Raw genomic sequence first — 72,089 nt, 5'->3', positions numbered from 1 at the left:
CACAAGTCAACACACGTGTGGACCTATGAGATAATGTTATTACGCTAAAACATTATTAACTCGTGTTTAAGTCCTAGGTTTAACGACTAATTATTAAATAAAATGCCAATTATCTAGTTTGTGTCCTTTTTAAAATGTTTCGTAAGTTTCAGGGACTGTTTTGGTCATTTATATCAGCTTTTACAGAAGCTACGACTTCAGCCCCTGTGACAATTATTAATTTAGTTCTGGAAATAATATCTTCAAAACGTTGACAGTTTCAGTCCCTCAGTGTAGATATTTTAGCAGTTTTAGTCCCACACAGATTAAAAGCACATAAAAGATAATCCTTTCGAATTTGGATTCCAACTTTATGCAAATTACCTCAATATACATTAATTTCGTTAGAAGAATCACAATCCACTAGTTAGATTGAAACAATATTTAATAAAAGTCATTTTTATATAGGATTGTCATAACAATAATAATGATGTTAAAAAGTTTTATAAAACAAATTATAGACAAGTTATGACTACTCAAACTCACAAAAGTTAAGATGGGATTTCCGATTTAAAGGTACTAAAATCATATAATTTGACCAAAATCTTTACAATATTGCTAGCACTTGGTATAGATTCATTAAGGATAGAAAATAAAGTTATAATGATGGTTTAAACGTAAATAAAACTTACAAAGTGGCTAAAAAGGGCTGACTTCAATTCGTGTTTTCTTGATGACTTCCAGCCATGAATTTGATGAGGTATTTGAAACCGATAATTATGCTAGAACAATATATGTCTTCAATCCTCTTACAAAATGATATTTATATATTTTTAGCTTTTTAGTGATCAACGTAGTATGCTAACTATATGAATTCAGAATTCCTTAAGGAGAGGGTAAGAGAAATATGTGGTTTTTAATGAGATTATTGTTAGAGAAAATAATGTTTTTACCTGTATTTTGTTTAATAACTTGTTAAAGTGCATTGACTCATTTAGATGATTAATTAAGACCATGATTGTAAAACTCGACCAATACAGCCGAGTCTTAAGAATCGGCTCGTGTATCGGCCCTCTGGTAATACGAGTTTGTGAGACTCGGTTTGAAAATCGGCCAAGTTGTAAGACTCGGGTCAATTTGGTCAAGATTCGGCCGGATTGGTCAAGACTCGGCTGGATCGAATCGGTCAACCAAAGTCAAACCTTCTTTTTTTAAAGCTTTTATTAACTATCTTATTGTTTCTAGACAATTATGTTTAAGTTGAAAAATCATGTTATGCTTAAATTTGAAGTTATATATATATTTTTAATTTTTTGTTATATATAATTTCAAAAACTATTATTTTATACATAAAAAACCCACTATTCATCGATCCGATTCCGATCCGATTTTTAAAAAATCTTGTTTCTCCCTTGCCGATCCAATCCCGATTCTCGAGTTCTATCCCATCTCCTTTCATAGCGCCTGCTTCCCGAAAAGATAGACTTCCTTGATTAAGACTATTACGCGTTTGAGATCTTAACAACGTGACATGTGTTTAATGACTAACCTGTTAATATTATATGATACAATTTAGTTTCGGTTTTAAACACTTGTAATTGACTAATTGTTTGTCGGTTTTTAAATGGTTAGTTTGACGCGTACATGTTTCTAATATATTTGAATTTACATGGATACCTTAAATAGTTAAATTTCCTAATCGGCATTTTATTAACAAAATAAGAGTAGTCAAACATTGATAGGACTTAGGTTGTTTCTAACTCAAATTCGATTTTCATGAGAAATTTTATTACGAATTCGAGTTGGTACAATAAAAACGAGCGTCTATTACTACTTTTAGCATAAAACGAATACAAAACGGGAGACTAAAAAGTACGGGTGTCACGATTTACTAATGGGAAACCCTGTGTATCGTGTCACCACCGATGTCAATTAACAATAAAACACTCATTTTATGTGATCCACTTGTTAATAACCCGTGAGCAAAATAGGGGAGATTGGGGTTAATATATAAAGACAATATCAAACACATCAAACAAAGTCACCTCGAGATCTCCAACTTCTCGTATTTGTAGAAATGAAAGATGAGTCGTGAAAGCAAACAAACTAATTAGTATTATAACGAAAATACCATTGACTATCTTCACATATGGTTTCATCTTCTTAAGACTTTTTTGTCTGTCCATATGAAGTAAAGGACTCGGCAGAAAACATAGAATAGGTACATCATTAGTAAAACGAAGTTGTATCATAAACCATTTATATCAATATAGTTAAAAAAAAAAAAAAAGGTTTTTTCAATTCATGAAAAAAAACATTTATGGGATGGATTGATAGAGATTTTTTTAGAGTTCTGAGTTTCATCATAGGCATGTGTAACATCCCAATATTTTAAGGTAATAGAAAATTAACCCTTTTTGTAGTTTTGACATTAAATTAATTTCCTTGTATTTTATTTTCAGCAATAGGTCTGAAAAAGTATCTAAAAATAAAAACTTTAGATATCTGTAGGGGCTAATTTAGTTGGAACTCTAATAGCTAGCGGGGTATTTTACCCACAAAAATTGGTTATGGGACGTGGCTATCTAGAAATAAGCCAGCCACATTTCCACTTCTTTCTCAATAGCAGACTTCTTCCACTACTACTACTCTACTCCTTGAATCTTCAATCCATCTTCAAATCCATGCAATAGAAAATCAAATTAAAGATTTGTAATCTTAGAACAATAACAATAATCATCTCCAATTGTATTAGAAATTGAAATTTGGGGCCATCATTGAGGTGGTGGTGGCCGAAATTTTAGGGAAGAAAAGGGGGAAGAATTTCAATTTGAAAACCCTAATTCTTTGTCTCTCATTCTGGAGGTATTGATTCTATAACCCTAGTTTTATTTGTTATTGAAATTTAGGATTCTTAACCTTAGAATTGGGGGTTTTTGTTAATTGAGATTTTCAAGTAGAACCCTAATATATTTGATTGAGAATTGGTTAGTTGATTTAAAGAGTTTGTTGATAATGGGAAAAAAAATCCCCCATAGTAAGAAATTCATATTTGATGGTGTTTGGCTAATAATCATGAAATAAAGTTCTATCATGAAAATTTGGATTTGTTGAAAAAGTGTTGAGTAGCCAAACACCATAATGTTAGAATTGATGAATGCAAGTAGATACATGTAAGGGAATTGAGTCATGGAACTCATAGATGTTACGTGTTTATTCATGTTTAGGTATTGAAGATTAACTGTTGAGCTTGAAGCCTTATATTGCCAAGTAGCCTAATTGAGGTGAGTGTATATGCATATAATCATATTCTTGTTATTAGAGGTCATAGGTGGGTAAATTCCTATGACCCATAGTTTGATTGCTTGTAAGAACTAGTAGGTGAGTAAATTCCTACTAGTCATATTGTACGTAAGAGCTAGTAGGTGGGTAAATTCCTACTAGTCAAATTATCCATGGCCATGTTGAAAATGTATGTGTGATGTTTGTTATGAATGAAATGGCTAGCTTGCTAGGCTTTATGTGGTGCTTGAGGCACAATGTTAAGGTAGCATGATTATGATTGTATGCGTATGCATTCACTAAGTGTAGCTTACCTTTTAGTTGTTTAACTCTTTTATAGGCGTTGGTAGTAGCAAGAGCAAAGAAGTGATTGAGTGAAGTTCAAGTTGGAAGTTTTTGCCATCTCAAGGTTGACATTTTGGGTAACTTGGGTAGATGATCCCATTGGTACATGTTGGCTCTTGATACAATTCCTTTTGGTTAACTTAATTTTGGTAAAATTCAAGAAATTTGGTAGTTGCGATGGATATGTAAGCTTTTGATAAAATTTGTGAATAACTTGACAAATTATCCAAGTTGGGTAATTGACCCACTTGTTGAACAATGTGAATTGTAAATCTTATATAAGTGGCAAATCTTAATGTAATGATGTTTTTATATGCATGTCTTGAATATGTTTGACATATGTCTTGAATACGTTTGGATTAGTCTTTGAAAGGTTTTGAAATGAAATGGTATTTTGGTTGAACCTATTTTTGAGTCAAAGTGCAGGAAAAAAATGTGGTTTTGATCAAAGCTTTTCTACAGGTAGTCCCACTGCGCCGCAGTGGGAGTCTTTCCTAGCTCACTGCGCCGTAGTGAGCATTTGTTAAATTGTTGCCGATATTTTCCACTGCGTTGCAGTGGAGTTGTTACTGATAAAAAAAATTATTCGATTTTGATTAAAAAGGTTTGGGTCCTTACAGCATGCATGTAATTTAGGAGTAGGAGTAGATTAGAATGTCGTTCCAAAAAAATACATATAATCAAATAAATTCGAATAAATAAATATAATCGAATAAATTTAATAAACGAAAATAAAATAATCTCTGATATAAATAAAACAAAATTCTTATGAAATCATTATTTATTAAGTAATGCTTATTTGTCATTATTATAATTTTTTTATATTAATTATTTTTTTTATTATTTTGATTTATGACATCATCTTATTTAAAATTTACATATTTTTCAAATTGATTTATGATTTATTTTCTTTTTAGGCTAAGTCTTAATGTAAATTAAAATGTAGTTATCTATTTTTTTTTCTTTAAGCGATTATATGTTAATTTTAAAAAGATAGAATCACTTTCTCTTTTCGTCTTAATATTATCAATTTGTTGGGTATATTAAATAAAAACAATTGCTATGCCATCATCAATTTATAAAATTAGTTTATTTATCATCTCCAAATTCTTTTTTAAAGTTTATTTTTTTTTTAATTTACTTTTGATACTATAAGCACCTTTTTTTTCTTTAACTTATTTCATTTTTATTTTTGTTATTTATGACGTCTTTTTCTATAAAATTTTTTTTTCTTTTCATGTTATATGCATAGTCTTTTAAATTTTCATCATCTAAATAGTTTTAACATAACAAATTTTTAAATTTATCCGTATAATATGCGGGCTAACAAGCTAATTATATTTATTCGAAATATGAAGTATACTATTCCGAGGTTATGAGTATGGTTAAACTATCGCGTCATTCTTAAACATCAATGTACTTTAATATTACAAAAATTTTATTAATAAGTCCTGGTTGAATCCGGGTTAATTAGCTAGTTAACCAAAATACGAACTTACAGATTTAACTCTAATGCGTTGAACAGATGAAAAATTATGAGAGGAAAAAAGTTTGTATTTGTATAGGTATAGGATGGACATTCGTATCATTTTTAGGTAAGTAATTTTAATTTTTAAATTAAAAAGATTTAAATTCCTTCATTATAAACACTTTATAATAAATATTGACAATAATAAATGAGAATGGAAGAGTTTGAAATATTTTTGTCAAATTGTAACATTCGTGAATTTTAACCTATTTGACTATGTTTGACTTTTGTTGACTATGTGGTTAATTGTAACATTTGTGGCGTTGGACCCATTGACTTTTGTTAATTATGTATGTAACATTTGCCTTTTCTTTTCGGATTTCATCCTTCATATGTGTAACTTGTGCTACTAATTTGTAGAGTATTAGTCTAAAAGTGGCAAAATTGGGAAATAGACAGAATAAGACTAATTCGCCGAGTATTAGTTTAAAAGTGGCAAAAATGGGAAATAGACAGAATAAGACTAATTCGTGGAGTATTAGTCTAAAAGTGGCAAAAATGAGAAATAGACAGAATAAGACTAATTCGTGGGGTATTAGTCTAAAAGAGCTGGATAAAAAAAAAAAAAAAAAAAAAAAAAAAAAGAGATTTATTTACATCTGACCCAACCCTATCCTCCCCAAACTCTTACACTTTCCCTTATCCAGCCATTCATTTCTCTTTCACTCATTCTCTCTAAACACACCTAAGAACACACACACACACACATACTCATTTCTCTCAATCTCTAGATTTCTTCTTCAATTAGTGTTGTTTCAACAAGATTTATACAAGAACCATCATCATCATTATCATCATTTAATCATCATACCAAGGATTTGAAGGTCAAAGTCCAAGAAATCTTTCCATTTAGCTCAAATTCGGGTTTGACTCTTTGAAGGTAATTTTGGTAAGTAAAACTCATCTCAAATCCACTATTTTATGTTTATAATCATGTTTCAAGTCTAACCTAAACAACCCTTAGTCAATTTTTGGTTCAAAAGCTTAATGGGTCGATTTTAGGGTTGGCAACTTGGATAATTTAGGTCAAAATCAGATTTGAGGCTTAATTGAAGTTATGGAATGACTTTTAAAGTATGGGTTAGTCTCATACACATTAATTATGTCAAATTATGCTCAAAACATGTCTTCACATTCTTTAAATCGAGATCTAGGTCGAATTAGGGTTTTGTGAGGTCAAAGTGGGTCAAGATCGAATATTGAGTTAAAGTGATGTTATGGAACAAAATTATGAAAAGGGTTATGTTTGTTATGTTCAATCATGTTGATTATATGTTGAATTGAGTCTTGAATCTCACAAAAGTCGGATTTCAAGTGTCGAATTAGGATTTGGGTGTTCTTGGCCAACTTTGACTTTTTTAGTCAACCCATTCTTACCCATGTTGTTGCCCGCTTTCTTCCTTTATGTCTTTAACTCGTTTTAATCCATGCCAAGTCAATTCGTAACATCCCCCTAATCTCATAGCCACTCAACAAAACATAATTTTGGATTCTTATGAGCAAACGAATCTCGAATCATGAACGTATGAACGTATATTAATATGTATGTATGTATTACTAAAGGTTGTGAACGTGTGACGAATATCCTATGCTTGTAGCCCTATCTTAACTTGTCATAGCCGCTCAAGGTGAGTTCCGTAGCTCCCTACTCAATTGAGATTCGGGCTGAAAAGTATACATACGTGCTTGTTTGATTTTGGTCGATTTGATTGATGACTTATTGCTTGTCATTAGTTATTTGAGTGATTGTTGGATGGTGTACGCATATGATTGTGACATTGTGATTATTAGGATAGTCGTACATACATGGAAGTCGGTTATGCCTTCAAAGGGTTGTTAGATGTGGTGGGAAGGGTGCGGGTGACCCTATATATAAGCATCTGGGATTTTATGAAAGCAAAATCCTCCGAAGTGTATGTACGTTTTGTTCAGTGGGAATGAATGGACTTGTGATTGGTTGATGTACTTCCAAGTGTTTTACACTTGAGAACATGCTTCCGTACTTAATGATTGGTTGATGTGCTTCCAAGTGTTATACACTTGAGAACATGCTTTCATACTTAATGATTGATTGATGTACTTCCAAGTGTTTTACACTTGAGAACATGCTTTGCACTTATTTATTGATTGGCTTGAGTTATGATTTGTCTTATTGCTTGATTGCTAGTTAGATTGATTTGTTGACGGTATAACCTATTGTTGTTGGATTATGTATTTGGTTTGGATTGTGTGATATGATTAGAATAGTATTACATACATGGAAGACGATGATACCTTTAATGAGTTGTTAGATGTGGTGGGAAGGCTGCGGGTGACCCTGTATACAAGCATCTTCGATTCCTTAAATGTAAAGTCGTATAAAATGTATGTGCATTGTGGTTTGGATGATTGGTTGTCGTACTCCCAAGTGCCTTGCACTTGAGAACATGTTGTTGTACTTATAGTTTGGTTGGTGTACTACCAAGTGTCATACACTTGAGAACGCGCTTTTGTACGACGTACTACCAAGTATTTCATACTTGAGAACATTGTGGTTGTGGTGGCTTTTGTTGTAGTTATGATGCATTTATGATACATTATTTGATGTCTTATTGTTTGGACGCGCATGTTATGTTTTCTCTAATTAATGTTATTAGCCTCTTGTGCGAGTACCTACATGTGGCAAGGGTACGCCATGAGTAACCCTCTCTACATTCTTGTGTAATGCGATGGTTTACTGTAAGTTATGATTTACTTGCACCTTGTACATGTCATGATTTGCCTATACTTTACACATGTTGCGACTTGGATGGTTCCTTGTGAACCATTACTACGAACTTACCAACCTAGTGTTGACCTTGTTTAGTACACTTTTCAGGTAATCAGGTGATTCAAGTGCGAGAAGCATGATTGAGGTTGCATTAGAACCCGGGCTTGGACTTACATGGATCACAGATTCATTTGCCCTACTTTGACTTTATGCTTAGGATCGTTTGCCATCTTTTGATATCATTTTGTAAACGCTTGATGGCTACATGCTCCTTGTGCATTTGGTACTTATTATGTCATGTTTGGATCCAACGGATTCCTTGTTAATCATTTAGACTTATTCTACGATAATCCCATGCATATGCTATATCTTTTCGGTAATATTTCGAGCCTAGCTTGGGGTGTTACACAAATTAACGTGGATTTGATGAAAGAATAGAAGGGGATAGTTTCAATTTTTAATTCTATAATTATAATATTAGTATATGAGTAATTCGATGGAATTAGATTATTATTTAAAATTTTCAAACTTTCTATAGATATAATAAGAGAAAATAAAATATTATTGAAAAAAATATGGAGATGCACGTAGGATAAATTCTACATGACAATTTTTGAATATAGCATTAGATTTGAGAAATGCTTGAAAAGACTTGATGATGCATGGAAACATAGCTAAGATACATGGATCATAAAAATATTAATAATAATATGATTATTAATTTTGCTGTTAATAATGTTATGAACCTCATGATAGTGAAATATGGATCCATTAGTTTTAAGTTTTGCAGTTCTCATTCGGCTAACTTTTAATACATATTTCTTCTAGTGAATGATAATAAAGTAATTTTCTTTAATTGTAGGCTTATTTGTATCCACTTATTTAAAAAATAACATGAAAATTTATGTTAGAATTAAAATAGAATACAATAATAGAAGATACACACACATATATATAATATGTGATTTAGTTATCATAGTTTTAATGTGTTGTCTTTTTTTGTAGCTATATGAATATAATTTTTTTTTAAAAAGAAAAAAAAAAAGATAGAATCTAACTATTACAATTTACAAAAAAAAAAAAAAAAAAATAATCAACTAATTAAATAGGAAAAAAAATCAATTTTATTATTCACAAGAATAAGTGTATGTAGTTCTTTCGCAATTTCAAGGAACAGTTTTATATAAACATATGGAAGCTCCAAGCATCTAACTATATTTCAATGGTGTGGAAAACATGCAAAAGACATGACGCTTGATATCTGTTTATACATAAAACCAATTCATATCAATATAGTAAACTATTTTGCATGAAAAATAAAGCCTAAATGTTATAACCTTAATTACAATCAATTTGAATAGTAAAAAAGCAATACAAAACTTACGTATTGTATAGATAACTTGAAGAGACGTGTGAGCAAAACATAATCTATGTATATATAGGGTGGACATTGATGTGAGTTTTTGGTTAGTGATATCATTGATCTAATTATAAAATATTTTAATTCCAATAATAAAAGGGATTTGATAATATTTTTTGATATTATTTTTGCTAAATATATCATTGATCTAAGGATTTTTTTTATTCATAATATTTAAGAGTTTTTTTTTGTCGAATAAAATGGCTAAATAGCTGTTAGATTTTGTGTATATATATAATACTTTTTGTATATTAATTAATTAGTTATAAATACATAATTATGTAATCCGTATGTTTTGAGCTTATACAAACATTTCCCCTGAATGGATATACACAAACATTTTAAAAAATAGTTAGTCTCATTTTTTCATAAAATAGATATGACACTTAAAAATAATTTATTATTTTTTTCATTTTTTATTCCAATGTAAAGATAGATATTGTAAAAAAAAATATAGAGATGAAACGTAGGACTAAATCCTATGTGGCAATGATATAAGCTAGTTTTTGAATTGAAAATGCTCTAGAATCTTTCGGTAACTATTATTTTAATAATTATATATATATAATATTTAAGAGTTCTTTTTTGTCGAATAAAATGGCTAAATAGCTGTTAGATTTTGTGTATATATATAATACTTTTTGTATATTAATTAATTAGTTATAAATACATAATTATGTAATTCGTATGTTTTGAGCTTATACAAACATTTCCCCTGAATGGATATACACAAACATTTTAAAAAATAGTTAGTCTCATTTTTTTATAGAATAGATATGACACTTGTTAGAAATCCAAAAATAGTGATACATTGTAATTTAAGTTGTGGACTTATTTGTTGTTAAGTCATGTGTTGATGATTTCTAAGGTTGAGGGGCTAATTGTGATAATTAGCATAGTTGGTTAGTTTAGACTATAAATAGCCCTCAATTCCTTAGAAATCATAACAACAACATTCTTGACATAACTTTGACATTTTCATACCATTACACCTGAATAACACACACTTGATCCCAATTCTCTCTCAACACACACACAAACACCAAGAACACACACACTAACCAAACGCCATTGTTGATGTGAATTCGAGTGATAAAATCGTGTTGTTACAACACTTAATAATAATTTATTATTTTTATCATTTTTTATTCCAATGTAAAGATAAATATTGTAAAAAAAAATATAGAGATGAAACGTACGATTAAATCCTATGTGGCAATGATATAAGCTAGTTTTTGAATTGAAAATGCTTTAGAATCGTTCGGTTAACTATTCTTTTAATAATTATATATATAATATTTAAGAGTTTTTTTTGTCGAATAAAATGGCTAAATAGCTGTTTGATTTTGTGTATATATATAATACTTTTTAAATATTAATTAATTAGTTACAAATACATAATTATGTAATCCGTATGTTTTGAGCTTATACAAACATTTCCCATGAATGGATATACACAAACATTTTAAAAAATAGTTAGTCTCATTTTGTTATAGAATAGATATGACACTTAATAATAATTTATTATTTTTTTCATTTTTTATTCCAATGTAAAGATAAATATTGTAAAAAAATATATAGAGATGAAACGTAGGATTAAATCCTATGTGGTAATGATATAAACTAGTTTTTGAATTGAAAATGCTCTAGAATAGTTCGGTTAACTATTCTTTTAATAATTATATATATATATATATATAATAAAATAAGATTGTTTTTTATAAGTATTTTTAGAAAGTTTTTGATGTGGCAAATCCATATTTCATCTTAAAAAACTTTTTATCTAATTATGATGTCATATATAAATAAAATAAGAAATAACCCTTACATGTTTAATGAAAATATTGATCATTTATTTAAAGAATAAAAATTCTCTCTTATATAATATTACAAATAAAATGTCTCTTAATTTATCTAATTGATTTATTAACTTATATAATAATTGTGTTAGTTAAATTATTAGATTTATATCAAGTTATAATAATTTACGAACAAAATTACATAAAATTTTATATTATATTTTATAATTTTATAATTTTAATTAACATGTCCGGGTTGAAACCGGGTTGATTAACTAATATATATATATATATATATATATGTATATGTATATAGGGGAAAGATAATTTGAGACCAACTAAAAAAAGTCCAAAAAAGGATCATTGATTTTCGTAACTTACACACCACCACCATCATCTACTACGATATACAAGACTTTTTTGTAAAAATACTAAGACTTTCCAGCGACGAGCCCACAGAAAAATCATGTGTAAGTTAACTACAATCAGTGGTCCTAGTTGGTCCTAAAATAAGAGGTGGTCTCAAAATATCTCACCCCTATGTGTGTATATATATATATCAATGTTATATTCTAAACCTAAAACAATATGTAACTTTTTATGTTTGAGATCACACTATCTTTAATTAGTTGAATCACTAAATAGGTGTTCTAAATATTACTCCGTATATAGTTAATTTTGGAAACTTATAATTTTGAAAAATACAATATATTAAAAACTAACTTACATATAACTTTAATATATTACTCACATAGCCAAGTTTTTAATCTTCAATATTCACATGTTTTCCAGTCACACCTTCTGACTTTTTTTCTTTAATTAAAATAAAATAAAATAAAATTGAATATAAAATTATTACCACATGATTAATTACCACATATTACAAGTTATCCGTGCATAACAACCGCGAAGATACAGTCCCCCGTGTTTTTTTGAAAGGTAGAAAAGTGAATTAATAAAACGATTGCTAGTAAATCGCTAGGCAACCAAAAGAGTACATTTGTAAATATAATTACAAAAAAAATAAAACAAATACAACAAGAATCAAAAGCAAACTTGACCTGAATACACTATACACCCTTAAACACCAACAAAATCCGGAATTTAACTGAGAGTGAGCTAAAATGCATGAAAAAAACCTGGTAAAATCCCAGGAAAAAATCCACGATACTAGAGGCCGCGCCACCGGTTTTCACCCTAACTCGTTTTTTATATCACCCCATACAAATCCGGACCACCATGAGACCCTGGACCACCATGAATCCCATAAAATATAGCATTTCACTAAATACCCCGTGTTAACGAGGTATGTTCGATTATTCATATGTATCATCTTCTATAAAAATTTAATATAAAAAATGTGCATATATTCTATAGAAACAAAAACATCCTAACTAAGCCTTCATTAATTTATTCATAAAATCTTTAGACATTCTACTTTTAATGTAAATTTACATACTCTATGTACCAAAATCCTAATAAAATAGTATCCAATCAATTAAACATAACGGAAAAGCTAGGAAACCTAGAAAAGAAAATATACCATGCTTGGTCAATCCTGCCAAGTATTCTCTGTCTGCAACATCCATCACCAACAAGAAACCCAAATTCTTTTGCTTTTAAATACAAAATTTTTAACAATTAGATCCAAATGGGCTATAAATCAATATAAAAAATTGTTAACACTACCAAAATCATCATCATTTTCTACCATATTACCTCTTAATCTTCTTCTTCTGTTACTGTAATGTCATTGTTTACTTTTCAGACTTCTGTCCATTTAAAATTAAGACTACTTAACAACCATGATAAATCACCATTAAACAAGTTCCCAACAAGATTATCAATATCAAATTCTCAGAAACCCGAATGTCAGTTTCCGCAATATTTACCGGCAAACCAGGTCACCTTTATATTTATAATGCATTGGTTTATAATAACTGATCATACTATTTATATTTATACTACATTACATTTCCTGATAAAGTATCTTAAAATGTATATAAAACTGAAATAAAATAGTGGATTCTCAGAGTGTTGCGGCCGTGGTGTTTGGACAGACATCACAGAACTCGAGATTATATCCATTGACAAAGAGAAGATCAGAAGGCGCGGTTCCAATTGCAGGAAGTTATAGGCTTATTGATGCAGTTATAAGCAATTGCATCAATAGCAATATAACAAAAATATATGCACTTACACAGTTTAATTCAACTTCTTTGAACTCGCATCTGTTGAGAGCATACTCTGGGGGGCTGCTATCAAACCATGAATTTCTTGAAGTAATTGCCGCTTATCAGAGTCCAGAAGACGATAACTGGTTCCAGGTTCTCCATATATCACCTTATAATTAGCACTAACTGTTTACCTACATAGATACATACATATAATTAGCCGATTTACTAATACATGCATTACTATAACAAAAGTTTTCCCGTGTTCATTATGCTGCAAGTATGTCCATATTGTTCATATCGGCCAAGTATGAGATTCGTTGGTAGTTTATAAGTCTTAGTGTCTCTTCCTCCTTTGAGCTAGCTTTTTGGAGTAAGTTATACTCCTACCTTATGTTCTGATGCGGGTCCATATCAATTGGCATCAAAGTCAGCCCTATCTTTCAAGGCTCTAACACTTGAAGTTGCCTATGAAGTGGTGGCTAGGACCTAAAAGTAGAAGGGTGTCAATGATTACCAACATAGCCGTGACCAACAAGGACGTTGGCTCCTTCAAAGAGTGGGCTACCCTTAAAATCCCACATCGGCCAAGTATGACATTGGTTGATGGTTTTACACCACATTGGCCAAGTATGGTATTGGTTGATGGTTCTACACTTGATATGGGTCCAATATGAGATGGGTCCATATCACATACACGATAATACACTTTTAAATTTTAATAGGGTCAGTTGGGGCTCTGTTTTAATAGGTCAAGCTGGTATTGTTTTAGAAGTTAGTTGAAAAGGAAATTGGTCGTCAAGGTGGTTGAAATCGACCAAAGTGTATAGTAATTGCATAAACACTTTATTGATGAATTATATTTCTGTTATAATCATATACTCCGTACTAGTTATTTATGTATATATTTAAAGGTTTGCACAAAGAGTTGACAAATTTCGGATAAACCCAACTGACCCGTTGCAAAAATTATCTGTTATCCAATCTGTTCATTTTGCCATTTTTAGACCACGTAGATATGCACTTGCATACAGATGTATACATATGCATGGGGTTGAATTCAAGTAATTTTGGGATTTCGGTCTGTAGGGAACTGCGGATGCTATGAGAAGATGCTTATGGGCATTAGAGGAGCATCCTGCCGTTGAATTTTTGGTTCTTCCAGGACACCATCTTTACAAGATGGATTATCAGAAACTAATAGAAGCACACAGGACTAATAAGGCAGATTTAACCGTTGCAGTTTTGGATAGAATGAGAGATTACATCACGGGTTTTGGTAGTTTCAATGTAGATTTTAGAAATCGAGCTATTGGATTTGTTGAGGAACCAGAGTTGATGCCAGTTAAGTAGTATACGATCAATCGGTTTATATCGTTATTCAAACTAGTAATGATTTTAAAAAGAAAATGTATGCTGATCTCTTTTTCAGGTTAATGGCTTAAAGTTAGACAATGGTTTATATGAAAAGTTTCCTAGTATGGGGATTTATGTCATCAATAGACATGTCATGATAAAGCTTCTAAAAGAATCATTTCCTAAAGCAAATGATTTGAAAAATGAAGTAATACCAGGTGCAATATCCTTAGGATTGAAGGTCAGTCTTTCTCGCTTTCTAATAAACAAACCGAAATAAAAAGTGTACAGAATCTTATCTTTGATGCATGACAGGTCCATGCTTATCAGTTTGATGGATACTGGGAGGACATGAGAAACATCAAAGCATATTACGAAGCAAACTTGGAAAGTACAAAGAAAACAAACATGAAATATAAGTCGGTAACTCTCAAAACCTGGAAAAAAAAAAAAAAAAAACTCTAGCCCAGGAGCGAAAAATAAGCTAACTACATACTTCACCTCTTGGTAGCAGCTTTTATGATAAAGATTTTCCAGTGTACACTTTGCCTCGTCGTCTGCCTCCGTCTTTAGTAACAGATGCCGTCATCACAGCTAGTGTCATTGGTGATGGTTGCATTATAAATGTATGAAACTTTCACTGAATTCATTAGGATTTTATATATGGTTGTATACTTTTTTGTATTATTTATGCAATCTTGTATGGTTTTTTAACAAGTAGAGATGCAGCATCAGTAGTTCAGTCATTGGTCCAAGAACAAGGGTTGGAGATGGAGCTGTAATACAAGATTCAGTAATATTGGGATCAGATATCTACCAGGTAATCGCTACCGATCCAAGATTTCTAACCATATACATACAGCAAATCATTATCTACTTCTTTATAGATTACCATATACGAGGGTCAAATTTACTTAATAAACAAAAAGAACTACTTTTGTCTCCATGACAACAGAGTGTACCCGGGGAGAACGTTCGTGCTATGGACTTAAACCAGACGACTATTCCAATTGGTGTTGGTGATGGTTCATTCATAAAGAAAGCTATCATAGACAAGAATGCGAAGATTGGCAAAAATGTTAAGGTATATTATGTCATCTCACCAAAATCGAAATGTTCTATAAACAAAGGCTAACTCCTAAACAACTTATATTAATAGGGTTTACCCCTATTAATCGTCGTGCCTTCGGGCGGATTATTAGGGGTTTTTTTCCCTCCATCGGGTATTTGAAATAGGCATTTCTACTTCGAGGGAGCTCTCTAGCGCGGACTTGTTTAAGACAGCGTATGCTAGACCTCCCGTTGTCGAATCACGACACGAAGTTTCCAGCGAAATTCGCCTTTAAAAAAAAAGGGTGTATGAAACCAATAGCGGTACCAGAAAAAAAAATCCACATGGGGGAAAATTACAAAATAATTCGTAGAAAAAAAGAATTCCAAGTAGGGGCAAATTTTAAAAACCCATAGAAAATTTGAGATCAATTGAAAACTTTAATCATTCAAGGCAAATTTTACATATCCTAAGGGTGGATTGGCCCCTCTTACCTCGGTATGAGACAAGCGTTTTGTTTGGTTATTACCGTATAACATATTTGATGTGTTTTTATCTTTTCATGTAGATAATTAACAGGGACAATGTAGTAGAAGCAAACAATGAAACTGATGGCTACATCATATCATCGGGCATAGTTGTTATTATGCGAGGTGCAGTAATCCAAGACGAAAGAATCTTATGACATGATAATTTTGACTTATATATGTCTGCTGATCATTTTGATCCCCTTCAAACAACACCAGAATTGATTCACAGTTTTGAAGGTATATATACTGCTGTAGGGAACTGAAAGTCAATGATCAAATGGTGGATATACTGCTCGAGTATTGAGATTGTGTTAGATTAAGAAAATTTAGCCCAAATTTCGATTATCTTTATTGCAATTGTATTCAAATAATAATGTATATATATAGTATAAAAGGGATGAATATATCCATCTTTATTGTATCAATTGATAAAAGATAAACCATATTTATAATTTGCTCACATACGTACACCGTTCCTTTTTATAACCACGTACGAATTTTCCGATACTGCTAAATTATGATCATCAGGAACTTTTAAGTTTTAATACAACCCATCCCCCACTGATCCTATCACAATCGCAACCGTAAGATCGGGCTACACCCTCAGCTTCCCCCATCTGACCCAACTCTAGGCCCACAATCAGCGGTAGCCCAACTCTTCTGTTTTTATTTGTTAAACATAAAAGTTAAAATAAGAATGATAGAGAATAAAACAAAACTAGATCTATACCCGGTCGTTAACCAGGTTAGAAACAACATATATATATATATACTAGGTCTTTTACCCCGCACGATATGCGGCTGTTTAAAAAAGTTGTTCATGTTGTTTAGTTATATGAGTATAAATAACAATTTGTAACAATTATAACTTGTATTTTAAGCAGGTATATACAAATCTATATTTATCGGTAATAGAAATATTTATATATAATGAAATATATAAATCCAAAATATAACTGTTATTATTTAACTATTAATTAGTCGATTATAAGTTATACCAGCCTTTTAGGACACTAACGTGTTATCATCAAATATTCATATGTAATACCACATATTATATTTCATGCAATGTTAATAAACATGAAATTAAATTAAAGTGTAATGTAAGATAAGACCATAACAACTACTCGTATTATTTTTGCAAACTGATATGTAATCCATTAGAATTTCATCACATTCATTCAAAATAAAATACTTTAGTAGAATTTAAGTCATCAAATAATGAAATTCGTAAAAGATGAAAAGCTTTAAAGATAAACCAAATTAAAATTACAATTAGATTATAAAAAACAAATCTATTATTCAAATTTAAGTTAAATTCAAAATGTCTTCATATTTATTTTTTCGAAAAAGTAAAATTACCTTATAGTAATTTAAAACTCAAAATCACTTGCAAAAGCAAATAGTATAAAAATGGTGACATTGGTATAGAAAGTTTATGTCAATCAAGATTAAATCAGAATGCTAACACAACAACATTTATCTAAAAAAAAATTGTTCATATTGAGATAAAAATAACCAAATAATCGACATCTAGAAAGGTCAAACTCGAGTTCACAAATAGAAGCGTTAATACAAAGCTGAAATGAGAAATAAAAAAAATCATAAAGATGTTGATAGGAGAAAAAACCAACTTAGATGATGATGATGAGGAGGAGGAGGATAATGAATAAGGTATAGAAAAAGAATCAAAAATAAATAAAAACGGAATTTGCATATCTCATACGAAACTTCAAAAGTGTGTTTCTTTGAGTAGCTAATATCACATTCATAGATATATGATTAATATCAGATTAATACTAAAATAATTAGAGGAGGGAAACAAAATATTTGCCAAAGAAAACAAATATCTCACGTTAAATAATATCTTGGATTTTTAGTTTTATTTCATTTTTTTACATAATTAAATTATTGGCAAAAAATTATAAAAATGCCACATATGATTAAGGCTTATGTGTCGATATTATAAAATAGGTTTGAGTTGTAGGACCTCTAGGATCATTCGGATTCCTACTGTTTTAATAAGTATATAGATATATATATACTAGGTATTTTACCCCGCACGATGTGCGGTTATCTAATGTTTTTGCTTTCAATACGCAATTATACAATCAAAGTAGAAGATTATGAAAAGGCTAAACAAAAAATTGATGGAAAAATGTTTGTGATTCATATTTCATGCTGTCTTTTCATTATATATTGAGTCTAGCTGTCGTTTCATTATATATTGAGTCTAACGAAACTAAAAAAAACTAAAATATATTTGTATGACTTTTTTCTTAATCTTATATTATACTGTACTTCATGCAATACTAATTAACATAAAATTAAGTTAAAATATAAATGTAATGTAAAATCATAACGATATGTTATTTTTTGCAAAGTGATAGATGATTTATTAGAATTTCATCATACTCATTCAAATGAAATAGTTTCATAAAACTTGCTTCATCAAATATTAAAATTCATAAAAACCGAAAAGATTTAAATATAGTTAGAAACCAAAATAAAATTACAGTAGATTACAAAGAACAAACTAATGCTTCAAAAACGTAAATCACTACAAAGAAAATGATATTAAAAAAAAAAAACTAAATCACAATATGATATATTCTATTGGTTATTGGTTATAGTGGATAAAAGAATAAGATATAAATATTTTGAAAACTAAATATTTTCTAATTTTGTACATAGATTGTCAGTTCATACGGTTTCTATCATAATGTAGGATTTGATCTTTCACTTTTGCTTTTTTAAAAATTTGTGTATATATAGATTTTATTTTTATTTAAATAAATATATTTAGATAATATAACTTTGTGGATTTATATATTGTAAAAAAATATAAAGATGCCACATAGGATAAAGACCTATGTGGCAATTTTTAAAAATAGCTTTTAATTGAAGAATGCTTTAAAATGCTAGAATTCTTACTGTTTTAATATTTATATAGATATATATATATATATATATATAACTTTCCTTATTTTGAGAACCATTTTTTTTTGTAAGAACCATGAGATATCTCAAATTATGTATTGGATTATATGTTTTTTTTTTGTCCATTCACATGTAAAATGATATAAAAAAGTATGTTGTAGAAGAAACTTTTTTAAATATTAAAAATCATGGGGGGCAAACATTTATTCAAAATATTAAAAATATTGGTATGTGAAGGGTTTTTTACCCAAGTTGGGTGCATAACAATCCATATTTCTTCCTCTGTATATATATATATATATATATATGAAAGTTATTTGTAGTACATGTGTAAGTTAACTTACACACTTCTTCTTCCTTCTTCCTTCCATCTCCGACCACCACCACCGCCACCATGATCATCTCCGGCCACCACCATGATCCTCCGACGACGGCGACCATCTCCGGCAAGACTTACACATGTGTAAGTACAACTTTTTTAGCAGTTTAGGGTTTAAAATTTCTAGGTTTTTTCCTTCGCGAGACAACCACCACCAGCCACCATCATCTCCGACCACCCCAACCACGGTGCCGACGTCGGGCAGCAAGGGTTTCGCCCATACCGTAGCAAATCGTCACCATCTCTTGGATCGCCGCCCATCAAATCCATACGATTCCCATATGCGTCCCTTGACGGTCAGTTTAGAACGGATAAGGGCCTTTGGCCCGTACCTTATCCACCCGAAAACGAACCTGATTCTCGCTGCAAAGTTAACTTACACATGTGTATGTCTCGCCGGAGATGGTCGCCGTTGCCTGATAATCATGGTGGTGGTCGGGGATGGAAGGAAGAAGGAAGAAGAAATGTGTAAGTTAACTTACACATATACTATAAAAAGTACATGTACTACAAATAACCCACCCCTATATATACATACATATATATATGTATGTATTTTCCTTATTTTGAGAACCGTTTTTTTTAAGCATGAGAACTCATAAATAATATACTTGTTCACATGAATTTTTTGTTCATTCACATGTGAAATGCTATAAAAATTTATGTTGTAAAAGAAACTTTTTTAAGAAACCTTCAAAGTAGCCTTTTGTGAGCTTGTGAATGAATTTGTTCACGTGTTTTGTTCACATATGACAAACGGCTATATATGAGGTTTTAAAAAAAAAAATTCTTCTACAACATATATTTTTATAATGTTTCACATGTGAATGAACAAAAAAAACATGTGATTTAATATGAAATTTAGGATTTCTCACGGTTCTTACAAAAAAATTGGTTCTCAAAATAAGAGTCTCCACCACACACACACACACACACACACATATATATAGTTAAATGTACACGAAACATGTTAAACTTTATCTATATCTATACCTACATATAAAAAAAATAGTCTCTTTTATTTATGTAAGTGTTGAAATTACTCTATGCAATATGACAATAATACCCCTTACTCTTTTTCTAAATCATCCTCTATTTATTCGTTAATTTAATTATCTCCACTAATACACTTAAAATACCCTTAATGAAATAAATTACACTGTCAGTCCTTCAACTTTTAAAATAATTTCACTAACCACTATATTAATTACATCAATAACCTACATTACTTGTTGTCCCCACTATTAGTCGTCGCCGACACCAGTCACCACCACATTTTCATCACCAACGTCGCATTTGTGTGGACACCATGCTAGTATGTAATAATAACAAAAGTACACATATCCTACTTTTATTAGAGACGGATAATATAAAACGTTAAACACCTAAACATAAGATTCCTGAAATCAAAAGTTCTAGATTTTCAAATAAATATATAATACTTCTAAATACATATTGCTCATTTATCTTAGTGATGTTATTGTCTACTAACTTAACATCATCCAAAAACCTATTACAATCAACCTCATCGTTAAAAATAAATAAAAAACTGAAAGAAAAAAAGGGTTGGTGAAGTTATTTACACTTAGAACTTTTAAAAACGACAACCGGTGAAGTCGATTGTTGTCACCTTCACCCTTTTCATGGATAAAAGTTTATAAAGTATATTTTTAATATTTGATTTAAGCCTAAATTAAAATCTTTTGATAAACCATTCACCATCTTACGCATTACGGGTGTACGATTTTAGGTTGTAAATATATTCGTTACACATTAAATTATGTTGTAATTTAAATTGAAACACATACTATGGATTGTTGATAAATAACTTTTGTGTTAACCAATAATCATATTTGAGTTTGTAAATAAAATCTTTTATAAAACAAACTAATACTTATCTTTTTTTTTAAAAAAATTTCTATCTTTAAAACACTTAAAATACCCTCAATTTTTGACATATTCTCAACTGATACACTACATCTACCTAAAACATCTCTAAAATAATTTCCAATCCTATCAATCCAAACTACCTCGATCTTTTTTCACTAATTTAAATATATTTTCAACTAATATACTTATAGTATTTTTAATGAAATTTATTTACAATATACATTTTTTAACCCTTAAAATAACTACACTACCTTATTTTACATCAATTATTTGTACAATAATTACCGTACGTTACCGTCACCGCCGCTGCCACCACCACCACCACCGCTGCCGCATTACGCCAGTACGTCACTCGTACAATACGTATAATCTCTAGTTTAGCAAGAATTCCAAATGTTCACCATACATATTTTTATAACTTTTTTTATTTTTGAAATATGGACAATCTGTATATATAATTTTTTTTTTTCCTTTATAAAACAAACTGCCCTCCTCCTTTTTTTTTTTAACTTTCAATCTTCAAAATATTTAAACTACCCTTAATTTTCAACACATTCTTAACTCACACACTACATCTAACTTAAAAAATCTCTAAAATATTTTTCAATCCTATCGATCCAAACTACCTTTTTTTCCCCCACTAATTTAAATATATTTTCAGTTAATATACCTATAGTATTCTTAATGAAATTTATTTACAATATACATTCTTTTACTTCAATTCTTAAAATAAATACACTACCTCCTTTTACATCAATTACTTTTACATTAATAACCACACGTTACAGTCACCACCACCCATCGCTACGACCACCGCTGCATTGTAAGGGTACACCACTCATATAATACATATTCTCTCGGTTAACATGAAACTCAAATGTTCACCATACATATCACACATTAAGGTTGTTTGCAATATTTTAAAGTGCTCGACTCACTCTGTTGAACTTCAAAATATTTTCAATCCATTGGTAATTTGTACGTGTCGTTCTATATAAAAATAGAAAACATAAAAATTTGCTAATTGTACGTAGGTAAGTAACTTATTTGTATATAGTATCCATGATTCAAAAAATGTAGATTAAATAGTATATAATTGGTTACCATATATAAAATAACTAAGTTCACTTTTAATTTTAAGGGTTAAGATTATTTTGATTATGAATTTCAATGGTTTAGATCAACAGTCAAAATTATTTTTTTCTCTTAGTTGTGATAGCAATTAATATATATAATGTTTTAGTATTTTAAGAAATCCTGTTTTACTCGGTTGTTTCACTTGTTTGAGCAGTGAATAAGACAATGAAATCAAGTGATGGACCGATGGTGACACTACTAAAAACAATTAATGTTACAAATGATGTTGATAATTATTATTAGAAGTAATCTTTTAATCATAGTTTTTATTATTTTTATCAAGATTATTAATAGAAAAGAAATGTAAGAAGAGAGAAATTGTTCTGAATCAAGCTCAATGATAGCTTGTGTGATTGTATTGATTATAGATTCGACGGTTTACAATATAACGACTAAAACAAACTGTAACAACCTAACTTCCAAGTTGACACTTTTAGTCCTTCGATTTTTACAATATTCCTATTACTTCTTTAATTTCCTATTTTACAATTTGAACATATCAATACCCTCCCCTTAACGAACTTTTTGTCCTCAAAGAGTAAAATCTAGAAATCGAAGGTGCATATCTGTCAAATACTCCCAAGATGCATCAGCCATATCCAAAGCCTCCTAATGGATTAAAACTTGAATTGCAGATTTATTGCTTCTTTTGAGCATCCTCCTGTCCAACACTGATCCGGGTTGTAATGTGAATCTTTTGCCTTGAGGAATTGGAGCAGTTATGATTTTAGAACCTTGTGCCTTTTTAATGGAGAAACATGGACTGTAGGATGGATTTGAGTATTTGTAGGAAGATCCAACTTATAAGCCACTTGTCCAATTTTCTGCAGAATGAAGAAAGGACCAAAATATCTAGGAGACGGCTTCCTATTGTGATGCATTTTCAAAGATTGTTGAGCAAATGGATGAAGCTTGACATAAACCCAGTCCCCAGCTTCAAAGTTTCTTTCAGTTATGTGAGTATTTGCTTGTTGTTTCATCCTGTTTCTTGCAATCTCCAGATTCCCTTTTAGCTTCTTAATCATGAGCTCTCTATCTCTGTGTAATTCCTCAACTGAATCCAGGGCAGTATCATTTGGCACATAAGGAATATGAAGGTTTGGATCCACTCCAAATAAAGTTTCATATGGAGACATAGCAATGGTTGAGTGCCAAGTTGAATTATACCACCATTGAGCTACTGGAATCCAATCCACCCAACCTAAAGGACTGTCCATGCATATAGATCTCAAATACGATTCCAAGAATCTATTTAATACCTCAGTTTGGCCATCACTTTAAGGGTGATAGGCAGATGACATTGCCAACTGAATTCTCTGCAGTCTCATAAATTCTTGCCAGAATTTACTCAGAAAAATAGGATCTTTATCAGATACAATGGTGAGAGGATTACCATGTATCTTAAAAATATTGTCCAAAAAAGATTTTTTCCACTGTGGTAGCAGTGAAAGGATGGCTAAGCAATAAGAAATGCCCATATTTTGTCAATTTGTCTACTATGACCAGGATAGTATCCTTTCCTTTGACTTTAGGAAGACCTGAGATGAAATTCATAGAAATATCACTAAATAAAGATTTAGGAGTAGGCAGTGGCTGCATTAACCCAAGTGATGCTACATTCTCATATTTGGACCTCTGACAAGTGACACATTCCCTAATAAAATTCTGCACATCCTTATTTCATCCTTTCCAATAGAATAATTCCTTAATTTTCTTCAATGTGGGTGTGAGTCCATAATGCCCACCCCTAGCTGAAGAATGAAATATTGCAATAATATCATTCCTCAACTGTTTATCCTTGGCAACCCACAACTTGGATTTCCTTCTCAAAATGTGACCATCCCATGACTTATTAGGGATCACTTTGCCTTCCTCCAACTGCTTGATCACTTGTAAACATTCATTATCCTATTTCCATGTTTCCTTGAGCCTACCTAAAAGAGCATTGTCCACAAAATATAGCATCTGCAGCTATATTCTCTACTCCTTTCTTATAAGCAATTTCATAATCATATCCTAACAACTATGATAGCCATTTTTGTTGTAAAGAAGTAACAATCTTCTGCTCTAATAGATGCTTAAGACTTTGATGATCGGTTTTGATAATAAAGTGCTTGACAGACAAATAATGGTGCCATTGTTTGACAACCATTAATATTGCTAAAAGCTCTTTCTCATAAACAGATAAACTCAATTGTCTCACAGAAAAAGCTTTGCTAATGAAAGCCAAAGAGTGGCCTTCTTGCATTAAAACAACTCCCATCTCCTTAGCACTAGCATCAGTTTCTACCACAAAGGTTTTTGAAAAATCCGGTAGTTTGAGTACAGGAAAAGAACATAAAGCTAACTTTAATTCCTCAAAAGCAGCTTATGCTTGATCATTCCATCCAAAATTATCTTTCTTTAATAGCTCAGTTAAGGGTTTTGCCAAAATACCAAAACCTCTAATAAACCTCCTATAATACCTAGTGATTCCCAAAAATCCCTCAATTGCTTCAGAGTATTGCGTTTTGGCCATTCTTTGATAGCAGAAATTTTATTAGGATCAGTAGATACTTCTACAGTAGTAATTACATGACCTAAATACTCTACCATTGCCCCACCAAAAGAACATTTAGACTTTTTGGCTCTTAAACAATGTTGTCTCATCAAGTTGAGAACCCTTTCTAACTCTATCAAATGTTGGTTCCAACTCTTACTATAAACCAGGATGTCATCAAAAAATACTAAAGCACACTTCCTCAAGACTTCTTTAAATGTATTATTCATTAAAGACTGAAAAGTAGCAGGTGCATTAGTAAGGCCAAAAGGTAATACTAGAAATTCAAAGTGGCCTTAATGTGTCTTCAATGTTGTTTTGTATATATCTGGCTTAAACATTCTAACCTAGTGGTAGCCAGATCTCAAGTCTAGTTTTGAAAACACCACTGCACTTTCCAATCCATCCAATAGCTCTTCAATAAGTGGAATTGGGAACACAATTTTCACAGTAGCATCATTTAAATGCGTAGAGTCCACATACATCCTCCATGATCCATCTTTCTTCTTTACTAAAACCACAAGAGCAACAAATGAACTAGTGCTATGTCTAATTACTCCTGTATCTAAGAGTTCTTGTGTCATCTGATTAATCACATCATTCTATGCTTTTGGGTATCTGTAGGGTTTCAGATTAAGGTCCACCCTTTCATCCTTCAAAACTATCTTATGATCAAATGATCTTGCAGGAGGTAACCATTTTGGTACCTCAAAAATATCTGCAAACTTAAGAGACTATCCAGATCCCCATTCGTCTGCAATATTGGGTTGATACATCTGATTCTCACTGCCATTTGGTTGCATAGTGAACAACTGAGCTTGTACTACCATATTAGAGTTTTGTAGCATATTAGTCATTTTTTCCATTGAACAAGCTGTTATTCCATGTTGTTTGACTCCTTTTAACTCAAAATTTTGACCCCCAACATTAAATTTCATGGTCAAGTTATTAAAATTCCAAATAATGTCATTTAGAGTCTGCAATCACTTAACACCCAAAACAATATCATAATTCCTTAATTCTATTACCAACATATCTACAGTAAACCAAGTACCCTGCATAGCCCATTTAAAATCCTTACACAACTTCACACAAGACATCTTATTACCATCTGCTACAGTCACTTGCACATTAGGTATCTCAAAAACTGGATTGCTTAACCTTTCTGCTAATTCTTGGCTCATAAAATTGTGTGTTGACCCACTATCACACAATATGTAAATTCTTTTTGTCCCAATTCTACCCACAATTTGCATAGTAGAAAAAGAAGGTATACCAGTAATGGCATTGAGTGGAATCTGAGGAGTACCCTGGATTAATTACCAACTTTGTTGCGTCCTCTTCTTCTTGCGTTTCCATGGGGGTAGGGGGGACGTCGTCATCCCCCCTTTTCACATCATTGATTTGTTTTATTGGTTCGTAAGAGGAGTGGATCGATCCTATCCCTGTTTCAGATTGGAATTTAATGACCCTATAGATGACAGAGGGGACCATTTTCATCATTTGCATCGCAGGTCTTCCCAAAATTATATTGTAGGGGGATGGAGATCGTACTATCGAGAGATCCAACGTCTCCGTTCATTCGTGTATCCCATCTATGATGGTCACATCTAGATCGACTTCTCCTAACGGCCATGCATGCTCTCCGGAAAAACCTACCAATGGTCCCCGGGGATCCGTCCTTCGGGCTCGTATGGATTCTGGCATTTTGAGGAAGCAGTGTTCGAAGATAACGTCACACTCACTTCCACCGTCCAGATATACCCTCCGGACGTCAACGTTGAATACGGTGGCTTGGATGATGAGCGGATCACTTGAAGGTTCGCTTTCTCCCAAAAATGGGAAATAAAAACCTCCTGGTGTCGTTTTGGCCATGGTCAAATTGCTGATTCTTGCTTGTTGAATGGCCAGAGCAGACCTCCTTCCTTTCGTCATCCTGTCTTTTTTCTTTACCATTTTTTATGGCGTAAGATGCACAGAACGGTATATTTATGGGTTTTTCTAGTTCAAGAGAGTGGTCCCACGGATGGCGCCAATGTTTGTACACCAAATCGCGCTAGGGTTAGAAAAGGGGGTTCGGGGGGTTTTGGACTATTCGTTGGCGATTCCCATACGGTAGAGTGTAAGCCTCTTTACGCCAATTGAATAGAGTTTGTGGTGTAGCCGATTAAGATCGGACTATATATATGAATGACTGACCGTGTTTATGAACATGATTATATGCCATTGATGTTTACGGTCAGAAGTATGTATATTTGTTGAGTAATCGATTGTATCTCCCTTTGTCAAGGTTTTGGGTCTCCTTATATAGGAGATGTGCGATTAGGAGGAAGGAGAGTCCTTAAGGAAACTTCCTCCTCATTGAGTTTATCGGCTGTAACCGATTGTCCTTATTTTAGGGAGGAAGAGATTTAGGTGATCTCTTCCTTATTTGGGTATTATTTCCAGCTGGGCGTCTTTCCCACACAGGTTCCTTCGTAACGCTGCGGGTTAGCACTTGTCCGTTTGGCATGCCTTTCGTAGCGTAATATGGATACGCCATCAAGTAGTATATATAATAAAACCTTTTAATCCATTGTACCACATTGTTATTTACACAATTACTCTTCAACGTTAAAGTGTACTTAAATAATTACACTTAAGTCACACCACCACATGGAGTGAATGGACTGATCTTGTAACTTTTGTTGTATGTTGTCTTCTATTCTAATTGGACGTGTGACGCAAAATCATCGAACCAGTAGCATTAATAAAAATAAATAAAAAAAATAAACGTAAATCTTTTGTGATTTTATTGCACTTCATGGATCAAATTGAGGGTTCATCTTCTATTCTATTTTACTGGGTAGTACAAAATCATCGGACTAGATGGCATTTATAAAACATAATCCTTTTGTAATTTTATTATAAGTTAATTACAAAAATCGTCCCTATAGTTTGCTAAAAAATTACGGGATTCATTATTATCTTTTTTTAAATTATGTTTTTGGTTCCTGATTTTGGAGTCCTAACAACCGTTTTGGTCGAAAAGTTAGTGTTGGTCAAAAGTCAACACTTTTCGTAAGAAAGTCAACGCTATTTAAGCTGTTGATAGGACTTCAAAGTCAGAGATCAAAACCATAAATAATGAAAGATATGGATGAAACTTGTAATTTTTGACAAAACCACATGACGATCTTTAATTGCACTTCATGGATCAAATTGAGGGGTAGCCTAGTTATAATGTGGTTCCGTTGATGTTCTATACATGTTTATCCTTCGTATTATCAGTTTATTTCCACAATGGAAACATCCAAATGTTGTAACTATAAGCATGGTTGTGTTTGATTACAATGAGTTGATATGATTTGATAGTGATTTTTGAATCGGTCAAGAACCCATGTGTTTGATATGCGCATCTTAACGAGTATCCTAAGAAACATGAGACGTTTCGTATGAGTCGTATTAGAACTCAAAGAAAAATAACATATCCATTAATGTCCCAGACTAGATTTTAACTCGGTTCCATACAATACGATCCAATCCGATATGACATGTATCAGTCCAATACGATACGTCCCAGATAAGAAAATGATATTAATCTTTCCATAAATACTCTTTAATACAGTATGAAAATTATTATAAAAAGTAAATATTGTCAATAAATAATATATATGATAGTAAAATTATTATAAGAAGTTGATATTGTCAATAAATAATATAATATCATATATGTATGTTTTTATGCATACATTTATTTTTGTATTATTTTTATGTCAACTACAAAATGAGTTGACATACGATACACGATTCGACAATTATTCACTATGTTGTCAACATATTTAGTGTAATGAATTAGTTAAAAAAAATTTTGAAAAAGACAAGTGTTAATAGATAGAATGGTTTTGAGACCGACTTATTAATTTATTTATTTCGGTTATTTTATTGTAGTTTTATATCGTAGTTGAACAAATACTTTTTAATTAAACACCAGACAGATATTACAATGTATATGATTTGATTTGAAATCAAAAGTGTCAATCACATGTTCATTGAAGCCAAAACCTGACCGTTGCTGGCTTGCTGCCCCAAAAACCTAAACTAAAAATAAAAAGTCATCTATCTATACATACCATATATTCCATATAATATAATTTATTATTTATATTTATATACATCCAACGGAATTATTTTTAACTAGCCGTTAGTTTCAAATATAATTACCCCCTTCTTCAGACACGCTTTCCCCATTATTCTCTCTTTCTTTCTCTTCTCTCTCTTCTTCATCTTCTTCCCAGTTAATGCTGCAAACCCCCATTATTGAATAGATTAAATTAAATGCACTTATTCTAATACATTCAAGGGGTTTGATTTAATAACAAGATCTTGTAATTTTGGGGTTTGATTGATTAATTAATTAAACAATTTCTTCAGATTTTATATTTTTATTATAAAATCAATGGAGATTTCAGTTGATGCCACCAACAAACCCACAAATTTGCAAGGTAAGTATATTTACATTATTTTTATTGGATTAATATTCAAGATTTGCAAATTTTAACTTGCAAGATTGAATCTTTATTCGAAAACAGTAATTTAAATCTTGTTTTATGAACTGGGTTTTTCTTTTTCAGTGTTTTATACTCAATAATTTGATTAATGTTAAATTCTCAAGATTTCATTGTAAAGATTGAAACTTTATTTAAAACCCATAATTTAAATCTTGTTTTACGAATTGGGTTTTGTTTTTAATGTGTGTTTGCGAATGATTTATGTATTCTTACAAGTCTGAGATATATATCGAATGAAGATGGATCAAGATTTATTTAAATTTAAAAACCATAAATCTTAAATCTAAGAATGAGTTTGCTATTAATATTTGGTTGTCTGAGTTAGATCCTGATAATATTTCTTGAAGCTTAAAAGTTTGAATTAGAAAATCGCCTTATAAATCTTGAATCTATAGTTTAAGTATGTTTATTGAATTGGGTATTTTAATTTTATTTTCATAAAAAAATAATTTAGTTTATGTTTTATGCTTGTGAAGTTAAAGGTGAGAAGATGGTTACGAGAAAATTCGGTGTCGAGATCAGTAATAATAGAAGAACATTGGGAGCTATTAATCAGAAACCAGGAGCTCAACTCTATCCATGTGTTGTCAACAAGAGAGCTTTATCACAGTATGTATTTTATATATGGTATTATCATATTATTTCCAGAAAGTACTTACTTTTGGTTTTGATTATATATAGATATATATTTTGCTGATTATAAGTATTGTTTGATCAATAGAGCAAATGGAAACAATGAGAACAATGCTGTAAACCAGATTCATAGACCAATGACAAGGTAGTATATTTTAGGAAAGTTTTAGCCATTAACCCAATAATCAAATCCATATATCTGATTTACTGTTTTTTTGAATAAAGGAAACTTGCTGCTCAAATTGCCAATAAGAAACAGTGTTTCCCTGAGGTACTACTTCTACTATTCTACTATACAACCATAAGAATTTATATCTAAATTTGTTTCGACGATTATTGAAACCGTTTTATGAATATAGGATGTTTTGAAGCCGAAACCATCACCAGAGAGTTTTAAGGTATGGGAAGATGTGGAGGATCGACCGGTTCCTATGTCGTTGGAAACAAAAAAGCCTCAAAAAGACCATATGGTATTAATTTATATTTTTTGTGTGTAAAATTCAAGTAGTGGTTTGAAGTATATATTAAGATGGATGTCATAAATTTGTGAAGCAGGAAGTTGAAATGGAGGACATACTTGAAGAACCTGTGGTGGATATCGATATGGCAGACTCAAAAGATCCGTGTGCTGTTGTTGAATATGTTCAAGACCTACATTCTCATTACAGAAGGATGGAGGTAACCAATCATTTCGATTTTGAAATAAAACTAAAAACATAATCTTTTTATAGAACTCTTAGTTTAATTAGATTAGACCCACATGATAAAGATAGTACTTGTTGATATAATTGCAGAGTTCAGGCATGGTTTCACCAAACTATATGTTGACACAACAATCTGATATTAATGAGCGAATGAGAGCTATATTAATCGACTGGCTCGTTGAGGTAGCTTCAGCTTTATTGAGTTCTAACAGTTTGAACTTTAATTAAAGAGTCTATTACATTGGTAATCTAAGTAATGCTAATAAATGATAATTTTGAAATCAAATCAGGTGCACCACAAGTTTGATCTTCAACACGAGACACTGTTTTTGACAGTTAACCTCATAGACAGGTTTTTGGCTAGGCAAAGTGTGGCCAGAAAGAAGCTGCAATTAGTTGGTTTAGTTGCCATGCTTTTGGCTTGTAAATATGAGGAAGTTTCTGTCCCTGTTGTCGACGATTTGATTTTCATCTCGGACAAAGCTTACTCCAGAAGCGAAATTCTTGAAATGGTAATTATTTTTCACACTTTTTCTTTATTTTGCTCTTGTTTTATATTGATCTTGAGTGACATGAATGTACTAAAACTAATAGTATTTTTTAGCTGGTATCAATTCTATAAAACATCTGAGATCACAAATCATAATTTGTGTGTCTTGTTTTTCTTTTTTATATTCAAAAAAATGAAGTTCTTAAATGGTCTAAAAGTCAAAAGTAAAATTCTTGCATTCAAGAAGATAATTGACTAATTTCAAATTTCAAATTAATTATACAGGAGAAGTTAATGTTGAACACATTAGAGTTCAACATGTCAGTTCCAACCCCATATGTGTTCTTGAAAAGATATCTAAAGGCGGCACAATCAGAGTCAAAACTCGAGCAGGTGTCCTCTTTCTTGATGGAGCTTTGCCTTGTGGAATACGAGATGATCAAATTCTCGCCGTCCTTCTTAGCTGCAGCTTCTGTGTACACTGCTCAGTGCAGTCTTTATGGACTGCAACAATGGTCCAAAACTTGTGAATGGCACACGAATTACTCTGAAGATCAGCTTCTGTAAGCCTTTAATATCTATCTTAATTTCCAAATCTATGTTATAATGCAGTTTATGAGGCGGACTTGTATGATAAATTTATAATTTTGTTTTGACCTTCTTATAGGGAATGCTCGAGAAAGATAGTGGGATACCAGGAAAACGCGTCAACAGGAAGATTAACAGGAGTTTACAGGAAATACAATACTTCAAAGTTTGGCTACGCTGCAAAATGTGAGCCAGCCAAGTTTATTGTAGATCAGACCCAACAATGAAGAAGAAGAGAGCAATTATACTGACATAATGCAACTGATGAAAACTTTGGGTGTTGATTTTAACAAATGAGGGATTCTGTGAGGGGGTGGTTTAGAAAGAAAAAAAATAACATAGCAACTTTACTCTTGTTGCCCTTTTAGGGGTTTTGAGGGGTGGGGTGTTACTTTACATTTACATGGTGGTTCAATTTGTATGAACTACATAGGCCTAATTGTTCATGTTGAACATAATTGATGAACTCATGATTTTCTTTCTATTTTTTACAATAAATGAAAAGCATAATGTTTAATGCATTATTGTTGTAGTTCGTTACTATATCTACTTATTATGGTGACCAATAGAATTGATTGTAGAAAAACTTAAGAAAAGAAAAAGTGAAAAACCTCGACCAACCATATTATGGTGACCAATAGAATTGATTGTAGAATTTTAACCTTAAGAAAAGAAAAAGTGAAAAACCTCCACCAACCAAGACAAAGCATCCAAAACAACATTAAGGTCTGTTTGTTTTTTTAACCATTAAGTGACAGAACTAATTAAATAACTGAATGAATAAATAATATTTGTATGAATTAAGTCAATCCAGTTGTTTTTTATTTATTAAGTCAAAAAACAAACACTTTTAATGACTTAATGGATTAAGTTTCTTAAATCCCAAATTAGAACCACCGAAATAATTCTTTTTTAAAAGGCTCACATGTCACTTTATCATGAGATGAAATTTCTATCTTCTTTATTATACGTACAACATACGAGTATAATTCATTTTGACGTGAAGTTTTTATTACCCAGATATTTTCATAAAAGTTTTGTTAATATCATATATTGAAAAAGTATAATTAACTTGGGTACAAGTCTTCAAGTAATAATAAACTGATATGATGTCGTGTTAACAAAACTTTGAACCTCAGTGTGTTTTTTGAAATATGAGAATATATATTTTACCTATGATATAAATAGTTGATTTAAAATGTGATTTTAACTCATAATCTTAGAGTTAATATATATTGTATCACGAAACAGACAACAAAGTCTCATATTGAAAAAGATTAATTAAAAAACCTAAATTCATTCATAAATAAATAGGAACCCTTTGATGAATTCCAACTTTGATTTATAACCACTAGATCAAATTTAATTATTTTAACTTTGTTAAATGACAACATTAATACTTATACTTAATATGATTAGACAAAAGATACCCTCTCAATGATTATAAATATTTAATGTATTAGTATTTGTTTATATCCCTTTTTCTTTTTCTTTGTCGTCATGTTTTATTTTTATTAACTTCCCATATACAAATTATAAGACATTGAATCAAGTTATACCTATTTTAAGCACACTTGATTTTCATATCATTAATATTAATCAAATATATTAATATTTATTTTTCTAGCCAAATTTAAATCTATATTTTATACTTCTATATTATATTATAAAAAGAATAGTTTCTTATTTTTATGATTTTCATATCATTAATTTTAGTTAATCAAATACTTTAATATTTATTTTTCTAGACAAATCTAAATCTATATTTCTATACTTTTATGCTATATTATAAAAAGAATAGTTTCTTATTTTTATAAATGTTAAAATTTGTGTATAATTTACACGTAGTACCTTTTAAAATGTTTTTATCTACACTACCTATTTAACATTAATAATTAAGTTATACTATTAATCTAATATATTTTAAAATATCTTCATTAACCTTTACATCAATTACTTTTACTTCAATAACTAATACCACTCGACACTGCCTCCGTCACTAACAATCGCCCCCACCACCACACTGTCGCCGCAACGACTACCGCGGTGTTATTTTCTATATACTCACATTGACTTTTAAGTTTGATTTAATAAAATACATTTTTATAATTTTAAGTTTGATTTAATAAAATCCATTTTTATAATTTCAACTAACGTTTTTAATTGAATATCACACATAGGAAAGATTTTGAATAGGTTGACATTAGCAGCAATGTCCGTCTGACCTTATAAGATCCCAACCATCAGCTAATCTTTGCATATGCATCCGATCCGTTTCCCATGCAATACAAAAACTATAACAACTTATAATACCATAAATTGTTATCATATACACATATTTACACACAATATTAAGTTGCTATTTTTTTAAAAAATGACAACGAAATGTAGTTAAAAAAACAAAACTAAATTACATATAATAATGAGATGTTTTTCTTAAAAAAATGATATAATGTTGGATATTTAAAAAAAAATGCTACTATTTTACATTAAAAGTTCCTTGGGCAAATTGTTTTCCATTATCGAACACAATGATTTGGGGCATTTCGAACCTACATATTATTTGTTCCGAAACGAACTTTTCCATTGTTTTCCCTTTGATCGAAATAAGCGGTTTAGCTTCTATCCATTTGGTGAAGTAGTATTTATTCTTAAACAAATAAGAACCTTTGGATGAATTTCATCATAAATTTAAAATCATTAGATCAAATTTAATTATTTCATCTTTGTTAAATGACAATATTAATATTTTCACTTTATATGATTATACAAAATATATTCCCCTTACACATATATTTTTAATAATCTTACAATATATATAAAACAGTCCCTTTAAATAGTTTTTGAAAAAGCCACCACCATTGGATGAAATCTAACTTTGGACTATAGCCTTTGGATTGTTTGATGACATCAATTTCCTTTTAAAACATTAGTTAATATTTTTTACTAAATGATATTTTTAGTTATTGTAAATAGTTGTCATACGTAGACATTTTTTCACCCAATATTTTACTACTCAACAATTTTAGTCCTTTAGTTTTATGGTACTATATGCTTCTCGTGTTCACATATAAATCTTAGTATGACAAATTATTCTTACTCCAATGTAGGAATTTGGCTAGCATTATAATAACTAATCCGGAAATATAATAATTAGTTGATAATCAATATTGTGATAATGAGTGTGACATAAAAATAAATGAATATTGTGATAAAATGACAAATAAACAAAAATCTAATGTAACAATTAGCTCTCTATGTCAACTAAGAGCAAAATTATCCTATCTTAGTTATATAATTAAAAAAAACTAATATAAATAAATGGTTGCAATTTTATCATCCAAAAGTAATTAATAGTGAAAAATAATTACAACATTGACCACACAAATGACATATATAAAATCAAATAATGTTAAAAGAAAAGACTTTCAAAAATAAGATAAATTGACACCAAAGCAGAAATTTTAAATGTCAAATAAAAATAATTACCACATAATTAGTAATATATCATCTCTTAGTTATATAAGGTGAATTCATATAAATATCTTCAAGATTAAAGTAGTATAACAATTACACCATAGCTTTTTGTTTCTTATTTTATTCGACATATGTTAAAAAATCCGACCCCAATTTGAAATGGGGGCATAATTTACATCATATGGATCCTAACAAACACATACAATTAAGTATAATACTATTATTTTTATTGAACATTAAAAACACATTCAAACAAGAAAAAATATATATATGACAACATAATATACGGTTTAGTAACTCGGAATATAAACACTTTTTGACGAATTCTCATAGTGTGTATCGAACTTCATTCAATTTGAATGTAATGACTTTTCAAAAACCTACAAATTGTCAACATGACATTAGATGTGGATATAATTTATTATGTAGATTGGATTACCATCATCAATTGAAACATAAATAAGTTTTAGATTTTTTGTAGAGATATGTTTTTAATAAGAGAAAATTACATTATTTTTGTCCCTTAAGTTGACAGGATTTTTTGCCCTTAAGTGATTTAATTACAGCAAAAACCTTAAAGTTGATCAATTTCATCATTTCACCTAAAATACTTGAAAATCCAACTTTAGGGTTTAGTTTGTAATTAATTCACTTAAAATACTTGAAAATCCTACCAACTTAAGGGAGAAAATTGACCAACTTTAGGGTTTTTTCTATAATTAATTCACTTAAAATACTTGAAAATCCTACCAACTTAAGGGACTAAAAGAATGTAATTTTCTCTTTTAATAATCTTTTATATTAATAATCATGAAAAAAATAAAATCGTTAAACATATTTAAATTAACTGTTTGATAAGATTTATACTTGTGAAAAGCTATAAAGGACAAATTAGTTATAGAAAAGATAAAATATAAATCAGTAATACTTTTCCTAAAATTTTTAATAGAGTAAATTATAAAAACTGTCATTGTGGTTTGTTTATTTTATTACTAACTATTCCTCATCAGAAGTTTTTGCATTATTCATCTCTAAAGTGGTAAAACTGTTACAAAATCAGCCCCACCCCCAAAATTAATAGTTAAATTATTTAGAAGTCATGGGGTCAATTCTCATTAAGAGAGGTTTTTTATTACGTGTATGAGTTTCGTCATAACGTGGTTTTCAATATTGGAGTATGATTGGATGGATTCCTGATGTCACATTGATATACTTTTTATATTTTTATGTGTTTACCCGTGTATTATGCGGGTTAATAATCTAGTAATAATATAAAACTTATAAAACATGCTCTACATAAAAAGAAACATACAAAAGAAAACTTTCAAAAACTTGGGATAAATAATCTAGCATAGTTAACAATCCAGTCTTATGTGAATGAAGTAACGCATATCATCTCAACCAAAAAACAATAGAGTGGGTTGTGAAATCAATTCATCATAGCATTGGATCATTCAATCCAGCTGAACTCGTGGCTTTGTTCTGCACAGAAAATGACATAATCTTTTTGTTGAAGCTCAAACTCTTAATTCTTTTGTATTAGAGTTGACCTTTTGCTGTACCAAATAAAGATTTCGTGACACGCTGAAACAATTGATAGAGTTGATATACTCCATAGTGAGTGAATTTACACGAATCAAAAGAAAAAGTTGGTATCCTCCAAACCAATATCACCTACAGCATCTAAAATGGTTATATATTCATACATTTCCACGTACAACTAGTATCAACTACTATACATTTCAACGTAGGTTCTACCAAAGGAAAATGATGGATCATTAATACAAGTAATGAAACATAATGTGAAAAATTCCTGCTATACCAGAACCCAAATGCTATGCAACCAGCAATCAAACCCCAAAGCATAACAATGACATACTAGACAATCAAACCCGGCGAAGCTTTGTTCTACATCTTCCCAAAGCTCAACATGAATACCAGCACATTCTACCTGCAGAAACTGCAATGGGCAACCAAATAGAAACACTCTATACCTTAACTTGAATTAACACATATATAATGAAAGTTAAGATATAACAAAAAGACGTAATAAATATACCTAGCTAGTTGATCCTCAAACTAGAATGACACCTAATATGCAATCCTCCAGCATACAACTAATACTTGATACATTGTGAATTGAACTAAAAAATAACCAGAACAAACTTTTGACCTTTTTAATCCGTTATAACTCATAACCATACCATCCACCCCAAATCAAGGAATACCATACAATCAAGCCACACATCACTCGGAAGTGAAAATAAAGACTCAAAAGGGAAGAGTCAAACAAAACTCACTATCACATCCCTTTTTTGGTCCCTCCCTTGAAACCCATTCCTAACACTAAAAAATAAAAATAAAATAAAAAAACCCGAATCATCCACCCTTCCCATCAAAGATACCAAACTACACCGCTAGCAACATCACAACTTTCTTGTCCATAGCCCCCTTCATTCTGCCCCAACCTTTAACCATTAATTGTCATCATCATTAGCATATGCTAATGGGACCCTCATCAAAAGACTTATCCGCATAAAATTTCCACAAACTTGCAGCTTCTATGGCCTTACTATCTCTTATATAACCATGACCACATCTTTAACACATCTAGTATTGCCGGAAGAACGCCTTTTAATTATACTCCATACTGACTTTTCCATTGGAAAAACTCTAAATATAGATCAATGATTAAGTTCCAGTCATTTGGGATTCCTTCTAACTTTAACATACTTTCTAAGTGATCCCAAACTCACCTAGGGAAAGCACATGAAAAGACGACATGATTATGACTATCAGGTTGTGCTTTACAGAAAACACACTATAAATTTACCATCTGAACCTTGAAAATAGAAACTAGGGAGGTCAAAACCGCTCACAATTACAAAGTTTGGTGGTGATCAGCAAGTACTAGTTCCGGCTACTGTTGAATTAATCCAGAGCTTAAACCTAGAACTTTTCAACAGCAAGTGAATTGAAGAAAGAACAAGAGGTACAATTCCTCTATGACACTAAAAAACTACAACATAAACATCATCATAAATATTCCCAGTTTAGTATTCTAGACTTAACCATCCTACACTAGCATTTACCACCATAAATCATGGAACTTTTGTGATATCATCACTACTCAAATCTAACAAACCCATCAAATTTGTGTATGATTCATGCCCAAGACAACGAACCACTATGGGTAGATAATTAATAGGGCCCGACAACCCGATATACCTGAATACAAGTTTCAATTTAAACACAATATTTAAAACCCCAAAAGATACCAGGTAATTAGTGTTTTAAGCCCTCAATCGTACGTTTGTCTCCTTCAGATTGTAATAACTAACAAGTTGCATCGCATCTCTCAGAGTGAAAGAGAGAGATCCTGGCTAGAATATAAATATCACCAACTTAGTTTAGAAATAATCTAGCATGAACAGATACCAAATGATCGGAAAACTTCACAGTACGTGTGCAATTCAGACATAGCATACTAACAGATAATTAAGCAACAAAATAAACGTCTCTAATACATCCTGTGAATTGAGATAGTGTCTAAAGTAATGAATTAGAAATTGATCAATACTCTTTGTTAATCCGAGTCATTCTAAAAAAACCCGCAGATAGCTAATTATATATGGTGTTGCCTCTTGTAGTGTTATTAGTTCCATCATCAATCGTCCTAAAAGTGTTGCTTCTTTTCACTTTGGGATGAGGATTTGGAGACATCATTACAGGCCCATTTAGTGGGTGTTACCCAAACGAGACTGTCAACATATTGAACAACAGTGGCTGTGAGGCAAATCGGTGCCCCGCCCTTAAATTCTGTAAATGCGGATGCTTCTAGATCGTACATTGATGGATGATCCATATGTCCAAGCGCAAACTGTTTTTTTGAAGTGAATACAACTGGATACACATCACCCACACCTCGCAACAACCAACATTGCGATCGGACGACAATAAACAAAGCTTTTGGGACAAAACTCCTACCTTCTTGACCCCAGCTGGTAGACTATCTGGGAGTGCTATCTCTCTGAAAGTTTCATCACCCAAATCAAAGGCCACTATTGTCCATTGCGCCGAATTAATCCTACAAAGGTAATGAAGACGGCCATCATGTCCATCTACAACAAACTCCTTCATATTAAGAATCATTTCAACATGGGATGGAAACCTTTCGGTAATTGATTCCCAAGAACCCTTTGATACTCTGAACACCTCCACGGGAAACCATTCCTTGCGATAATTAAATGTAAGCTTGACAACTTTATAGTCGTTTGTTTTGCAATCAAACCCGAACCGGAAGTCTAAACAGAACCGAATGTCATGGTCCAAACCAATAGTCCATGGTGGGAGATCAATTGAGGCCGAAAGAGAAGGGTTCCAAATTGTACAACGTTCTTCACTTGCAAGGCATATTAAACCGTTAACTGCGCCAACAACATAACCTTCTAAGCTATCCGTATGGGCTTTCACTTTATCGGTGAGTTGGAGATCCGGAGTGGTGTGTGCTGTGAATGGTTCATCCTTGGAAAAACACGAGTCTTGGAAAACCAAAAGAATTTCATCGTTGGTATCCTTGGAATGTCGGAGATGAGAATCGATAAACGAGGGATGAGACAATAGAGAATTCCAAGTTTTAGAAAGGGACCTCATCTGAGCAAGTTGTTTGGCTTCTAATCGAATAAATATGTTGCTTAATAACACGTCGTCAGGGAGGATGATATTTGTTCCTAATACTAGTAACGGCTTTTTTCGCTGGATATTCATTCTCGAATGAAAATCGATATAACTGTTGGCAGAATACTTACAGTTAGATCGATATATCTATTGCTACTAGTAAAGGCTTAAATTCTTCCTTCCATTTTTTTTTTTTTTGTCTAATTAATTAGGAACCAAACACTTAAAAATAAACAATCTAGGCATATGCAAAGTTAATTAATAATGCAATTGCAATACTTACTTGTTTGCCACAAACGAATTAAAAAAAAAGCGCCTGAAAAGATTTAATTTGTAAGGATTTGGGAATTATTATTATTGTTATTGTTATTGTTTTGATTCCAAGCTTCAAACAAAAGCCAAATCCATCAAGAGAAGAAACAGATTTGGCTGGCCTATGGAAAATCTTTGTTGCTCTTGAAACGATATGGGTATATGCTTTTGAAGCCGGCTATTGGCTCTACGAGTGTTTTTTTTTTTTTTTTTTTTCGATTTGCAATTGTGTGTGCGTGTGTGGTAGGTTTGTGAAGAAGATTGTCTATACTCTATACATAAATTTTCAAATTTTACCCCAGATTTTCATATATTATTATTGTTTTTCTTTTTCTTTTTAAATTAAATTTCGCTTGAAACTTCATGTCGCGAATCGACAACGAGAGGTCTAGCATATGTTGTCTTAACCGGGTCCGCGCTAGAGAACTCTCTCCAAGTAGAAATGCCTATTTCAAATACCCAATAGGGGAAACCCCCTACTATTCCGCCCGAAAGCACGACGATTAATAGGGGTAAAACCTGTCTCCTCAGACTTAAAACCTGGGTATACCCAAACCAAGCTCTCATAGAAGGAAAACCTATATCTCAAAGTTGGTGAAATAAGGATTCGAACCTGTGACCTATAGGTCACCAAAGGAACTCCAAACCAGTACACCAACTTATCATTGATTATTATTGTTTTCTAAAACAAACAAATTTCCTATATTTTATTTTAGGGAAAAATAAGAGAACCTATTTACCTAAAATTCCTTAAAAAGGAAACTATTTTGTTTTCGTTTATTTAAAGGATACAGTTTTATTAAATTTTCTAAAAAGGGGAATATCGTTAATTTTAGACACCAGGCAGCCATTAACATCTTTAGTTTGCTTACTTGACAATTACTAAAACAGATTATACATTAAAAAAAAACATATATGTATATATACAAACCTTTTCCCTTCTTTCCACTTTCTCTATCCTTGATTCTTCTTTTCCCCCTTTTCTATTTTCCCCCCTAATCCCAAGAATCCTAATTTTTCTATTGTCAAATTGGTTCGATTTTTTTTATCAGTTAAACACAATAAAATGTCTAACATATTTGGAGAAGGTGTTACTCGTTGTTACTGTTAACGGAATTATGTTGAAAATTATGTTGAAAAATAGAAAATAGAAAAGAGGAATATATATATATATATATATATTTAATAAAAAAGAAGAAAAAGAAAGAAACCTTGTGATTGATGAAAGTAAAGTGAGGAGAATAGGAATGGCAATGTGAGGTATCAACCACCCAATTATTTCCTCTCGGCGATGGTTTCGATGGCAATCCAATCTTCTCCGACATCCCTTCCTTTCCTTGTTTAATTATCTACTGTAATTTTTTATTTTATTTTTTTATTATATTTTATTTCAAACAAAAACAAGTCTTCACGTGGAGTGAGAAATGAAAATTGGATCGAAAAAAGAAATTTGGTACTTAATATATGTAGGGGACGAATTAAGATGACTGTTTGTTTCGCTTTTTATTTTATATTCATCTAATATTTGTTTATTCATCCAATAATTATAATTAAATGTATAATCTTTTTTATTAAATGCCACGTAAGCAAACTAACGATGTTAACGGATACTTTGCGTCTAAAACTAACGATATTCTCTTTTTTTTAGAAAATTTATTAAAACTGTATCCTTTAAATAAACGAAAACAAAATAGCTTCCTTTTTAGGAATTTTAGGTAAATAGGTTCCCTTTTTATGTATTTTTTCCTTTATTTTATAATATATTTTGTGGTTTTATTAAATTAGGAGTGTCGAAATAAATATGTTTAAGTGTATTGGAATATATTGGATGCATTGGGTATTGGGTGTGAAAACCCGGGCCTGTCTAGATTGTGAAAACCCGAAAAGTGAATTCATTAAAGAACATCCTAGCCCTGATCAGAAGCTCGGGTTTGGTCGAGTATGGACATTAGTACATTACAAGAGAAATAACCGTGGTGGTGATATAATAGAGGTTGTAATTGATGTAAGTTTCTATTATTTGATAGAGATAGTGAAAATATTTTAGAAGATGAAAAATTCGTAATGTTAACTATTAAGTGTAGAATAGAATGATTATTTTGAGTAAGATTCTCTAAAGTTAAAATTAACTTACTAGTAAAGTTGATGATTGAAGCTATTAAATTAGTATTAAGGAAAAATAACTACTATGGTCAAATATAAAAGGTTATAGGGATACTTATAAATATTTTTAACATAATGGTCAAAGATATCCTTACCATCTATTCATATTAAGAAATAACAATGGTTAATTAAATGATAACAAATGTTTTTTTTTTTGGACCCTACATGTGTACAAGTTTGTCATCTTTTACTTCCAAATTCACTTGCATATTTTTTTTTAACAAAGGATTCTTATTGTTTGGATTTATATCCTCTAAAGTTAGAAAATTAAAAATTGAAAATTTTAACCTTTGAATTAATATCAATGTGTAAGATCAAAAAATTTTCTTTGAATCGTGACCCTTAATTTTAATTAAAGTGTCAAGATCTCTCTAATTTTACTTGAAAGTTATTTTCAATTATAGAAAATCCTTATTTTTTACATATATTTTTAAAAATGTTTCCATCCATTTTTGTTGGTTCCATTGTACCTTTTTTTTTCCTTATTTATTTTACAAAAGTTTCATACCTTTTTATACATATATTTTTGCCAAATAAATATATCCAGTTGAATAATCCACATAATCGAAACAAGTCCATATATTGGTTAGTATTCGTTAGTATCATTTTATCTATCTATACTATTATAAAGTAAATAGAGTTTTTATTAAATTTTAAGCTTCAACTTTCATCAAAACCACATTACATCAATAACCTAAACTACTTGTCACCGCCGCCACCACCACCACCACCACCACCAATAATTGCCCACCATTGTCGCTGCCACCGCCACCGCCGCCGCCATTACCGACGCACACCACCACCACCACTCGTTACCGCCACCATCGACGCTACCTCCACTACCGTCTCTGGACAATATAATGCCGCATCGCGCGGGTTGCATTTGATGTGTATATATATATTCACTTGTCCGTAGAAACTCACATATATTTTGGTTTCAATTTCTACGAAAATTAAAAATCCAAAAATGAGTTATTCAAAAAGAAAAAGAAGTCAGTTAATTATATCTTGTTTGTGGGGATAAAAAAGAGGTTCAAAAGTTGAATTTCATTTGAATATTTTACAATTAGTTAAAAAAATCTAAATTTTTTTAACTCCTTTCAAACTTTTCAAGCCTAGCTTATCGTGTATAAGTACAAACAATAATAACCTTAACTATATTTAGTTATTTAGACTAACTCACTTTTGAAAATATATCTAATTGAACTAACCTAGTGCCCGCACGTTGCGACAGCTAGATAACAGCTTTCAATCCGACGAGAGAAACAGAAAAACAAAACCCTTGTTGGTGGTTGGGGGCGATGAATGCGGAGAGAGAAACAAAGAAAAGAACCCTTGATAAATTCGGCGATAGAGAGAGGGGTTGTGATTTAGTTATTGATGGTGATGATTTGATGGCAAGGGTTGCGATAGGGAAATCAACTGAAAAAAGTGATATGAGTTTCTTTTTTGATATGGGTTTCCTTATGCGTGGGTTTAAATTTTGATCGGGGTAATTTTAATAGGAGATTTAAAATACAATGTAATAAGGAGGGTATTATGGGAATGAAAAAAGTGTTTAATTAAAACTTAATCTCAATACCCTTTATAAGGTTTTATAGATGAAATTGAAATAAGCGATAATTATTTTACCAACAAATAAATATATATATCTATATAATTATTAAAACAGTAGTTAATCGAACGATTCTAAAGGTTCTACAATTCAAACCTATCTTATAATAATGCCATGTAGGATTATAGCTTATGTGCCATCTTCATACATTTTTTATAATATATTTTAACTTTGAACTCTAGAATATAGAACAAAATAATAGAATAAAAATAAAATATGATTATATATAAAAAATAAAGATAAAATATAAAATATAGAAAAGTAAAAGAGGAGAACAAATCGTCATATCTATCTATGTTATTATATATAACCAAAAATAATATTAATAGTAATAATAATAAAGTTAGATAGTCACATAAAAATATTTTTTAAAAATCTCATCAAAATAAAAACCGTATAGAATAACCTAGATCCTTTACATTTAATTTTATTTTGGCAAAAATATTTTGTACGAATATTATCAAATCATTTATTAATTCAATTCAATATACACTATATAAAAATTTAGTTCACCTAGCTAACCATGTACAATTGTGCATGATTATCATGAATTTTCATCTAAAAGCTGAAAAATCATCCGTGTCATTTTTTATTGTTAATATATCCTCTTAAAATTGATTTACACGGACACAAAAAAGCACCGCCGTTATATATCTACTACTATACCTTCTCCGGTCCGCTTCTTCTCTTAGATCTTCTAAACAAAAGGTGTGTTTTATTTTATATGTTGTATTTTCTATCTTTGTTGACATATTGTTGTATAATATATCAATTTTATATGAAGTTGCATTTTTTTTTATCTTCTATATTATAGGCCTTCACAATCGTTTGCATTCCCACTTATTTACTTTATCTGAGGCATGATCCTTTTTTTTATACATATTCACTAATCGAAAATAACTTGAAAAATAAATGTTATAATTATATAGTTGGTTATTAGACCATACAATTATGATCTACCGTCGATTAGATTAATATACTTGTGCTTAATGAACTATACGATAATAATTAATACAATAAGTATTCATTTTTTATTTTCTTTATAATGGTTTATGCAGTAACTTTTTAATCAAATTGAAGCAAATAAATCAACTTTAAACCTGCCGCGCATCGCGCGGGTCAAAAACCTATATATATATACGCATATATATTGATAGATATTAACCATTTAATCCACCATTTTATTTGGAAAATACTAACAAACGTATATAGATACTGAAAAAGAGTAAATTACACTAATCATATACAGATATAAATATATAAATATATAAATTAAAAAATAACGAAATTAAAGCTAATATAATTTTCTGGAGCAAATTAAACATAATAACATGTGTCATTTTTTGATTGGTTATTTTTATTTCTTAATAAGAATGTTAGGTAGAAAAGAATTAATGACTAAATAGGAAATTTTTTTTATTAGTGTCTAAAATTAAACTATACGTTCAAAATTGACTATGAGGGTACTTGAGATTGTGTTTTACGTAAATTATCTAATTATTGCATTTGTATAACGCAAATAATCAGAAAAAGTGTTTGGCTTTATAAGTGATTATTTGCATTAAATTATACGGAAAATGCAATTTTAAAAAACCAAATAAGGATATGCTTTTTCAAAATGAACATGCTTTTTCATAACAGAGTTTTGAAAACACAAAATCTGAATTCAAAACGCATCTGCAAACACCCCTTATATAGGTAATTTGGCCAAAAATTAAAGGTCATGATTTAAATTTTGAATCTTGACACCATAGATCTTAATCCAAAAATCAAAATATTTTTAACTTTACTATTAGAAAACGAGAAAACTTTGATTTGTAGGTAAAATAAAAAATTAACTACATCAATCGGCTAAAATGAAAATATATAATATAATAATAATAATATATAAAAAAATATATCTCATAGCTTACAAAAATATATATCCAATAAAATTTTAAAATACAACCATTGAGGTGAAGTTGCACAATTTTTTAACTTTTGGATTAAAAATAAATATCAAAATTCAAACTTAATTTTTTTTAAGAATTATGCAAAAATGAAGAAATTAAAGGACTCATCCCTAAAATTGTCAACTTTTTTCAGTTTATACACCGCAACTAAATACCCTCTATTTGGACCGTTAAATGAGGGGCAAACTTTTCATTTTTCATACCATCTATGAAATACCACGCCTCCATCCTCCGACGATGATCTTGTACGCTATCTGGGCTTGATATCTCACTGAAAGTTTCATCACTCAAACTAGACATATATAGCTAGAAATTTTAGTTATCATCAATAATTATATCATAATGATAAATGATTAGTGAGAGTCATATTAACTTGATTCTACTAGTTGGTCCATCTTGGTGATTCATCCTAGGTGTTGGTCCATACACCTTCAATGTTCCCTACGTGGTCTAAAGCATATGTTACAAATTTAATGTTGATTTAGGCATTTAGCTGCTGGCTAAATCAGCATCTTCAATATTCCCCACCTGGTCCAAATGTCAGGGTGGTGAAACTAACCACGCGTTCGGTTTTTCATATCTTAATTGTATTGCATAAATTAGTCAATGGTTACACCCAAATATCTTGCCATTGTGTCTTTTTAGTGTTTCTATATACTGACAATCTTCCAAACTTGGTAAGTTGTAGGGATGAGCAAGATTATTGAAATACTGAAACCAAACAGATACCGGTACCAAAAATCAGTACCGATAAGGATTCGGTTTCGTTATCGGTTTTAGAAATTTGGTGAAATCGGTTTCGGTATCAATCGGTTCCATACTTTCATACAGAGAAACCCATTATTGGTACGGTAAATGTAATTTGTAATATCATACACCATGAGTTAGATTTCTTATTTTCTTACAGTAGCTTGAGTAAAAGCTGGATGGCCAAATTGTATACCAATACAAAAACATGTAGTATCCAGGGTCATTTGGTGGGGTTGGCTTGAACATAATTCTTTTTCGGGGTAAATTATAAAAATCATACCTGAGGTTTGTTCAAAACTACACTGGTCATACCTACAATTTAAAAATTACGCGAGTCATACCCACTGTTGTCAAAAACTTACGTTAACCATACCTATCGCTGACGGTCGTCTATTTGACTGTTAAGTCAAGTCACGTGTCATGCATGTGAGGTATCAAAACTGTAATTTCGTGGATATTTCAGGTATTATCCTTGTAATTTACCATAAAAATAATTATTAAGAATTTTAGAGTTTTATTTATACTTCATTTATTAAGTTGGGTAGATATGACATTTATTATGAAACTATAATTTTTATAATGAAAAATATATCGAGAAAAATAGTTGATACAAGAATACATTTATTATTAAACATGTCATTATTATTTTGTTATATGTGTATAGTAAATATAACAAGGATGAGAACAATCAAAACCACTAAAATTTTCAGTTTTATATATTATTATTATTATTATTATTATTAGTAATTTATGATTTATTCTTTTTAATAAAAACCTATTTAAAAAAATATATTTTTAAAAAGCAATATAATTTTTTCGTATGGTTTGTTGACATCCCCTTAGATTAGAGGGTAAAGCAATATCGAATACTCGTTACGATTTTAGAATATATCTTAAAATTAGCAATTTGTAGTATATTGTGTTTAAAGTTCCAGGGTTAATCGTTAGTCTATTCTTAGAATTTATAAGCCTAAACTTGTATCATATGATGACATCCTTTTATAATTTTTTTATTTTTTATTTTGAAATAGGTTTTTTAAAAAATATATATGTGTGTGTGTGTGTGTGTGTGTGTGTTTGTGTGAATTTTAATATAGAATATCTACCACTTTAATATATAAAATATAAATATAAATATCTTAATAATTTTTATTAGGGTGAATTACACAAATGATACCTGAAGTATACACAAAATTACGGTTTTAATACCTCACATGCATAACACGTGACTTGAATTAACGGCCAAATTAACGGCCGTCAGTGGTAGGTATGGTCAATGTAAGTTTTTGACAATGATGGGTATGGCTCGCGTAGTTTTAAAATTGTAGGTATGACCAATGTAGTTTTGAACAAACCTCAGGTATGATTTTTATAATTTACCCTTTTTTTTTATATAGAAATTCACATTCAAAAACATGTAGTCATGCTTCATTTCCTGACAATATATAACTATGTCATGTGCAGTGTGCACAACCCTCCGCTAGATGAATATGCGATTAATCGTAACAGCTTTTCGATCAAATACCCGGATTATCTTCAATACAACGCCAACAAGGGCTCAATTGCATAGATTAGAACATAATCTAGGGTAAACAGAACTTGTAAAGAAGCAAAAAAGTGCAAATACTAAATTACATACATATGATAGAGCTAACAATCACATAAACAAGTAATTCTTGTTAGCCGTCAGCACCCAATGAATATTCTCAAGGTATGAAGAAATAATCCTGGAGCCGATATCTCATATATGGTTCCATATAATATTGTTATAAAAACTCATCAGCGTCAATGCCTCGTGTGTATTCTTCAAACCATCAAGAATATATCTTGGTGCCGAATACTTAGTTTAGAAATAACTAGCATATGGACAGAAATTCAATGATTGGAAAACTTCTCAGTACTTGCGCAATTCAGACATAGCATACTAACAGATAATTGAACAAAAAAACAAACAATATTGTTGCTAATACATCAACAGAAATAGTGTCTAAACTTTAGACTCTAAAGTAATAAACTAGAAATTGATAGGTACCTTTGTTAAACCAGTTGGTCTTTCTAAAAAAAAAACAGCAGATAGCTAATTATGGTTTTGGCTCTTGTAATCAATCATCCAATGAGTGTTGCTTCTTTTCAATTTGAGATGAAGATACACAGACATCATTATTGGCCCATTTAGCGGGTGTGACCCAAACCAGACTGTCAACATATTGAACAACTGTGAAACTGGAAAATGGTTTCACACCCTTAAAATCTTTAAATGTTGAAGCTTCTTGATCATACAATGATAGCACACGATGATTACCATGTTCCAACACGAAATGATTTTTTAGAGTAATTCCAATCGGAAAAATATCATCACCCTTACATTTTGGAATTACATGGCGTTTAACCCACGAAGTAGCCACCCCATAATTTTCCATCACCCAGACCTCGCAATCACCATTGCTAACGTTCAGCATTACACAAAACTTCCCAGACAAAACTCCTAGCTCCATCCTCAAACGATGATATTGTATGCTATCCGGGAATGCTATCTCACTGAAAGTTTCATCATCCAAATCAAAGGCCACTATCGTTACTTTCGTCCGTTCAGATACAGATATTTTAACCTTACAAAGGTAATGAAGACGACCATCATATCCATCTACAACAAACTCATTCATATTAAGAATCCTTTCAACATGGGATGGAAACCTTTCGGTAATTGATTCCCAAGAACCCTTTAATACACTGAACACCTCCACGGGAAGCCAGTGGAGAATTCTGTCATCGTAGTTACAATAACCATATGTAAGCTTGACAATTTTATAGTCATTCTTTTTGGGATCAAACCCGAACTTGAAATTGGAATTACGGCTATAATAGAATCTCTCATTCTTTCTTAGATCTCCATAACTGATATTGTAGTCACTGTCACTGTCACTATAATTGTAGTCACTGTCACTGTCACCGTCAATAGTATATGGTGGGAGATCTATTGAGGCCGAGAGAGAAGGGTTCCAAATTGTACAACATTCTTCACTTTCAAGGCATACTAAACCATTGACGAGGCCAACAACAAAACCTCGTAAGCTATCCATATAGACTTTGACTGAATTGGCAAGCTGGAGATTCGGAGATATGTATGCTGTGACTGGGATATCCTTTGAAATAGACCTGCTTTGGAACACCAAAAGAATTTCATCGTTGGTATCCTTGGAATGATCGAGATGAGATTTGATAAAGGATGGATGCGACAAGAGAGAATTCCAGGTCTTAGAAAGGGACCTCATTTGAGCAACTTGTTTGGCTGGTAATTTAATGAATATGTTGCATAATAAGACATCGTCAGGGATGATGCTATTTCTTGCTACTAGTAACTAACTGCTCAGTGCCGCTTTCCGCGGGTTTTGAGCCCCAATACCTCAATGGTGTATGGGGGAGGTTAAGATGTAAGCAGACCTTACCTCTACCTAAGTAGAGAGGCTGCTTCCAGTTTCTACCTAAATGGTAGAAAAGGCCCTCCAACCTTTGCATGGAATGAGGATCGAACCCATGACCTCTGTCTCCAGAGACAAGGGTGTTTACCACTGATCCAACCATGCTACTAGTAAAGGCATTTTATTTTGGATTTTCATTCTCGAATGAAATTTGATATATCTGTTGGGAGAAAACTTAGCGTTAATTAGATCAATAATATTGTTAATAACAAACTCTAGTTTATTAGTTATGTATCCATCCACTTTGTTATCATGTAGCACTAGTTCCATAAATTTAGATCCATGCCTCTTAACATTCGTCTTTAAATATTTGTAAGTTTTGTCGGTTTTTCTCTGTAAAAGTAAAACCTATAACCAATGCAACCCAGCTATAAAACAAACAATCTGGGCATATGCATTAACATGAACTAAATCATCATATGTATTAAATTTTGATTTTAATCATATACGAATTGAGGAAAAGCACCCAGAGAAGATTTTATTTTGTAAGGATTTGGGAATTATTATTGTTATTGTGTTTTGTTCTAAGTCGGAATTAAGCTTCAAACAAAAGCCGATTCCTATTGAAACACGGTTCTACAATTGCTTTTCTGAATATGGTCGATCAAAACAAAACATATGACAATGTCCAACACTGGAAACTTATGATATTATCATAAGTTTAATAGTGTTGGAACTGAAATATTTTATTAATTTAGTGAGTTATTAATTTATCGAGTGTTGATTTCCATTAATCTCTTAAGTTGGGTTTGGACAAATTATTAATTTTATCGAGATATTAATTTATAGAGTATTAATTTATAGAGATTTGACTGTATATAAAAGTTAACTATTCAATATGATAAATTTTTTAAGTTATTAAAAAATACTATGTTTTTATCTAATAATTATATTTACAATATAGTTTGTACCTCTTGATAAACGAATTCTGCAATCATATAAAGACTTTTTTTTTTAACCCAGAAGACGTTGCTCAAATCTTAGAATGTTACTATATGATAGTCCTAGTCCGGTGTAAATTTACATGTGAAGCATGTATAGTAAGAGTAAGTTAATAATGATCGGTTTAAGAAAGAAATACCTTGAATATCGTTTGTTGCTTTATACCTTGAATATTTTAGATTTTAAGCTTTGTTAGGTTACAGCGTTATAAATATTAGATTTTAATTTATTATACTATTTGAAGTCAAAATATCTAAAATTTAACTCAACTATCATTAAAATAGTTAACTGGACTGAATATATATACCTCCATAGATGGCTGATCATCTTCGAAATCAAACGAATCAGATTCCGGTGCAACTTTCTCCTGTTTCTCAGAAACCATAAAATAATATGTATCTTTATGAGTTTATCATAGATATATAGGTGGTCGACATTATTTTTCATAATACTATTATAATATATCTTCTTTATATATATATATATATATGAACAATTAAATAAGAACCGTCTTAAAAATAAGAATGGTGAGAACACTTAAAAAACATCATTTTGATGCATTAAAAGTCCATAAAACTAATATAGTGCATAACTAATTATCATTATTTAAGTATTTAACAACACATTGAGTCGTCAAAATCAAAAAATCATGTTTTTTGGTGGATGCATTGTTTTAAAGAATATGCATCCAAGATGGATGCACAAAACAAAACATGATTTTTTTTATTTTGACAGACCATAACCAAGTTAATTAACATTATAGTGTATAGGGCCAAAACGTGAGAATGAATTTATCATTATCTCGTCATCCTTGACTATTGGGATTAGCGGGCCCAATAAACCTTCGTGTTGTCTTAAATGGGTCTAATAGGTCTACTTTCATTGTTTTTCTGTCTGTTGGGCCTATTATACCATTTGGGTCTATTATTTATTTTTGTTGGGCTTTCCAAACCGTTTAACTACTCGAATTGGTTTCCGACCCATTAAGTATATATAAATCCACGAGTAACCCTAATAACTTGCCCAACTCATTGTCACGTGAACAAGTACTTAATTATGCAAATTCTAAAGAATGACCATAACCAAGTTATTAAACATTGTAGTGTATAGGGCCAAAATTTGAGAATGAGTTTACGTGCTAACCTGACTATGTGTAACTGAAATTGAGTGATAGTCACCACTTATGTATGATTTATATTTGTTAGTGTTTCGTTTTTGCTTTATCTCGTCATCCTTGACTATTGGGCTTAACGTGCTTAATACACCTTCGTGTTGTCTTAAATGGGCCTAATGGGCTTGCTTTCACTGTTTTCTTGTATGTTGGGCCTATTAGGCCATTTGGGTCTATTAATTATCTTTCTTGGGTTTTCCAAACCGTTTAGCTACTCTAATTGGTTCCAGACCATTAAGTATATATGAATTCACGGGTAACCATAATAAAAATACTTTGAAAGTTAACACTGGGTATAATAATTATTAAAAAAAAACTACTAAATAACAAATATTAATTGTTATTATTTATTATTTATTTATAAACTATATATATAATAAATAACTTATTATTATTATTTATAAAATTAAAGATATATATATATAATAAATAGCTTATTTATAAAATTAAAGATTGATAAATTTCATCATCAAATATGTAAAGTATATTGTTTTTTTAAAAAAAAAATTTTAAAAAATAAAAATAATGTAAAATATATTAATGTATGTATAGGTTTAATTTATTGTACAAAACCCTTGCACCCACAAAAAAAACCCACCCAAACACTTATACCGGGGAAAAAAATTAGATCGATCTGCCGCCATTATCCCTCCAAACACTCTTTCTTCTTCAACAAAAAAAAACCCTTATCACCATCAAAACCTCCTGCCGCCCGAAATCCTCCTGTCGTTGTCTGCAACCTACCGGCGCCGCCTCTGTAACTTGCAGCCGCCGAAGGATTTGCTTTGCCGCCGCCGCCGAAGGTGGTATTGCTTTGCCGCCGCCGCCTCTATAAAATTAAAGATTGTTAAATTTCATCATCAAATTCTGTTATATTTTATCTTCTTAATCTATTTTTTGTTTCTTACTTTTAATTAATTTTCGGTTTATGATTTCCTTCAAGGATTTGCTTTGCCGCCGAAGTCCACCACGACCACCTACCGGACCATCCACCACTGCCACAATGAGTTGGTATATTTTTTTTCTTTACTATTTTTTTCTTTGTATTATTGTTTGCTTTCTTTAAAATATATATTATTTTCAGATTTATTAAATATTAAAAAGATAACAGATTTATTGATTATATAATATATTATTTTCAGATTTATTAAATAGTAAAAAAATTTCAGATTTATTAATTATATATTTATATATATCTATATTTCAGATTTATTGATTATATTATATATTATTGTCAGATTTATTAAATGTTAAAATAAGTTCAGATTTATTAATTATATGTATATATATATATATTTATATTTCAGATTTATTGATTATATATTATATTATCTTCAGATTTATTAAAAATCAAAAAAATTTCAGATTTAATTATATAAATATATATATAATTCAGATTTATAAAATATGTTAATTGTATGTTTTGTATGATAGATTGGTGCCGTTGGACGTCCTCCATTTCTTTCTCTCTTTCTTGCTTTCTTTTTATCCTTTCTCTATATACCGGTGAGCTTTCTTTATTCGCTTCTTATGTACGTTATTTGATTCTTATGTATGTAATACATGTATCATGTATGTGTGTAAATTTATCCCTAATTTTATACCGTAGGTCACCCGTCCGATATTAATTTAGTAATTAATTTCGGACAGTCCCCGTTTGGGACTGCTTTTTGAATGTTATGTCTCATTTAGGATATGGAGTGGTATAATTGATTTACTATTTAAGAAATTTTTGGCAAACATTTCACCTTGCTCTCATGAGTATGTGTTAAATACACATATTTAGGGAGCTAAGGGGAAATGCTGCCAAATTGTTCTTAAATAGTAAATCAATTATACTCATTCATATATGAGACAAAATATTCAAAAAGTGGGTTAGGATGGCCACCTTGCTACAAACCGGTCGCCTCTCAATCCACTCGTAATCCCTTAGTGTCTAATTCCTCTCTTATGATTTTTATATGTATTAAATGATTTGTATATTTGGTTTTCTAGTTAATAGTGTGTCAATATAATATTATTTGTAGACACAATTATGACGTTCGATAAGAGTTGGACTACTTTAACAAATCGTTATTCAAGAGAGTATTTGGATGGTCTTACAGAATTCATGAAAAGATGTAAGAATTATACAAATAGCCGTAATTATGCTTGCTGCCCCTGTAATCGTTGCGGTAATGTTCATTGTCACCCTCTTCCAACAATAGAGCAACACATACATAATAATGGTTTTTGCAAAACCTATAAGAGGTGGATACATCACGGTGAACCAATTATTCCGTCACGAGTAGTTCCAGTCATACCGCAAACGATAGGCCCAATGCATGATTTCATCGCTGATATTATCAGGAGAGAGCCCCCCAAGAGGAGAATGTCGAAGATGAGCCAATTGACCCAATAGAAGAGTCGAGTGCTACAAATGATGAACTTGCTGAATAATTAAAGTTTGCCCACACCGATCTACACCCTGGTTTTGAGTCGATGTCTTCGTTAGATTTCTTGGCAAAAGTGAGTCACTGATAAATGGAACAAGCATAAATGTTTGTTGAATATCGAAAAAAATGTCGATGTCATGCATATCGAAAAAAATGTTTGTGAGAGTTTGTTCAATACATTGTTGATGAACAAGGATAAATCCAAAGACACTGATAAGGCGAGAAGGGTGTTAGAAAAATGGAACATTCGACCTGAGTTATGGCTTGTAGATAATGGTCGTGGAAAGCTCTCAAAGCCTTATGCCAAGTTCTCTTTCACAAATACCGATAAAAGTCTTTTTTGTCAATTTATTAGGGGAGTAAAGCTACCAGATGGCTTTGGCTCAAACTTTAAGCATAAGGTAACAGAAAATGATACCCAAATAACGGGGATGAAGTCTCCTGATCATCACATAATGATGCAATGGTTGCTTCCGATTGGTGCTCGTGCGTACTTGGACAAAAACATTTCAACACCAATAATAGAGTTGTGCCACTTTTTTAAGCAACTTTGTGCTCGAAACTTGATGTCATCTGATATGCAAGATACCGAAGAGAAGTTGATTAATATTTTGTGTTCTTTCGAGCAAATATTTCCTCCGTCATTTTTTGACGTAATGATTCATTTGGTTATGCATTTGCCTGAGGAGGCTATCCAAGGTGGGCATGTATACATGAGATGGATGTATCCATTTGAAAGATACATGCCAATGCTGAAGAATTATGTTAGAAATAAGGCTAGGCCTAAAGGTTCTATTGCAGAGGGGTATGTTGCAGATGAAGCCTTAACTTTTTGTTCAAGGTATCTTAAGGGTGTACCGACGAGATTTAATCGGCCGGACCGAAACGAAGACGCCCCAATTCCCACACATGAGTTTTATGTCTTCCCATCATTATGCACACCTATCGATAAAGGGGTTGATACAAAGTTGGATCGCGAACTTTGGGCGAAACTAATTTGGTTTATCCTTAACAACAACTCCGAGATTGAAGATTACAAGGAGTAAGTTTTTTTTTATTACGGCTTGTCTTTTCTTAAGTTGTCTTTTCGATTCGATGATGATTGCTAATGCAAGTAACATTATTTTTAGTGAATTTACTACTCTAATGTCGCCTGGGACTAACTTGCAAGCAAATTTTCCTAACCGGTTTAAACAGAAGGTAAAATAATTTGTATGTAACACCGTGTATGCAAACTTATAAAGTCATAAACAAAATCTAATTTTCTCTTATTTCAAATAGATCAACCATCTTCGAGCAAACAATGAATCTAGCATTAGCAATGAACTACTTGCTTTGGCAAATGGACCACGATTCGCAAACTCTTACACCGCTTGTATAGTTAACGGTGTAAGATTTGTGATTGAAAGCCGAGATTTACGTCGTACAACTCAAAACAGCGGCATTTCAACAACTGGGCACGACGGAACAAAGTATTACGGTGTGTTGGAAGATATCTTGGAGTTTGGTTATCTAAATCGTTGCAAGGTTGTATTGTTCCGATGTAAACGGTACAAAACCAATAACACCAAACTTTGTGTCATTAAGAATAACATAACCAGTATTTCTACTCAAACTAAATGGTTTAAAAATGACCAATACATTCTTGCAACACAAGCAGATCAAGTCTTTTATCTTGATGAACCGTCTAAAGCGGGTCAAAGAGTTCAATCAAACAGATATTGGAAGGTCGTCCAAGAGGTGAATCATTGGAAGATTTGGGATCAAGATATTATCACAGAAACTCAAGAAACAGATATAATACATGGGAGCACCTCATCTGACCTTTCGTTGTCTGCTAACTTGGATAGTTTGACTTATGACGGTTTGAGTAGAGCCGGAGCGACAAACTTTAATGTTTCCCCTGAACATGTCGATTTAGATGACAATGCATACGAAGATGTAGATGATGAAGACAATGATGGAGACAACGAAATAGATGTTACAGATGATTCAGAAGATGATTTACTCGAAACTAATAATGAATGTGGAGTAGTGACTTATCATACTGATGAAGACGATTGATCTTAATTTGTAATTTGTAAACATTATTGAGTTTGAATTGTTATGCTTAATTTATTATGTTTATTTAGTTGTTTTTACAATTGAGTATGTTTAGGGAATAATTCAAGATATTGTAAACAAATATTTACGTTATTCGTGTTGTGTTCATATACTTCTATGATTTTTTTTTTATAGATGGTGGATGCATGTGATCGCACGAGGACATGCTGGCGATACATCTGGACATGATGGATCAGGTGGTGGTGGTCCACCCGATAGAAATGGAAAACAGAGGCTTCCCCGTGAGTGTGAGGTCGATGAGGATCCTCACAGCGGCAGCGGCGCCGGTACTGGTATGAATTTTGTTGTAATAGTTGAATATAATTACATGGGTTTTTATATGTTTGCTTGAATTGTAGGTCAGGGGAAGCGCGGGTAATTTGATGTTTCTGTATTTACAATTATGAAAAATATATATATATATATTACGATTCTTATGTTTGTGCAAGGTACTCACAATACCTACAGACCCGTGGGTAAGAATCAAGCTTTTGATGTGTAATGGATGTGAACTTTAGCTTTTGATGTGTAATAGATGTGAACTTTAGGTATGTAGTAGTTAGCTTTAGCTTTTGTTGCGCAATGGTTGTGTAGGTTTGTAGTGGTTAATTCTAGTTTCTTATGTTGGGATAATGATGTTTTAAATGCTACCAAATGTCGTTGTTAACTTTGAGTTATAATTAGATGGTTATTAGCGATTTGGTAATGTTGGCATTAGTGATGAATGGTGGAATTAGTGATGTTATTGTTAAATTAGATGTCATAACAGGTGCTGTATCAGTTTCTGCAGAAATCACCCAGGAATACCTGGGTGGACAGGAGCAATTAGAGCCAGAATATTAAAAAGGAAAAAAGAAAAGAATTTGCGACAAAACCAAATAAATAATATGATGGTCATCTACAGTTGCCTATGCGACAAAATTTTGTCACGAACGGATTATATATTAGTATAATATATATTTTTGCGACGTAAATTTCCCACGTAAATGGTTTTTGCGACAAAACCGTTTCGTCGTGATAAAGAAATTCAATTTCTTTTTCATTTTCTTGTTAAATATGGGGCCCACAAAGATTTCATCGGAAATTTCATCGCGAAATGTTTTTGCGTCAACTCTTTTGTGACGCATGTTTTGCGACGAAATTTTCGTCGTAAAAAACTTTTCGCGACGAAAGTGGTAAATATTGCGACGAAAATTTGCGTCGCAAAAAAACGGAATTCTTGTAGTGAAAATCAAATAAATAAATAGATAAATAAATAAAAGTAAACACTATATATTGTGTATTTGACTATCGAGGTGAAGTTCAAACTATGTTCAATCTTTGGCATGAAGTAATTAATGATCATTTAGGTTAATTTAAAAGTATAGTAAACTTTTCATTAAAAAATAATTAAATAATTATCTGTTGCATGGTATAACTATCAATAACAAAAATTATATTTGAATACTACCTAAAACTTTGAAAGTCGAAGAATATATATAACTTTTCATTTACTTGGAAGGCGAAGTTTGTTTTGATATATATTGGTAGACAGGGTTGATGTTTGAAAAGTATGAATTAACCATAGATACAAAAAGTTTTTTACTTTGTAGGATTAGTTTGATTTCATTTTTTGAAAAAATAAACCAAGGTCATGTTTTCTTGTTTTACTTAATCTCTATAACAAATAAAAGACAATTGTTTTTTAAAAGTATCTTTAGAAAAAAATGAGATGTTGCAAGTCTATAATTTTACTTGTATTGTTAAGTTTACTTAAGAGTGGAAAGGAAAAGGAAGGGGGTGAGAAGTTTTCCTTCCTAATCACCTCAAAAATGAGAGGAAAAGTTTTGAAGCAAAAACAACTACATTTTTCCTCTCTTATCCCCTCCACATTTAAAGAAACTTAAGAATGAATTTTATCCTCTCCTCTTCTTTCCTTTTCATACTTAAAAAAATTTTAAGAGTGAATTTTATGATTTTTACTCTCATCTCCTTTCTTTTCTCCATTTAATTAAACTAAACAATACAATGTAAAAGTTCTTTATTTTAACTATGATATCATAAATAATTTACACCATTTTTAATTAAAAATAGGTCGCTAAATGCTTATTTAAAGTTATTAATCTTTTATTTACAAACAAAGAAAATTATTTTATATAGTATATAATATACTTTTATGTTTTGTTTATACAATAGGTACTAAAATCGGGGCGGTCCATGAATCTTCATATACTGCTCATGAGAGGCATTGTACACTTGTATCTCATCTGTACCGCCCTGTTGTCCCTGCTCTTGCAGCTTTTTCAAGATTGCTCCAAACTTCTTTACAAGTACCCTTGATCTTGTTCCATTTCCCTTGTAGTTGACTCTTGTTTCGCTCTCCCGCTTGGGGGGGGGGGGGTCCTCATTGAACCATTCGATTACTTTAGACCAAAACATTGTGTCAACTTGGCTAATACTAACAACTGAGTCCTGTGAAGCATGTGTCCACGCCTTAGACAACAAATCCGCCTCCGCCATGGACTATTTCGCCTTCTCCGCTACAGCAACCCTTTTTTTTGTCAATCGTTTGGGCAGTGAAGGAACTTCTTCGACTTCTTCCTCTGCAGAGGAGACAATAGTTCGTACCAATTGAGAAAAAGTCTCACCTACTGGCCTCTGGTAGGGTTGATTCGCAACTTGAAATTGTTGAAATTATTGCAGTAACATGAACGGCTGAAACTGTTCGTTAATCAGGGACGAACCTAACAAATTCAAAAATGATTGGTTCATCGAACCAAAGCTACTAGTGGTCCCCATCATATTAGATAACTACATGGACGGAGGAGATCCCATTAGAAGACCTCCTACTTGAAGAAGCGCATCAAAATCATCATCGAGAGTGTTTTGGTATTGGTTTGAAAGGTTTTTGTTGATTCTCCTAGGCATTTTCGTGGATGAAATGTTGAAAGAAAGTATAGTTGTTGAGTAAGAAATTGAAAAATGGAGGTAAAATGTAAAGAAATGGTGGTCAAACGTGAAGAAAGTGTGATGTTTAAATAGGAAAAAAAAAATTAGAAGGAGCGGGGGGAGCATCAAAGCCAACAGCTAAAATTTCAAAAAAAAAGTGTTTTTTTTTAATTTGCAACTTTCAAAACAAAAACGGGGCCCACATTCACCTTTCTTCACCGCGTCTAAAGTTGGGAGAAAGGCACGGACACTGATGAACGCCCATTTTGTGATAAAAACTCCTATCGAAAGGCTTAATTTCTATGTCTAAAGTGACTTATTATTCCGTAACTATCGGTACTTAATGAGTCGTATATTTACGCAGGTTCACGGAAGATGCGAGATAGGGTAAATGACATCAAGTCACTCAAGATGAAGGCCTATGAAGTTACAAGACACAAGAAGGTGATTCGGGAGCCGGACGAAGAAGTACGAGAAGAAGCATCTGCTCCCAATGCCGCTGGCAACCAAGCCAGCGTCGCTGGCCAAGACAAAGCGCCACTCCCATGCTCCCAGTGCCACTGGCTCTGTCCCAATGCCGGTGGCAAGCCCAGCCAGCGCCACTGGGCGGCCCAGATCAGCAACCGACTTAAACACCTATTTAAGTCGAACTAACCTTCAAAACCCTTAAAGAGAGCCGATTCAGCAGCCCTAGCCGCCCATATTCAACCTTAGGTTGTAGTTGCAGATTCCAAGGAGGTTTTGGAGCTTCTACCACCTTCCGATCTTCATCCTCGGTCTAGATCTACTCTTTTATTTTACTTTCTTTTTGTAAACAATATCTTTCATCTTTTCAGACTTTATTATTCCTTTAATAATTTCAGGCTAGTAGGCTGAATACTTGTTTGGATCAATGCGATCATGTAGACGTTTATTGTTTTACTTTGTTTGTTAGAATTGGTTGGAGTGTGTTTTACTGTTTATCGTAGATCCATATTTTACTAGTTCTTTATATTGTTATCGGTTCTATATCTGAATATATTAGTTTAATGGTTGTCTATGATCATACACTAAGAATAATATGCTAGGATGGAAAACACTAGTCGGTCTTTAACTAGTTGTAAAAGGTGATTCACTTGTAACCGAGGGATCCAGAACCATAGTAATTAGGATGAATAGAACATGAAATTTAACAATGTCAGACACGATCCTTTGACTTGGAAACGAGTACTATAGTCACCAGAGAGAAGTATTATCTGGTCATGGCTTTAGAGCCGGGTAACTAAAAGATGAATTAGTAACACAACTTTAGGTTAATAAAGCTTAAACAATGAATCTAACGAGAATTTGTTTATAGGGTAGTATGAGTCTAGCGACAACACTAGTAATTAGTCAAAGTGAATCTAACGAGAATTTGAGCCGTGATTAAGTTTCCAACAGTCTAGCAAACGGGTAGAATAGTATTTGGTCGTACCATGAGATCGGAGATGCCAAACAAGTATTTTAATTTTAATTACTGTTATTTGTTTTTTCAAACTATTTTTAGACTAAGCCTCTCGCTGAATAAGCGGTTGCGGCTTCTATTTACTTTTCAATATTTTAATTAGTTTAATAGGAAATCGTGACAACCTTACAAACGCTAGCATCACGCATATTATTAGATTAGGTAGTGCAAGAGTCCCTGCGAACGATCATGTAACTTATCACCTAAACTATACTACACTGAATGGGTTCTTTGCTCGTAAGTGTGTGTGTTTTCAGATAATTACTTGTACATGCAACAATTTATAAATTTAAAAGCAAAAATAGAACCACCATCAGACGCTGACCTAGACGTCGGTCGTGCTTATAGTGTCAAGCCCGGTTCTGGCGTCGGCCGTGCGTCGGACGAGGGGCTCACGCACTATAAAGATTGGCCTTAGTACCTTGATGTCGACGCCAAAGAAGAAAAAATTTAAGTTCAACTCATTGGTAAATATAAGTTGTATTTGACGAGTATAGTGTCCGCGCGTTGCGACGGCTAGAAGGCGAGGACAATATAAAAGGGAGGCGGTGGTGGAGATCGGAGGAGGTGGTGAAGAAAAAGGGCGGCGGCGGGGGTGATAGAAGGTCGACGAAAGCTTGTAATGATTAAAAAGAATAAGGGAAAAAAGGGTATATAAGGATTTTTTGTTTAAGTAGTGATATAAGGGGTATTATGGGAACATTGAAAAAGTGTTTAATTTCTAAAATAAAAAAGCCAATATGATTTATGGAGAAGTATAGATATAGATATTAAATAGGAGACTTGATATTAGTCAACTTAATTTAATATAAATTAAAAATTTTTATAGATAAATAAAGCACGTGTCAATTCATAAATAAACGTTGAAAAATACTTTAATTTTGTTTTAGTTTGTTGGTCTTATTATTTTTTTTTTCTAAGAAGAAAGATAAATAGTAGTTATGATTATTATTTTGATATTTTCTTTCTCATAAACTTTTTTAACTCCACAGTCCACACGCCTCCACCTATTTTATTTTAGAATGAAAAAAGAATGGATTTTCCGGGACTAAAATAATTATAATTTTATAAAAATCCGCTAACAGTTAACAAAACTCAACCATTGCTTCGAGTTAAATTGCTACTAGAAACATAAATTTTTGTTCAGGTACGTACTCTCTTCGATTTTTTTTTACGTTATGATTTCTTTTGTGTTTATGTTTAGGGTTTATCCTATCCGATACATACACATATTTCGTATCGCATAAAAATCTTGTACGACTATATGTAATTTTCTTAGTAATAATATTGATTGTTAACTCAAATATTTGACACCTACAACAATAATACCCAATCCTCTAATAATACGAAATAATATTGTCTAGGCTTAATATAGTTTTAACAACAATGTAACAATGATTTATAGCAATTATGTTGACTGTTAGTGCTCAAAATAAACTTATTATTATTATTTGGGGAAAAACAAACTTAATTATTTGGAGGAGGTAAAATGGGGCGAAACTGGTCAAACAGACTTAGGGCCGGCTCCGATTTGAGTACGAGACACTTTTATCAATTAAGTGAGCTGAACGTAACCCCAAAGATGTCTCAAAACGAGGAGGCCATACTTTGATTTGAAAATCAGATCGCAGTTTGAAGTGTTTGGCTAGTTTGTGCGTTTTAGCTTATAATTATTTGGGGAAAAATCAGACCTATTTTTTTTCTTGTCAATGTGTACTGTTTGTCCATGTTACAGGCAAATGACAATGTGTGTCTTGCTTTTGGGCTTATAAAAAACATTCATCATTTTAAGTTTCATGTAGTAAATGTTGTTTGATCAAATTCTCATATAAGCTATGGCCCGTGCAGGTTACGTTCTGATTCTCAACTAATTGTAGTAGTGAACTACTTGATGGACTGCTAATCTTGCTGGATCACTTTACAAGACTGTAACTCTTGTTCTACTCTTTCAACCCATTCCAAAAACATAACAACCAGAACCCAATTGAAAAAAACACTAATGGCCCCTGTAACAGCCGTTTGTTCAAATGATGACCTTTTAACGGAAATCCTTAGTCGCCTCCCTGCTAAGTCTAGTTTTCGTTTCAAATCTGTATCCAAATATTGGCTAGCGCTTTTGAGTTTTCACTCTTTTGTATGACAACCATTTGGTCTCTTTTGGTTTTTTCTATCGCAATTTGTATTTCCCTTTTGATGTTGAAAAGCCAAGCCCTCCTAAGCCTTTCTTTAGTCTCAGTCATTACCCCAATACCCATGGTATAGAGATTATGCAATCGTGTAACGGATTGCTGCTTTGCTCTGATGAAGCTACTAGGGAATCCTACGTATTTAATCCCACTAAGGATCAATCTGCAGTCATCCCATCATACATTGATGGTTAGGGTGTTGGTACATATTTCATTTGTATGGGGTTGGCATTTCATCCTACAGATTGTGTTCATTTTAATATTGTCTATATTTATGGTACCAGTGAAAATTAAAATCCGAAGGGGACAATGTCTCAGATTCACGTTTACTCATCTAAGACAGGGGAACGGAATATTTTGCATGAAACTTTCTATGTAAATTTTGGTGGCAGGTCTTTATCTCATCATGGAGTTTATTGGAAGGGAACCATTCTTCAATGAACGATGGGTTTTACTTTAAGCTCGATACAGAACAGTTGCAAAACTTTATGTTGCCCGAGCGAGAGCGTTATTGTTTCTATTTTGGGGAATCACGAGGTCATTTGCATTTGGTGAAAGCAGTGGATGATTTCCTATTGAATGTTTATGAGATGCTGAGTGATTATTCTGGGTGGTTTATCAAGTACCAAGTAGAGCTTAAAACGCATATTGAAGGTTACTTTGGGTATCCATATAATGTCATTGATGTAGTTAGAGCCGAAGAAGAAGAGGACACATTCATGGTAGTGATAATTCCCGCGAAGGTTATAAGGTACAATGTTATTGGAATCAGATTATCTATTGTACTCAAACGGGTCGTTTTAAATCTGATCTTGTTTGGTGATTGATTATACTTCGGCAGCTTGGCTCAAAGATTTCAAGATATTTGATGAAAACACCGGTCATTCCATTTAGCATGCTGAAAAGGTAGTCAGAGCCTGACATTGCGAATGCCGTCCATATATGAGTTGGAGACACATGTAAGCAAAACCGGCAATGACACCTTCGGGTTTTGGTGATTCGGCAAAGCAAGGTATACTTGTTTTACCAAAATATATGAAATACCACAGCATCTGTAAAACTTTACAGTATGCAGGGACGGAGCCAGAAATTTTTTTACGAGGGGGCAAATTTAGAAGTCGTTTTTCATATTTATAAAAGTCGTATACGATAATATTAAACGCAATTGGGTCCTAGCTAGAGAATAGAAAATAGACGCCTAAAAAAATGATGTTACTAGCTGATCTCATGAATATTAATTAAAAACAACCCAAAATATATAAGTTTGTATGAAACAATTAGCTTTTTCTTACATTTAGTAGTTGGTTATACTACACATTTATATACTTACTCAGATAAAGAAATTGCTTTCTTCAAGTTTTTTTTTTTTTTCTAAACTCAAGCTATACTATCTCAATGGATAGATTTATCTCAAAACTAATGCTTCAAATACTAATGACTTTCAAATAATACACTTATGACAACGAAAATAACATTTGTATGTATTTCCCTTTTATTTTTTATTATTTTTTTTGAAGACAAATTATAAATATACTATTTAAATTAAAAAAATTTACATTGTACCAAGATTGGAGTGGGGGCAGCTGCCCACACTGCCCCCACCTTAGCTCCGTCCATGACAGTACGTACATACATAATTTTTAATCTTCTGCCAACTATTCCAAGTAACTCGACAATGAAAATACAATAATAAGTATGTTATAATTGTTGTAGATTTTAATTTATGAATATGGAGATTAATCCAAAAATTAGATGTAGTAAAATACTAGTGTGAATTATATTTAGTTGATTTATGAGGGGTTGTTTTTTTTGTAGAAATAGAATTAGAGTTTGAGGAAGAAAAAACTTGAGTTTATTGATTGTAAATCTTGTGTACATTCTGCACTACATCTTCGGCCTTTTATAGGCTTTGTAAGTCGGTGGAGTTTTACTCCATATTTTTCTAGTAACTTCTAATTTTTACTTCTAAATAAATATCTACTTATCTCTAAGATTTTCTAACTAATTCTTGTAATTTCTAGATTTGCTAACTCTAATTAATCTAGATAATTCTAGAAATACATTAACTTTTAACACTCCTCCTTAATGTATTTCGATATAACTCCGAGCATATTGCGTAGAAACTCGAACTTCGGTCTTGACAATGCTTTTGTGAAAATATCTGCAACTTGTTCTCTAGTCTTGCAGTAGTGTAGCTCAATCTCGTGCTTTGCCGACACTTCTCGCAGAAAGTGATACTTTATGGCGATATGTTTTGTTCTTCCGTGAAACACGGCGTTCTTCGCCATTGCTATTGCAGACTTGTTGTCGCAGTATATTTTTGTAGCTTCATTTTGTGTCTTGCCCATATCTTCTAGAATTCTCCTTAGCCATATAGCTTGATTTGCTGAATTTGCGGCTGCAACGTACTCGGCTTCTGTTGATGAATGTGCCACCGTATCTTGCTTTTTAGACACCCACGAGATTACATCAGATCCAAGTGTGAATGCATATCCAGAAGTACTTTTCATGTCATCCACCGATCCGGCCCAATCACTATCCGTATATCCTTGCAGCTTTGAGTCTATAGTGGGCTTGTACCATATTCCATAGTCCATGGTACCTTGCAGGTATCTTAATATTCTCTTTCCAGCTCCATAATGTATCTGAGTAGGGTTCTGCATGAACCTGGATAGTAGACTAGTTGCCTACATAATGTCTGGTCTTGTAGCTGTTAGGTAGAGCAGACTTCCAATGAGACTTCTAAATCTTGAAGCATCCGCCTTCTCAGATCCATCTTCTTTTCTCATCTTCTCATTGGCAACCAGTGGCGTGGCTACGGTTTACAACCGTATAGTTTGAATTTTTTTAGGAGGTTTTCAGTATATTTCTTTTGGTATATGAAGATGCCTTCTTTTTCTTGACTAATTTCGATGCCAAGAAAATAGTGCATCAATCCAAGGTCGCTCATCTCGAACGTTTTCATCATGTCTTGTTTAAACTCTTGTATCATTCTCTCATTGTTTCCTGTGTATATAAGATCATCGACATATAAGGAAAGAATAAGAATGTCAGAGTTACCTTGGGTTTTGATGTAGAGTGTAGGCTCACTTTCACTCCTCCTAAATCCTAAACTTGTGAAGTAGCTGTCAATACGACTATACCAAGCTCGTGGAGCTTGTTTTAGTCCATATAAAGCTTTCTTTAGCTTTAGGACTTGCTCTTGTTTTCCTTTCTTGACGAATTATTGTGGCTGCTCCACATATATTTCTTCTTCGAGAAATCCATTTAGAAAGGCTGATTTCACATCTAATTGATGAATCTTCAACCTTCTTTGAGCTGCTAATGCCATAAGTGATCTTATAGTATCCAGTTGAGCTACAGGTGCGAAAGTTTCATTGTAGTCGACTCTAGGTTGTTGTGAATAGCCTTTATCCACTAGCCTTGCTTTATGTTTTTGAATAGAGCCATCAGGGTTAAGTTTTGTCTTGTAGACCCACTTAACGCCAATAATTTCTTTATCTTCGGGAAGATCAACTAACTCCCATGTATTGTTTTTCTCAATCATCTTGATTTCTTCATTCATAGCTGTCACCCATTTTTCGTCTTTGGCAGTAGCTTCATAGTTTTCAGGTTCTAAGGATGTGAAATTACAAAACTCGTAGACTTCAGTTAATGTTTTGACTCTTCCGGGTGTTGACTCCGAACTTGATTCCTCTTGTGCCAAAGGTAATGTTGACGACGAAGAAGTTGGTGTAGCTAGACTTGTTTCACTTGTACTTTCTTCTCCTCCAGAATGCTCAATTTGTAGTGGTTGTTGAGCAGGAGTCTCCATAGATATCTTTGGAAGATATGTCTGTTTATCAACTTTTTCTTTCTCCCAGTTCGAAGAAGCGTCTTCATCAAACTCCACATCTCGACTGATTACGAGCTTATTTGTCTTTAGGTTATATACTCGGTAGCCTTTTGATTGTGTGCTATATCCCAAGTATATACCTTTATCTGATTTTTCTTGGAGCTTGTGACGTTTCTCTTTTGGAACATGGATGTAGCATATACATCCAAATACTTGTAGATGTTTTGCTGATGGCTTCTTTCCACTCCATGCTTCAATCGGAGTTTTATTTTCCACAGCCTTAGTCGGACATCTATTTAGCAAGTATACAGCCGTGTATACAGCTTCTGCCCAGAAACTCTTTGGAAGACCTTTTTCATGTATCATTGTTTTGGCCATTTCCATTACAGTTCTGTTTTTACGTTCAGAGACACCGTTTTGTTCAGGAGCGTAACCGACTTTCGGTTAACGATCAACTCCTTCATCTTCACAGAATTTATTAAATTCTCGAGAGGTGTATTCTTTTTCTCTATTTCTCCTTAGTGTTTTTATGTAATGGCCACTTTTTCTTTTCAACGAAAGTTTTAAATTTCTTGAATATCGTGAAAACTTTTGATTTTTCACGCATGAAGTATATCCACGTCATTCTAGAATAATCATCTATGAAGAGGATGAAGTACCTGGATTGGTTATGAGATGGGGTTCTCATTGGTCCACATACGTCGGTGTGTACCAATTCTAGAATACTCCTTGCTCTCCATGCTTTATCACGAGGGAAAGGTTTTCGATGTTGCTTGCCTATCATACAGCTTTCACATGTGTCAGTGATCTCCTCTATGCTAGGCAAGTCCCTCATCATATTTTTCTGTTGGAGAATCTTTACTGTGTGAAAGTTGAAGTGGCCAAATCTTCGATGCCATAGCCATGATTCTTCAACTTGAGCTTTCATGGCCGTGTCTCTGAATGCCAATGAAGTGGAAAATTTCTATTTTCCATTTTGACTTCAGCAATTAATTTGTTATTACTTTTCTTGTCACGAATAACGCATGACTCGTCTTCAAAGTGTAGTGAGTAGCCATGCTCCATCATTTGGCCAACACTTAGCAAGTTACTTGCTAAGCTTGGAACTAGAAGAACATCCTTAACAGATCTCGTGCAGTCATTAGTTTGGACATCTATCGTACCTTTTCCTTTAACATTAACGAGTGCTCCATTCCCTAATTTGACACGGGACTTTACTGATGTGTTGATGCTGCTGAATAATTTCTCATCTCTGGTCATGTGGTTGCTACAACCACTGTCGATGAGCCAAGTATCTTCCTTTTGTTCGTGCGCAGCATGGCACGCGTAGAATAATTGATTGTTGTTCTCCGGTGTATTTCATTTTCCTCCATGTAATTAGCTCGATGATTTTGTTTTAGACGACAATCTTTTTCTAGATGCCCAAATCTTTTGCAGTTGTTGCATTATGGCTTTCCTTTGTGAAAACAATCTTTTTTCAAGTGGTTTATCTTTTTACAAATACCACATGGAGGGTAGCTTTTTCTTCTTTGGTCAAACCCATTTCTTAATTTTTCTCCTCCTCTAGATTTTTCTTCAAAATTTCTTTTCCCCTCATTGTTAGATTTTTGAGACCTTATTCTGAGTTTAGACCGAAAGGCACTTTCAAGTGAGTCATCACTTCGCCGACTCAGTCTAGCCTCATATGCCTTTAGAGAGCCCATTAGTTCTATTACTGAAAGAGTCTCAATATCTTTTGACTCTTCAATAGCAGTAATGACATGATCATATTTTTCAGGCATGCTGATTAAGTATTTTTTCAACGATCCTTTTGTCAGTTATATAGTCTCCATAAGCTCTCATTTGATTTACTACCTCTTTGATTCGAGAGTAATAATCTTTGACGGTCTCAAAATCTTTCATTTTTAAATTTTGAAAATCTCGCCTTAGAGTTGGTAGCTTGACGGATCTCACCTTGATACTTCCTTGAAATTCTTCTTGAAGAGTTTTCCACGCCTCCTTGGCTGTTGTAACTCCCATGATTCGTGGAAAAATAGATGGCGTCAAGGCTTGTTGAATGTAGCCTAGAGCGGCAACATTTCTCACAACATTTTTGTTGTGTTTTTCTTTTTGATCTGCGGGCAGAGTTTCGATATCTTTTGGAGTTGTGAACCTGACTTCGACAATATCCCACAAGCTTTGTGTTTGGAAATATGTCTTCATTCGGGTACTCCAAAAATCATAGATGTCACCATCAAAGATGGGGACGGGAATATTGTATGCACCAATGGTAGTCATGGTGTATTTTAATAAATGCCCAACACCGCTCTTGATACCATTTGTTATAATTGTTGTAGATTTTGATTTATGAATATGGAGATTAATCCAAAAATTAGATGTAGTAAAATATTAGTGTGAATTATATTTAGTTGATTTATGAGGGGTTGTTTTTTTTAGAAATAGAATTAGAGTTTGAGGAAGAAAAAACTTGAGTTTTATTGATTGTAAATCTTGTGTACATTCTCCACTACATCTTCGGCCTTTTATAAGCTTTGTAAGTTGGTGGAGTTTTACTCCATAGTTTTCTAATAACTTCTAAATAATATCTACTTATCTCTAAGATTTTCTAACTAATTCTTGTAATTTCTAGATTTACTAACTCTAATTAAGATAATTCTAGAAATACATTAACTTTTAACAAAGTAAACCAATCGTACGTACATCACATGTACAATGCTTCCTCATCAATATAGAACATGTTATGCTGAAATTTCTTCACTTCTGTCACCTTATCTTAAACATCCACCCCACACCCTATTCAATACGCCCATATATATTTTTTTTATTCATATCATGCCCTCTTGTCCCCAACATAGATAACCAATCTTCTGCCACCAATTCTATAAGGAATCTTGAATTGTTTCAGTCTGAAATCTAGTCTTCAAGAATAATACTCTATGATTTGCTCTATATGCATGCATATTACAACACTACTAGCTTCATTCAATGAAGGGACACTAAAAATTTCCATAAATATTGACCACTTTTGTCATTTGCTGGCTCTAAATTTCGACAAAATTAAGATCGGTGTTTCTAAATTTGCTGACATAAAAGGTCACAAGTTTATTTAAATCAGTAAGGTTGCCCACATTGCTATAACATGGTTATATTCTGTTTTGTCCATATCTTCAACAACTTGTTGAGACCAGATTCTTGCAAGATTTTATGGAACCTTATACTATAAATACTAAACATTGGTTCCTAATGATTAGCTCAGGCTTCTCTTTTGCACATTAAAAACATTGAGTTGCTTTAGAACACAACACATAAAAGATGGAAAGATCGCCTGCATTTCCTCCAAATAGATCAATTAGTTTGCCTTCTAGAATACATCCCACGTGTCTTCGTGTTGAGGCCGAGTTAAACAAACTACGAGCATGGGAAATAAGATCATGTTCGTCTTTGGACAACCTAAGTGCAGAAACCATTCAAATAGGTTTAGCTGGTTTATCGGAGGTGTATAGAGGTGTAGAGGAGCTTGTTTACTCGTCGTTAACACATCATGGGGATTTGTTAGAAGGTGCATTAGATTATTCGGTTAAACTACTTGATAGGTGTGGAATTGTGAGGGATATGCAACAAAAGATGAAGGAACAAGTCTTTTGCCTTCAATCAAGTCTCCAAAGAAGAGGAACAGATTCAAAATTTGAAAATGAAATTTCTTCTTATTTAAGGTTAAGAAAGATGCTGAAGAAAGAGACATCAAAGTGCATTAAGTCACTAAAACGATCTGAAAGGAAGTTTCTTCACATACCATCTACAAAAGATTACCATTTAGCAATGGTGGTGAAGGTTCTAAGAGAAGTGAATACTATGACATATATTGTATTACGGTCTCTCTTATCGTTCATGTCATCGTCGGGATCTAAGATCAAGAAGGGAGGCGGGTGCTCGCTAATTTCAAAACTGAGGCCAAATGATCACAAGGCAAAGAAGTTGATGAATGAAGTGGGTCGTGTTGATGACGCCCTCTTTGGTGTTCTTCATGGCACTGAGGAAATGACAATGGCTCATAGGAAGGTGGAAAAGCTTGTAGTTAGTTTAGATTGTATAGAGAAGGGATTAGATGTAGTTTTTAGACGATTGATACAATATCGAGTCTCGATCCTTAATGTACTCACCCGATAATTAAAGTAATATCAAGCTTTTGAAAATTTCAATGTTGCATAATCTTTTTGATGTCAATCATATATGTCTTCGAGAAAAACGAAACGAAACTAAAATTATGTAGATTATAAACGAATAAACACAAATTGACCCTGTTTTTCACACGAATAAACACAAATTAGCTCTCAAACTAAGTCATTGAAATATAGACACAAAAATGCAAATAACTAATGCAATATACAGTAGTATTTTTAAGACCACAAAAATGACCAACGTTTAAAATGGAGCCTTGTATCTCACATTTTAACGAATATATGGTCTAGTGTATCCTCCAACAATTCGTCTTATGATAATTATAGATTTGATTGATAA

General features: G+C 32.0%; 6 protein-coding genes and 1 pseudogene across 12 annotated transcripts; 5 read left to right on the top strand and 2 right to left on the bottom strand.

Moving 5' to 3' along the window:
- Nucleotides 1-12,802: 12,802 nt before the first annotated feature.
- On the top strand, nt 12,803-16,617 carry LOC122580435 (inactive glucose-1-phosphate adenylyltransferase small subunit 2, chloroplastic). Its single transcript, XM_043752708.1, has 9 exons — nt 12,803-13,005; nt 13,136-13,429; nt 14,366-14,621; nt 14,701-14,873; nt 14,948-15,051; nt 15,147-15,258; nt 15,354-15,458; nt 15,630-15,716; nt 16,252-16,617. The coding sequence occupies exons 1-9, from the start codon at nt 12,850-12,852 to the stop codon at nt 16,366-16,368; spliced, it is 1,404 nt and encodes a 467-aa protein (XP_043608643.1). The 5' UTR covers nt 12,803-12,849; the 3' UTR covers nt 16,369-16,617.
- Nucleotides 16,618-29,302: 12,685 nt separating this feature from the next.
- LOC122579508 (G2/mitotic-specific cyclin-2-like) lies at nt 29,303-32,584 on the top strand. Of its 3 annotated transcripts, none has more exons than XM_043751688.1 (10): nt 29,317-29,582; nt 30,125-30,257; nt 30,370-30,426; nt 30,507-30,552; nt 30,641-30,751; nt 30,834-30,959; nt 31,076-31,168; nt 31,276-31,497; nt 31,761-32,038; nt 32,143-32,584. In XM_043751688.1, exons 1-10 carry the CDS (start codon nt 29,537-29,539, stop codon nt 32,288-32,290), a joined length of 1,260 nt encoding a protein of 419 aa, XP_043607623.1. In that variant the 5' UTR covers nt 29,317-29,536; the 3' UTR covers nt 32,291-32,584. The 3 variants fall into 3 exon arrangements, with proteins under 3 accessions (XP_043607625.1, XP_043607623.1, XP_043607624.1); XM_043751689.1 differs by having other exon boundaries at nt 29,319-29,582; nt 30,837-30,959; XM_043751690.1 differs by lacking the exon at nt 32,143-32,584 and having other exon boundaries at nt 29,303-29,582; nt 31,761-32,042.
- A 4,595-nt stretch (nt 32,585-37,179) lies between these two features.
- LOC122578900 (F-box protein CPR1-like) lies at nt 37,180-40,472 on the bottom strand. The gene is made up of 2 exons (XM_043750949.1): nt 37,600-40,472; nt 37,180-37,500 (listed from the first exon to the last, which is right to left on the bottom strand). Exon 1 carries the CDS (start codon nt 40,305-40,307, stop codon nt 39,378-39,380), a length of 930 nt encoding a protein of 309 aa, XP_043606884.1. The 5' UTR covers nt 40,308-40,472; the 3' UTR covers nt 37,180-37,500; nt 37,600-39,377.
- An 8,639-nt stretch (nt 40,473-49,111) lies between these two features.
- LOC122610238 (F-box/kelch-repeat protein At3g06240-like) lies at nt 49,112-50,281 on the bottom strand. The gene has a single exon (XM_043783233.1). The coding sequence runs from the start codon at nt 50,279-50,281 to the stop codon at nt 49,112-49,114; it is 1,170 nt and encodes a 389-aa protein (XP_043639168.1).
- A 4,447-nt stretch (nt 50,282-54,728) lies between these two features.
- On the top strand, nt 54,729-57,837 carry LOC122579596. 5 transcript variants are annotated; one of them, XM_043751791.1, is made up of 5 exons: nt 54,729-56,078; nt 56,167-56,236; nt 56,318-56,586; nt 57,275-57,432; nt 57,589-57,837. In XM_043751791.1, exons 1-5 carry the CDS (start codon nt 55,174-55,176, stop codon nt 57,639-57,641), a joined length of 1,455 nt encoding a protein of 484 aa, XP_043607726.1. In that variant the 5' UTR covers nt 54,729-55,173; the 3' UTR covers nt 57,642-57,837. The 5 variants fall into 5 exon arrangements, with proteins under 5 accessions (XP_043607726.1, XP_043607725.1, XP_043607728.1 ...); XM_043751790.1 differs by having other exon boundaries at nt 57,275-57,837; XM_043751793.1 differs by lacking the exon at nt 57,589-57,837 and having other exon boundaries at nt 56,318-56,516; nt 57,275-57,354.
- Nucleotides 57,838-62,633: 4,796 nt separating this feature from the next.
- LOC122580407 lies at nt 62,634-65,060 on the top strand (annotated as a pseudogene).
- A 5,366-nt stretch (nt 65,061-70,426) lies between these two features.
- On the top strand, nt 70,427-71,747 carry LOC122580238. The gene has a single exon (XM_043752515.1). It carries the CDS (start codon nt 70,884-70,886, stop codon nt 71,736-71,738), a length of 855 nt encoding a protein of 284 aa, XP_043608450.1. The 5' UTR covers nt 70,427-70,883; the 3' UTR covers nt 71,739-71,747.
- Nucleotides 71,748-72,089: the final 342 nt, after the last annotated feature.

This window comes from Erigeron canadensis, chromosome 8, assembly GCF_010389155.1.
Source record: "Erigeron canadensis isolate Cc75 chromosome 8, C_canadensis_v1, whole genome shotgun sequence".
Taxonomy (NCBI): Eukaryota; Viridiplantae; Streptophyta; class Magnoliopsida; order Asterales; family Asteraceae; genus Erigeron; species Erigeron canadensis.
This window is presented reverse-complemented; position numbering and strand designations above follow the sequence as displayed.

Bases quoted from the DNA above. Each gene is read 5' to 3' on its own strand.
- LOC122580435 (XM_043752708.1), top strand. From the start codon at position 12,850: ATGTCATTGTTTACTTTTCAGACTTCTGTCCATTTAAAATTAAGACTA. The intron at 13,006-13,135 runs GTCACCTTTATA...GTGGATTCTCAG, and splicing joins AATATTTACCGGCAAACCAG to AGTGTTGCGGCCGTGGTGTT. The intron at 14,622-14,700 runs TTAAGTAGTATA...TATGCTGATCTC, and splicing joins GGAACCAGAGTTGATGCCAG to TTTTTCAGGTTAATGGCTTA.
- LOC122579508 (XM_043751688.1), top strand. From the start codon at position 29,537: ATGGAGATTTCAGTTGATGCCACCAACAAACCCACAAATTTGCAAG. The intron at 30,258-30,369 runs GTATGTATTTTA...TTTGATCAATAG, and splicing joins AACAAGAGAGCTTTATCACA to AGCAAATGGAAACAATGAGA. The intron at 30,553-30,640 runs GTACTACTTCTA...TTATGAATATAG, and splicing joins AGAAACAGTGTTTCCCTGAG to GATGTTTTGAAGCCGAAACC.
- LOC122578900 (XM_043750949.1), bottom strand. From the start codon at position 40,307: ATGAATATCCAGCGAAAAAAGCCGTTACTAGTATTAGGAACAAATATC.
- LOC122610238 (XM_043783233.1), bottom strand. From the start codon at position 50,281: ATGAGGTCCCTTTCTAAGACCTGGAATTCTCTCTTGTCGCATCCATCC.
- LOC122579596 (XM_043751789.1), top strand. From the start codon at position 55,174: ATGCATATCGAAAAAAATGTTTGTGAGAGTTTGTTCAATACATTGTTG. The intron at 56,079-56,166 runs GTAAGTTTTTTT...CATTATTTTTAG, and splicing joins GAGATTGAAGATTACAAGGA to TGAATTTACTACTCTAATGT. The intron at 56,237-56,317 runs GTAAAATAATTT...TATTTCAAATAG, and splicing joins CTAACCGGTTTAAACAGAAG to ATCAACCATCTTCGAGCAAA.
- LOC122580238 (XM_043752515.1), top strand. From the start codon at position 70,884: ATGGAAAGATCGCCTGCATTTCCTCCAAATAGATCAATTAGTTTGCCT.